The following is a 72089-nucleotide window of genomic DNA, read 5'->3' on the forward strand; positions in this document are numbered from 1 at the left end:
TACTTGCATGGTCGGTGCAGAGGACAATTCTTGAAGTGGTTGAAAATTGAGTTTGTTGATGGGTCCGTGAGTGTCAAATGTCACTGTACAAGTTGCAGTCGTTTTCTTCTCTGCTGGGTGGAGAAGATATGATGAACTTGCATGGTGATTTCTGGGGTTCCTCCCAGTATCAGCAGAAGCAGTGTTGCGGCCGGATGAGAAAAAACTAAAAGGGCGAGGTCACTGTGGACTGTCTCTAATAAAGCCTGAGAAAGGTCCCACCTCTCCGGGTTTGCTTTACCAATGAGAAGGGACTTTCTGGCGGGAGTTTCCTCTGTGGGCAAGATTTATGAGTCTTTGTCCTAAGTGTGGTCAGACCTCTGCCTTACCCTTTTTCTGTTCATTAATGCTCAGATAGATATAACAAATCCACACTGCATTCTAAGAGAAGGTGATGTACATCAAAGTGTGAGTCATTAAATGAGGACTAATTAGATAGGAGATATGATACAGGTGAGGTTACATTGACCGTTCGTTGATTGGTTGTACATTCACACAGTTTCTGGGATGCAAGTTCATTTATAGATCAGTTGGTCTATGATTAATGCAGCAAAGTCTGTATTAAAGATTGTTTCTGTCTTCCCATTGTCTCTCTCTTGCGCATGTGGCCACATTCCTTTGCCCCATAAAACCAACTTATCTGATCATGGTAGGACCTTCTTCCCCTGTTTGGGGGGATGGGACCACAGATCCCAGAGTGAAGTTTAAAGATTATTTTGTACATATACCAAATAATTGTGTCTGATTTGTCTCAGTCGTTACATTTATTATATTCCTCATTATGTTCCTTGCTCTTGTTTTGCTGTTGTTGTTACTTCACGTGGACGGCCTTGTACAGTACGTGTACACTGTATCTTGGGGAAGTGATGGCACCAGGATGCACTATGGGACGACAACAAGCCAGTACAAGCACCCTCAAACGAAAGCAAGAGGACCCACTGTTGATACTGTAATAATAGCATAAAATAAAAGGAGACGTGACGCATCGGCATGACTTTGGGTCAAAATCCATCAAGCCTCAGCACTGCGGTCGACACTAGAGCGGCCCAATCCGTTATAGCAAGATAGAGACTTCTATTTTAACCAAAAACAAGTCTTCCAAACCACACAATGAGGATTAAGGTTGTCCACTCGTACAGTATATACAGACAGTGGATTGTAAACTTTAGCAATATTGCAGCACTACATATACAGTTTAATTAGCTATGTAATAAGTTACATTTATAACCAAATACAAATGGGGATTATAGAGTGATTTTTAATTGAGAGATTTTAGAAAATAATTTAAAATATTTTACAAAGTTAATAAAAAGAAAAACTTTATATATTTATAGCTTCATTTATCAATTACGGTCCCTTTTTATTTTTCACATCCTTACTTTGTATATTTGATAAATTCCACCATGTGTTTAGTCATCTATCTTATCTTTAGTGTTTATCTTATTTGATAAGTAAGGGATAATGTAAAACGAGGCGGTTGTTATAGCGAATACAACCCCGACAGGCTGATCAGGAGGACCCCGACGCGAAGCGGAGGCAGCCTGAAGGGGTTGTATTCGCTATAACAACGCTCTACATTATCCCGCTTAATACATGGCTACCTACCAAATAAATCAATAATTTGACACAAAATATTGATTTAAAAAGGAGTTTATTGATTTAACCCTCTGGGGACGGATTGGGCAGTACCGCCCAAAATGGTATACTTTCACAAATGTGTAATTATCTTAAAAACTATTAATGATAGAGAGATGCAGTCTTTTTTGCCGTCTTCCTCAGATTCTACTGAAAACAGTGGTAGTATACACACTTCTTTGTTGCGTAATACCACTGCGTATAAGGCCAATGAAATCGATGTTGTTAGGAATATTCCACGCGCAAAGACCAATGGCAAAATTGCTGCTAGGAGGAATATTTTTCTTACCCAATCAGAGGAAGGTTACCATGACGTATTCCAGCTAATCAGAGGACTCTGTAGCCTTGCAAGGGGTGGTTCTATAGTAAGTGATATGAGTGAACGGAGTGATTTATATGACACACAGAGGTTTATATGAGAGAGAGACAGAACGATTATAATATATATATATATATATATAGCATTATTATTATTATTATAGCATTATTATTTTATTGTTTTAGCACTTTTATGATGGCAAGCAGTAAAAGATTTACCTCAGACCAAGCTCTGGAACAATTACTGGAAAGTGACGAGGAGAAATCCGAAGCTGACAGCTTTTTGACAGATGACGAAATATTTTACCAGAATGGGGAAGATCCATTTGAGGACTGGTATGTAACTTCAAATAACCTCTTTATCATTATTTATTGTCTCATGCATCTTGAGTATGTGTATGTATTGGATTTTTAGTCCTTTTTTTTTGTTTTTTAGAGAGAGATTGAGACATGAAATGTTTGTTTTAGTACTCCCCCTTCCCTGTCAGCTCAGTTCAAGAGAGGTGAAATGTGTTTTTAGTAGACAGTGGAGTTTCATAGGGTTACATGAGTTTATAGTGGAGTTTTTATTTTTTCTACATTGAATTTTGACACAAAAAGAAGCTTCCAGTTTCATTGTGTAATTGCTCTCTCCTTTTACATTTATTTCAGTGATGATAATGACCCAAGCACGTCATCTTCACCGGCACCAGCACCTCAGCTTCCACCGAGGAGGAGATTGAGCCAGCCAAGCACATCAGCAACACCGGCACCAGCACCTCAGCTTTCACCGAGGAGGAGACGCAGACAATCTACACAGAGTGTTCAGAGGCCCACACTGAGCCGTGATCGCTCCCCACACCGTACAACACCTGAACAACACTGGAAAACCGAAAGCGATCTAGATGTGGCACCCATTCTCTCCAGGTTTGCCCCTGCCAGGCCCCCAGGATAAACTGGATAAATCCAAAGTGTACAGTCCACTTGATTTGTTACAGCATTTTTTCAGTAATAATGTCATCAGAAAATTGTGCAGTAACACAAATAAGCAAGCTACAAAGAGGATAGCAGAAGGACTGCAATTCAAATGGACTGATGTCACCCCCACAGACTTTCTAAAATATCTTGCACTTGTCATTTTCATGGGACTGCTAAAACTTGGATCAGTGAAAGCTTACTGGAGGCAAAAAAAAACATTTTTTCAGTGCCATTTTCAAAGAAAGTGATGCCAAGGGGACAGGTGGCTCTTCATTTCCTCAAATGTGCACATGAGCGATCCGGCTGAGGACGTTGTGAATTAGAGATGCGCGGATGGGCTATTATTTCATCCGCAACCGCATCACAAAACTCATCATCCGTCCGCCATCCATCCGCACCAACGTTTTTGACCAATTTTCAAAACCGCACCCGCCCACCATCCGCTGATTGGGCAATGCAAGGCGCTGCTGATGACAGCCACGAGACTATAAAGCTCTCAGAATATCAGCAGTGATCTCCGTCTCCGATCGGCGCACAGGGACAAAAATAAATAAATAGCCTAAATTAAACGCACTGTACTGTACAATATTTTCATTGTAGCCTAGAAAACGCATTTTGGCACATCATTTCAACATGCTGCTATTTAGCCTACTACTTAATGCCTATTTCACTTTATTTTTTAGCAAATAGATTGAAAGCTTGAATAAAATAACAAGTCATTTACATTATAGGCTAATAACGTTCACATTTGTAGTTGTCCATAACAACCCCAAAAACTTACCTGCTTGCCTTGCACATCTAATTAATGGGCACAGTTTTTCGACTTTTTTATTTTATTTTATCTTTTTATTTATTTTATTTTTTGCTGTGGATGTTATTGAGCTTATAGAAATCGGAAACAACACCAATTCTGCGACACAGATTAACCTTTATTGATATCTCTATCAGACAATGCCTATTTTATATGCCAAAAGAAACAACAGGCAGTAAAAAATTATTAAAATAAATATCTTAATGTAGGCATAGGCTATAGTCGCATGTTTTGGCAAACAGTTGAAAAAAATAAATAAAAAACGGCATATCGTAGCTAAGCCTTATAGGGTCAGTCACCCCCACAAACTTAAATTAGAAAAATAAATACGCCATCCCTCTTTGAACGAACATAAAGTCTGACCAGGCTAAATTGCCTGTATGACCATGGACTTAGGATCATCCCCACAAACTTGTATAGGCTAATGAAATACTACGCCATCACAGTTGCGACAAAGAAATTCTGGCAAAATAGCCTTAAGCCTCGGAACGTAAAAGCGAGGCCAAATAACTAACTAACACACAAAATGTCTAGAATAGAATAGGCTAAACCAATATGAACATAAAATGATCAGCTGACCGAACTCAAAAGTTTATGTTAAACATGGGCTATGTGTAGCCTAGATAACCTAGGCTAATTGTTTTAATATGCCTGACCTTAGGTCTAGTTTGAATATTTCTTGGCACTATGCAGGAATAAAATAGCATCTACAGTGTCAGGATTCAGACGAGAGCGCCTGGCCTCTATAAGGCGCCCTGCTGCACTGAAGGAGCGCTCGCTCGCAGCACTTGTTGCTGGAATGCATAGAATTCTCTTGGCAAGGCGCTGTAGTCGTGGGAATGACTGGCCTTGTTTCTCCCAAAAGGAAAGTAGATTTTCCTCTGCTGATCCGTCTATACGGAAGTTTGTAGAGGAATACTCCTGTACTTCATCCAGAATTATTGTTTCAGATTCCTCCTCCCATTCTGTGAAGTCAGTCCTAGGCTTTTTTGTTGGTGCGCCATCAGCTAAGCCTACAAAAGACAGATGAAATCTAACATTAATAATTGATCCACGTTGGTAAACACAGCCTAATATTTTACACTTAATGAAAAAATAGCCTACACAATCAAGATAGCCATTAACCTAAATTAGTTAATGAAACATGGATTAAAATTAAGATAAAATTAATACAAAACGAAATTCGCTTTAAAAAAAAGGCTTTGTGCTTTCTGTTTGAGGTCTCTGTGAAAGTTCGAAAGTCTTTTAGTGCCGCTTTCAGAGTTGTCGCGTCCGTAATGGAGAACTGTCACGTAACATTGTTTTTTCCTCATAAATGCAAACACGAAAAATAAATGACAAAAGACTTTTTAAAAAAGCGTTTTGAAAAGAAAAAAAAATAACTTTGAATTTATCATCAACAATATTGTTGTTTGATTTAATAAGCATTGTTCAACATGTTCAGACTGAGCCAAAAAAAAAAAAAAAACCTTTTTAACAGGATAAATTGAATATTCACAAAATGTGTGGGTATAGGTAAAAAAAAAATTATTTTCCTGAAACCTATTGAAATGGATTTATCGCGTTTTGGAAAAGAGCTCCTCAATTATAAATTATTATTAATAAACTACAATACAATTAATCAAACAAGTTATACTACGTATGGATTATGGCACAGTGATGAATTTGGAAACTTAAAATGGCACTTTATAACGAAAAGGTTGCCGACCCCTGATAGGCAAAGTATCGACCCACCTTGCTCTGTTGCTGGCATGGGCTCGGTGACAGGGTTGCTGCTGCCTTCTCCATCATGACTTAGACGGACGCCTTCCTCTGGTAGAAGTTCGCGAACTTGCTTAATCACCTCTCGTCTGTCCTCTTCTACCAGCATTTTCAGGGACTTAAATTTCGGGTGGAGAAAAGTGGCGATTTTATGAGTAGCATTAGGGCACATCTTCTCATCAAGAAGGGCAGACGCACGAGAGCGGAGACTTTTCATGTAAGGTGGGTCTCCAAACTTGGGCTCACAGTGTTTTTTGAGTTTAAAAAACCATAGCAACACCATGTGAATGGTTGGGTAATGTTCTCCTTCAAGCTCGCTGATTGCTAACTTGAAAAGGGTGAGAAAGTCGATCAAGTGTGCGAGTTGATCCTGGTGGATGCCACCAAGGCGATGTTCTTGGTCTCTGTTCTTTAGAAGCTCTCTTATGTCTTGATATTGTTTCTGTATCGATTCCAACATAGTGACTTTGCTGTTCCATCGCACATCACATTCTTGATTCACGGTGTGCTTTAGGCTGGCGATAGCACCGGTTCTCTTTAGGTATGCAACGAGCTCTTTGCAGTAATCGATCATGTCGACTATATCTTCAATGCCATCGGACTCGTAGTCACCCTTTGTACTGAATGTATGTCTTAGCACCGTGTTAAGGATGTGCGCGGAGCACGGAATCCAGTGGTATGACCGGAGTGCAGCCTTTATGTTCGCGCCCTGGTCACTGACAAAAACTATTTTGTCTGTCTGTATTCCGTAGGACGTTAACACACTGGTTATCTGCTCATTAAGGTTTTCGCTGTTTTTTTTCAGGGTAGGGTCAAATTCCACCGTTGCCAAAATACGATTTTCCAACTTCCACTGACTGATGTAGTGACACGTCAGGACTGTGTATGCCCTCTTTTTAAATTCATCTGTCCACATATCTGTGGTTATGGCTATACCACCGTTGCTGGTTAAAGCTTTCTGGATGGCCTCCGAAAGTTTCTGCTTATCAATGGAAGCCTGCTTCTTTGCCCGATCGCACACTGTTTGCCGATGGGGTAAGATGGCACCAGCGTCAACAGCACCGAATTTAGCTCCTATGTCAATCAACGTCTGGGCCACTTGGTGGAATCCTTTACCAGAAACAATATCGAACGGGCGCATATCAAGAGAGCACAGGTTCACACATGCATCCATCAGCTTTGATTTTACATCCTGTGGTACTCTATTGGGATCTCGACGGACAAAACTTGTCAAGGTGTTCGTGGAGGTTTGAGGTTTAGCAGCACACTTGTGATGCACCATGTTAGACGTACCCGTCTTGTGGCTGTCATGAACATAAACTGCTTCGCAGGTTTTGCAAATTACATAGCCTGCACTGGTGTCATCCTGATTTACCACTTTGTAAAACTTATTCCAGGCAACACTTTTCTGACCTTCTATTTCCTTTGTTTTTAGTTCTCCTTTTTTGAGTTTGTCACGTACCTCCTTCGCCGGCGTTGCCATCTCTGATAATAACAAGCAGTCGATCTGCATAGACTCGACTGACTAGCCATATTACTGCCTGGTGAAAATTTTACTATTTCAAAGTGTGCTCGATTTTTTTGGGATGTAGGTATAGTCAGATAACAATATTTAACAATGTATATATATTTTTAATTTGATTGGTTCAACCGCCCGCCACCCGCCCGAATTTAATTAAAATATTTTTTTTCGTCACGTCATCCGCCCGATCCGCGGTTTATCCGCGGAGTCCGCGGCTGTAACCGCCAACCGCGCATCTCTATTGTGAATGACAGCAAAAAGGGCACATCAGACCATGACCCAATGTTTCGCCTCAAGCCTCTGATGACAGAAATCATGGCAGCATGCAAGTCCTTTTACCAGCCAAACAAAAATCTGGCAATAGATGAGAGGATGGTGGCAACAAAAGCCAAAACAGGGATGACACAGTACATAAAGGACAAACCAACTACTGTAAGTGGGGATTCAAACTGTTCATCTTGGCCGACTCTTCAAATGGATACACTTCTAGCTTTACCGTGTACACGGGGAAGGCAAAGTTCCCCACTGGCTTTGGACTTTCCTATGACGCAGTTGTGGGCGTCCTGGACAAACCGTATTTGGGAAGTGGTTATCACATTTATTGTGATAACTTTTATACAAGCTCTCAGCTATTCAAACACCTGTCATCTCTGCACTTTAGAGCCTGCGGTACAAATAGAGAGGGGAGGAAGGACACCCCTAAATCCATTGTCAATGCCCTCTCCAAAAAATCCCAAAGAGGCACAATCAGATGGATCCGAGATGGTGACTTGCTCTTTGTCAAGTGGATGGACACAAGAGAGGTGTCCATCTGCTCGACCATCCATCAAGCCTACACATCTGAGAAGGTTACGAGAAGGCAAAAAAAGAGAGATGGAACCTGGGAGAAAGTGAGCATTGCAGTTCCCAGTCCAGTTGTGGAATACAACAAATACATGGGGGGTGTGGACTTGTCTGATCAGCTCATCCAGTACACCTCTGCTCACCACAAAGCGCATAGATGGTATAAGACTATGTTCGTACACTTTGTGGACATAGCCACATGCAACAGCTACATCCTCCACAAAGAACTGTGTAAAGAGCAAAAAAGTACACCGCTGACACACAGAGCCTTTACGGAGGAGCTCTGTGCTCAACTTGCTGGGGTGACAACTATGGTTCAGACAACAGTGGCTGCAGACAGGACAACTCATCACACACCCCTGCCCATTGCCCCCTTGGACCCAGCAAACCCTGCACACAAGCCTGCAGATACCAGAAAGTACTGTGAGCACTGCAAGGCAAGCAGAGTGTACAACAAGACCCCCTGGCAGTGTGGGGCATCTCAACTTCCTGGAGAGGCCTTGCTTTGCTCACTGGCATGCCTGAGAAAAAAACGCCTGGGACTGTTTGTTTATAAAGTTTATTATTTCATTGTTCTTTACACTTTTGATTGAACAATTACAAATGTCTGTCAAGCAAAGGGTTTGAAAAATATATTTTTTGTTCAAAAACCGTTCACTATTGTTGTGTGATTTTCAGTAATAAATAACTAAAATAAAATGTTCGTTTTTGAAATTCTCTAGTTTATTGTACATTTTTTACTCATACTACCTTTATAAACACATTACATGCATTCTTATGTTAGCTTAGGGTCTTCTGAATCCATAGATACCAAACACATGGTGTTCCATCTCCATTACATATGGTTTATAAGCCCAAATGTAAAAATAGAGAAAACGGACCAAAAAGGGCTTAGTCCCCAGAGGGTTAAAAACGATTGTATTGCTTCCGCTAAAGAAAATAGTCTGTAACGTCTCTACGGTTAGAATCCTGCGTCCATAGCAACGCTCTGTTTTTCATGGCAACGGTGTGCAACTGTACGTTCACACGGCCGCCGACTTGAGCTTCCAAAGTTACCGGAAGTCATTCATTTTCAATGGAAGCTGGCTTCTCTCAGCTGAAAGGAGCGTCAAATCCATCGGCGTCGCGTTTTGAGCGTCAATCAGAAAGTTGAAAGTAGCTCAACTTTATGGTAATGAGCTATGACGCGGTTCAGCGGCAAGCAGCGGCAAACGCCAGCAACCAATTGGAATATAGACGTCCTTCGCGCTGGCTGATTCCGGAGAAACATTCACTATTAATAATAACAATAGCTAATTTTTCTTTTTTTCGCGACCAAATGTGACCAAAACGGTTATAAAAATGCTGTCATTATAAAAGGTTTCTAGTGTCAATATATTGCTTGTTTTTTCTGTTTACATTTCATGGTGTGACACTTCTCTTCTCCCATGATCGAACATAGAATGCTGCTACGTCAGAGCGGCCAAAGCGTCAACAACCTTCCCTGTACTTTTTGACAAGCGTCCTTGACAGGGCGGCCAGAGCTTCTTTTCAGCTCAAGTCGGCGGCGGTGTGAACGTACAGTTATACTTAGCAGCGGTCTGTTATCAAGAAATAACAGCCCGCATTCTACATTAGAATTCAAACAAGCCATTTAATGAGTGATAACCTCATGTTTAAGAATGAAAAAGGCACACAAGTAAAATAATCAAATTTTATTGGCAAAAGTTTCAGAAAATTAGATCAGTTATAAGTATAAATCCATTCACCAGCATCATGCAGATTAGTAACAAAACATGTTTTACTATGTGTAAAATTTAGATGATTAAAAACTAATTTCACTGATTATGAAGAATTATATGATTTAAAGTAAGTTTTCAATAGAACACAATCTTTCTAGACATTTTTTACTGATTTTGAGTTTTAAATGCTCTTATTCTATCACTCCTTCCTAGAAATAAATGCTTACAATTACCAAAATGATCACCAATAGAACAAGTCATCTTTACCTTTTTCAATTGTTTCCTATTTTCTATAGCCATCATCTTCACCATAATCATCTTCAAAATGTTTTACATGTGTAACATTTTGATTATTAAAAAACTCATTTCACTAATCATAAAGAATTATATGATTTAAAGTAATATGATTTCACAGTGTGTTATTTCACTTGTAATAAGTATCAAATTGGGTATGTTCCTGTTCTACACTACAGAGCAGTGTTTACATCAGTCTACTGAAGAGAAGCTGAAAAATTGGATTTCATTACCATTATATATTATTGTAATTTATTCACTCAACTCAACACCATTCCTCTGTTTGGAACTCAATTCATGTTTTGTGGGATAATTCATGTTTAAACCTCAAACACACTCATTAAAACATTATTACCATGAAAACTGAAGTAACTACAACAAAAAAAATGTTTTAATCATATTGTAATTTTTTCCAATAGAACACAATGTTTCTAGACATTTTTACTGATTTTGAGTTTTAAATCCTCTTATTCTATCACTTCTAGGAAAAAATGCTTTCAATTACCAAAATGATCACCAATAGATTTGCTAAAATGCTTTTTTTTTTCTTTTTTTTTTGCGGTAAATGCGATTTTAGGGGTAGAGATCAATCATTTGCTACTTTCCATAGCCATCACCACCATCTTCATCATGAGGTGTAGAAGAGAACACTTGTTCATTTCCCCTGTAATCCCTGCAGAAGTTTTCCGTACTCCTCAGTGTTGGTGTCCTCGTGCCGGTCCTGATTCACCCACTCATCCAGACGCTCGCGCTGCGTCTGATCCAGGATTCCCACGCGGCTGTACTCCGACACCAGGTTTCGGTATCCTGCTTTATAGTAGCCTCGGATGCCTTCATCCGACAAAACGCAGCTCTGAGACAGAACGCTGTCACCTGGAATTACACACATGAATATTATTAAGTGCAGCAACACGACAGCTCTGTTAATCTCAGACTATCAGTCGTGTTATGCTTTACATTTAGTATTCTCTTCAGTTCAGTTTATTTCTAAAGCACATTTAATGACAGCAACAAGGCTGACTAAAGTGCTGTACAATATAAAATAAAATAGTAATTTAATTATCCCTTTAAGACCTCCTTCAAATCCTTCAAAGTAATGACATTTCACATGTATGTTTATCTTAGAGATTAATAACAATTTTACAATGGTCTATGGTCACTTCTCATTATATAAATAAAAAAGTTTAGCTGGCTGTTTTCATTTGTCATCATTTACAGTAAAAGATGTATGTACAATAGCGACAAACCAAACATATGCTTGGAATAGTTTCATATTCACAAAGAACAATCAAAACAACATCTCATTGATTACATTAATGAAACATTAATTATTTACTTAATTCCACTTAATATCTTGTGTTGTATTTATTGTCTTGTCCATTGTGTACTGCCACGTTGTCTTCCTCTAATCTGTGTGCTACATGTTGTTGAGTGTGTTCACTGCTGTCTGTGACTTCTGTAATGTTGCACCGAGGCTTTAGAGACTTTTATATCGTTCTACTGTATTGTTGTATATGGCTCAAATGACAATAAAACTCTTTAATCTTTCTTATCTAATTGGTCAAAGATTACATTTTCACCATAAAAGCTCCTGCATTATCATGTCTACCGTAAACACCCTGAAACATCATAGTATCTGCTGGTGGGTAGATTATACATGTGTTTTGTAGGATTAACACAGAGTTTCTTACCTAGAGCTTCTCTGAGCTTTTGTGAGGTAAACGGGTGATGAAGAATCATGGAGTGTTTCAGCAGAAGCTCCACGTCTCCACTAATCATTGAGTCTGCTAGAAGTTTCCTGTAAAAAACAAATAAAAGCAGATTTAACCTTTGTGATGCTGTACCTAAAATATTCAGTGTTAAATACTCTAGATTCCTGTAGTGCTCATTGGAATTCTGTATAATTGTCTTGCATGAGGATTTGGTCCGTAACTGTGAACGTTACCTGGCCATCTGCGAGCGGCTGCTTGGGCCCGTAGTTAAAGCTCGTCTGTGATCTTGTCCCAGAACCTCCATGGCAATCAGGTTCAGTCCATTATTGTCAGTCTTTATGCTGTTGATCAGTTTATGAAGCTCAGGGTTTTTATTTTTAAACTCACTCACTGAGTTTGGGCTTTCTATGAATGTCAGAGCTAGTCTGATGGAGTCCTTGGGTGGAAAATGGCTCGTGTTGAGTGTCCCTGTGTTGTTCTTACTGGACCTCCGAGCACTTTGAACACTGTCCAGACAGAATGAGAACAATTTGATAGAATGAAATTAGCATGAAATCTGCTTATTTAAACTAGTAAGCTGATTTAGAGGTCAGGTGAGGATATGTTCTTCGTACAAATGACACTCCTGATACCTAATACAGTTATTACAATAGTATACAGCTATAGTATTTTTCAATACCTAAAATATATATATACTGTATATTTAGTGTATCACGTGAATCTTCTCTATTTCCTTTGTGGATCTCCAGACACAGTCCTATTGTGTTGTGAATAAGTATCAGCTTCAGCGATCATAAACTTTACCTGTTATATTCACCAACAAATCCAAGATGGTACATTTTGATGAGGATGCGTTCGTCACTTCTGATGAATTTAACACTCTGTAAGTATTTCTGCAGTGCACCATCTGTCTCCTTTCTAATTCCTCCAGTTATGTTGTATATCCTGGTGTTTTTGTGACAGAAGTCGTATTCTCTCTGGAGAAGGGGTTTGTACGATTCAAGGTTTGTCTGGATCTAATGTGAAATTAAGAGTGTGAGATTAAACACAATCCTGATCATCTCTCGTAACACGTGCAGGTGATTGAGTAATGCTGTACACTGATTGGACAGGAATGGGATTTTCATCCATCTTTTTTCTGTACCACACAGGAAGGGCTTTCACACCGGAGGAACATTTTCACAGTTACTATAACTATTTGCATAATTGCCTGTTTTTTGGCGAGTCCGCCAAGGAATCCCAGGAATTGGGAACAATTTTAGTCCACCATAACTTTGAAGGGACAGAGCGAAACATTATTATGTATTTCTGCTCAGTTAGCGACATTGGGCATTCTCAAATAATTTTTCGTATACTGTTTACTTTCTTTGTTTAACAGTTCTATGTAATAATGTATTAGATGTTAATCATTTCATAAACTAATGAAGACAGTGAATAGGAGAGCTGTATGATCCAACTTTTATTTTGATGGTGCGGCGGACCTTTATTTTGACGGCGCTGAGAACGCCAGAGCCTGAGCAAACAAACAGTGCTCGCATTCTCCGCGTTCATTAGTTAACGATCTGTCTTAACACGTTATTAGATAGAACTGTTATACATAGAAAGTAGACAGTATTTAAAAAAGTTATTAGCGTATGCCGTGTGGTTGATGTCCTGTGTTGCTGAGCAGAAACACATAATCATGTTTTGCTTGGTCCTCTTAAAGTTGCGTTGGATTTTCTCCTCAGCGTAAAGGTCAAGAGGCCCATCTATCACTGTTTTACATGTTGGTAGAGTTAGTTTCTGAAGTAAATATATAGGCTATAAAAATGTGTTTTGTGTGCGTTCGGCCAATCAGTGCACACTAAAGTCACTGGTAGTTCCTATAGTGCTGGTTTAGACCCGACTCTGCAGTAGGAGCTAAATTAGTTCCTCCAAAACGAGTTCCTAGAACTAAATCGTTCCTAGTTCCTGCGGTGTGAACACGCCCACGCCCAAAAATGAAAGGTTCCTCCGGTGCGAAAGCCCCTTAAGCTAGTGAACCGTAAAAGACAGCCTTTAAGGAGACAAAAATGTTGCAAGAATAAGTTTCTGTATTCCTCACTTTTACATAAAATCACATGCTCAACTCATGCAAACCTGTAATAAATAAATAAAACTGTCCTGAGAATTTATGTTAACATAGAAAATGTGCTATATATGGGTTTTTTTTAACCGAATTTCACTTTTCGTGTTCTTTAAGTTTAAAGCGATACTATTTTGTTGTGTTTTTCTTTTTGTGTATTAATTTTAGTCAACAAAATGTTTAGTCTTTTTAAAGTTAATAATAATAATAAATCATTAATACGAACGCTTTCTATTCTTTTCTCTTCTCTTCTATTATATATCTATTTTTATTTTATTTTTATTACATATACTGCGTTAGACTGAACTGGGAAGGGTCACAGCACTTTCCTATTGTTGTCCTTTTGTTAGTTTGATTGTTCCTATTGCTCTCCTTATTTGTAAGTCGCTTTGGACAAAAGTGTCTGTTAAATGATTAAATGTAAATATTCTGCCAACACTAATTTGTTCATTGTAGGGATCTGTTTTGAAATGTGTTGTTTTTCTTCCATTGCTAATATGGTTATCACTGTAAGTCATCTCAATTTCGTCAGTGATTCACAAAACAATAATTTAGCAGATTAAAGATGAGCTTCTTCAGGCAATTGTGACTTTCTGTAGCAAATTTATGTTGTAACTTTCCATTATTTATTAGACCAAGCGCTTGACTATAATAATTTTCCTATTTTTCAGCATCAAGAACAGTAAACGCTGTCAACCAACATTGGTTAAGAGCAAATACTTACAATGTTGTTGTCAAAAGAAATACAATAAAAATGACTGGCGATAAATAAAGTGGCGAAGTGTTCTGAATGATTAAATGTACATTTCAGATTTCACTATTAAACTAGAGGCTACATTTGACCAACATTGACCAAACTATCATACATTGACCAAACTATCATACCATATAGCCTGAACCTCAAGCCAGGAATGAAACTCAGATCGCCTGAAGCACAGCTGTGGCACAGTTTGTAGCGCAATTGTCTTATCGTTCTTAAAACTCCCATGCAAATCCTAATTCATGTAGCTTATTACAAAACCATGCTATCACTCTTAATGTTTCCATGCAAATGTGTAGCCTCTATAATTCACATTTCTAATGTTTTTTTTGTTGTTTTTTTATCATTATTATTACAAGGAGAAAATAGCCATGCGTACTGAGAATTTTTTTTAAATACGGGGTATTAGCACTGCATTATAAAGCGCAGTCCATGAAAAAGTCGAACACAATTTTGACATTTACAGCTCTGTTTGAATTTGTTCTAAACAGCAAATGCTTACATTGGCTTTTGATTAATACATTTGGTTATGTGAGTGTGATTTTACATTTTTTTTATTGATAGTATTTCTTTTTTATATAATCTGCATATTGCACGGTTGTCTGCTACTCACGAAAATGAGCTGTGATACGTCCACTCCACAACATGTGAAAATCTACGGTTATATATTCTCTTAGCGGTCAATTGCAGAAATAAAGTGGTGGCAAAAAAAAAAAAAAAAAAAAGCCATTCTGGTTTATGGTTAAGTACCATCTGTATATTTCACAGTTATGGAAGGAGTCTCCAGCTTTGTAACAGTCAGATGTAAAGCTGTAAGTTTTCCAACATCTTTAGGACAGAGACATTTACACTGCGGTTGTGTTTTTTATTATTATTTATTAACAAATTATTTTAAAAAGATGCTGGTGAGCGAACAACTATTTATAGCGGTTATAATGTAAGTGGCTATAGGAAATCGTTTAAAAGGTGTGTTTTTTTTATAAATAAAAATGATAAATGTTGGTATACTGCTTGTGGTGTTAGAAGAATAAAACACTTGCGGATGTGCTGTTTTTCCCTTTGGCATGAATAAAGTGATCGGTTGGTTGGTTGGTTGGTTGGTTGGTTGGTCGGTCAGTCTGTCTGAGAAACAGCGAATGATTTCAGTACATCAGTCAATCTGAGAGCAAAAATATGGCATTTACACTTAGGATGTGCACACTTAGGCTCTCAATTACATAACAAACATACGATAGAATATTGGGCTAAAGGTAATTTCCATAGTTTTTAATGTTTGTAAATATTTTGTTTTATTAACCAGTATTTAATATTCATATAAATTAATTTAACTGTTTGCAATTATGAGGATAACAGGTGTTTTTGGAGTAAGATCAAAAGATTTCTCTTTTCATGATTACTTCCTCTTATGTCGTAAATCCTAGGTTCAAGGCTTTTAAAACGTGAATTTTTAATGGCGTGATTTTCAAATGACAATTGTTTTGAGACGCCACATTTATCAACATATGATAATTTATACGATGGGATTGGCAACACACGAATGTTTCATGAATCACCCTGTCGTACGACGATTTCTGCACTCGGATCTGCATTCGTTTCTACGTTAGATTGATAAATGAGGCCCATTGTCCCATGAAGAAATCAGAGCCATGAATTAAGTATACTCACCTCATTTTTCACTTTCTGACGTAGCACCAATGCGTCCTCCATCTTGCTGCCAGTTGCTTGTGTTACAGCATGATAAAGAGCACTCTGATGATCCGAGTTAACGCTGATTATCTTGCCATCATCTTGCACAATGTCAAAATGGCCGCTGTACAGCTGTGCATCAGCTCTGTTTTTAAAATTAAAAGTAACCACATTCAGTACACAAAGTTCATAAACATGAACTGAAATGTATTTCTATATGAGGGCTTTATACTGCTCTAGTAATTAGTCTTACTGTGATGTATGTTGGGCTCTTGGAGATTTGGTTAATCTCAGTTTTACATCGCCAGCTGATTTGGTGGTTCCTGGGTAACGTTCCTCAGCGAGCTGTTTTCCATTTTCATCAACGACAGTGAGTTTAATTCCTTTTCCATCGAGCAGGTTACTTTTTGTGAGCACGTACACATCAAGAGCTTTAACAGGCTGATCAGTTTTGCACCTTTCTTCTGTATACTGCATTAGTTTTGTTTTGTCCTCAACTGACAGCTGTTCCACTTCCTTGTGGCTCGCAGATTTCTTGTTGTGTTTTCCTCTCTGGTCATCAAAGAAACGCTGAGTCTTATGTCTGCGCATGACCTTGTCTACCGCCTCTCCTGCAGCACTATTCAACTCACTCTTAAATGTGCTGGTCATTAAAGAAGTCATGTGTGTAGAACAGGAACTGATGAACAGCTCAGAGACTTTCTGTGCGATAATCTGTAGAAGTTCTCCTTTAAGGCGTTGTACATCATGTAAATTGTGTCGTCCATCTTGGTCATACTTTGTCATTTCTTTTTCAAGCTCACTGATGCTCTCCAGTAATTCAGGAACAAATTTCTGTTGTATTACTTCTTTTGTTGGTACATTTCCCAATATTTGACAGAGAGTTGTTGAGTACTCAGCTACTTTCAGAACAAGCTTTGCTGTTTCAAGCACACCGGACAGTTTTGCCTTTTTCATAATCTCTGTTGCTGCTTCACACACCTCAGAAAGTTTGCTGATAACGTCCAGTGCTGTGGTACAGTCCAGTATGATAAATGGAATTATCTCTTCGCAGAGCATGCCAACTGATTTTTTTATTTGCTTCTCATAATTCTGGTCAATCTTGAAATTCTCTTTTTTCAAGGCAGCTTTTGGAACGCCTGAGCTGATGAATTCGACAAGAGTCTGATCCAGTTCACTGCTCTGCTTCACTGATGAAGTAACGACATTCTCAAAACTGCTTTGTAAAATATCCTTAAAGATTTTCTGAAGTCCTGCATCGATTATGTAGTTCATAGCAGTGAGCACAGTCTTTTTCCCGATTTCCTGAACTGCATATTTAGCAGCAACTTTGAAGTTCTGTTTGACCACTGTTGAAGTTGTCATGTTTTTCAGTGTAGACGTAAAAGATTCTTTACTGAGGGATGATAAAGCAGACTTAACACTTCCTTTGAATGAAGTAAACATTGCCTTTCCTGATTTAATGATTTCAGATGCAACAGAAGAGAAAGACTTTGTACCATTGAGGAGACTTTTTGTCACTTTATACACTGCAGTAACTGCTTTCTTGATAACGCTAAAGCCAGCCGTTAGCAAAGCAAGCCCAATGCTGATACTCTTAGATATTGCCCATGACACCCAATCAAATGTGCCCTTTATCATCCCCTCTATTCCACTGATCATGTCATCCACTCCTGCTGAAATCAGGCCCATTCCAAACTGGCTGGCTGTACCAAATGTCAGCGCACAAACAAGAATCCCAGCGAGAACCTGCACCACCCCGAGTATGAAACAAATCAAAGCATCGATGCAAAACTTGGGCTTCTTTTTCACCTCAAAAACAACACCGAGGCCATAGTCGTATAACGATCTCAGCTCATTAGTGATGATGAAGTTCTTTTCTTCAGACAGAATGTAGACTGAACAGTCCTCTGTTATGGCGTCACTGTTGTTTTTCTCCAGCTCTTTAAGTTTATCCAATGCATTATCAATGTACGTCCTCCAAGACTTAAAGATGTTCATTCTGGCTTCCATTTGACTCTGAAAGTTGTTGTTGTCTGTACTCTGATCTTTGTTACCAGTTACTGATAAGTTACAAGAGACCATTGTGTTAGAGACTTCTGAGACATAGACGTCAATGGATTTCTTTGCATCTTCCAGCAGTTTCATAGCGTCTGCTTTATAGTTACCCTTACGGAGGTTGATGGTGATGTACGCCTGGTTATAGAGTGCCACAGCCTTGTAGTGTGGGTCAAAGTGAGCAACTTTTTGCCAATAGGATTCGGCTCCAAATGCATTTTTGGATTTGTCACGGCAGTGTAGATCAGTTCTTACAATTGCTTGTTTGACGTGATCATAGAAATTATCACATTCTCCTCTTAGCAGCTTTCCACTTGTTTTGTTTATTGTCCTGATAAGGTCTGCTTCAAGTTGTTTGAAGTCATCATGCCTATTGATGTGATCTTCATGAAGGGTCAACCACAAGGCCCAAGATTCTTTCAAAGCATTGATGGCTGGCTGATAATCAAACTTAGGCTGATGATATTTAAAGCAATCAGGAATATTTTTGAGCTGCATTCGCATGGGGTCCAGTTTTTCTTGCTGTGTGTAATGCCCATCAAAGTTCTTTAGCAATGTACAAAATGTGGAGAACAGATTTTCCTTTAGGTCTATTTCAACCAGCTCATCACTTTCCATGTCATGGATTCGTTTGATTTCATAATCCTCTCTTAGCTGGCGCATGATTTCCACAGACTGACCTTGGTAAGCTGGTGCGAGATGATCACAGTTCACAACCATCTGGACCATCCCAGGATTGCCTTTTCGAGATGTACGACCAAATATTTGTTTCTCCACTCTTCGGTTGGGTGGAAAGTGAGTAAGAAGAACGAAAAGACCACCACACTTATTCACACTTTCATCAACCTTGATGTCTGTACCCCTTCCTCCGAGATTTGTAGCAATGATGATTCTGCCTGCACAGAATTTCTCTCTTTCAATGTTGTGCTTCTCACTGATTGTGTACAGAGTAATCTGTTCTGCCTTAAATCTGCCACCATCTTGTATTTTCTCATGTAGTTCATCTGCTGTTCTAACATCTTCACAAATTACCAAGACAACTTGCCCTCTGTCTGCTACTTTCCATGAAGTTTCACAAATGGTCTGGATCCATTGGTGATTCCCACCTTTCACCTGGACGACTGGAAGCTCCACCACCCTTTTATGGCGATGTGCAGGTACAGTGTAGCTCTGTGCTTTATAATGTCTTGCCAGAAAGTCCTGATCTGCCTTACCTCCTAATGTACCAGAAACACCAAATATACCACTCCCACTGAGATACCTTTGAAAATAATGGAAATTTGACATGTAGTTTGTCACATTGGATATTGGAGAAATCGCAAGTTGGTGCTTGAACTCCAAAAATTGTTGCAGACCATTACCCCACTTCTTGTTTTTCTCCAGCACACCGCTCGCTTTGAAGTCCACTGGAATTATTGCATTATACTTGCCTTTGTCATGACTGTCAGCAACTCTTTCAGCGGCCGGTGAGGTGTCGATCATGTATTCCCGGCCCCGTGACATCTCAACAGCCTTTAGTGCATTCTCAACAAAAACTGGTAACTGATTCTCAACATAGCTTTTCAAGAAAACAGGGATGACAATGAAGTTGTTGAATTCTTCGGCTGTTTGGAGTTTATCTGAGTACTTGATATATGACTTTATTGTGCTTACAGTTGCATCAATGAGGGATTTCTCAGACATGATTTCACATGCCAGTCCTCCTTCCAGCAGGAGCATTTCAACATTAAGGTCACCTCGTTTTTCCTGAGCTTCAAAACATTTTGCTTTCTTGTTTTCTAACGAATAGCACTTAAACACTGCACTTTTCTCCATGACCTCCTCAAATATACTCAGAAGATCGTACTGTTGTGAAACTCCAAGTTTCTTCATGACTTCAGATAATGCTTTAGACATTCCGTCCTCATTCCCATCATCTTCAATTCCTTCCTTGCGCTCAGCTTGACGTATCATTTCAATATCCTCCTGAGTGTAAAATCCCAAAGTCATTCCGGGTAGCAAGATCTCATTTGCTGAAAAGCTGTCTGTTTCTTGTCCCATAACGGCTGCTGTTACAGCTTTATGAAAGTACTGTATCCTTGTCGCCCATTTTATCTCCCCTGTTTCAAGCATTTCAATTGGTTGACAAGTAGATGTCATGGCCCATATGTTGGAAAGCACTTGCTCCACATGCCTAAATCCACTAGATTCATGGGACAAGAATGTTACTTGAACTCCATTGTCCAAGGTCATGTAGTCCACTTCATCCACTATTACAAGCTCAAACTGTCTTGTACCACGAGTAGTCCTCTTCTCAAATTCCTGTTTAAGTATGTCTGCTGCAAAGGCTCCCACTGTGCCATATACTATTTGTTGCCTGTAAGCATCTTTAAGATGTTCCTCTTGTTCATCTGGTGAATGGTCACTTGAGTAATGTGGAGGTACTACAGATGAGGTGACACCAAACATTTCAAAAAACTTTTTCCACTCTTCTTGATCTCGTCTGGCTAGAACTGGAGAGCTTGTCACAATGTCCACTTTTGTTCCACGGATGGCCAGAATTGTTGCAAACATGGCTAAGATACAAGACTTGCCCTCACCTGTGCCAATCTCTAGAAGACATCCTTTATCTTCTGTCAGCTGTGCCAGGAGGAGCAAAAGCAATGATGCTAGTTGTGTACATCTTGGAAAATAGCCTTGAATCTTCATGTTGTCTTTCGTGGTGATTGTTGAGCAGTCTTGCACTGCTATTGACATTCCAATTAATATGTCTTTCAGAATGTTGATATCTGGGTTTGTAAGATCAAGAGAAGTTATCTTCTTTTTCAAATCAGTGATTTGTTCTTTGTTAAGGTCCACCAATTGATACTTTGGTAGTTCTGACTCTACGTATCTAAGCACATCTTTCAACAAAACCAATACTTTCTCTGAGCAGTTTGCTTCACGAAGTTCCTTCACAATTGTGTCAGCGTCTTTTTCTTTGTCATTTTTTATTTGTTCTTGAAGAAACATTAAAGGGTTTTCAATCGTAAGAGCAGAGAGAACATGGATGCAGTCCAGGTGGTAGGTTTGTGCTGTGTGGAGAACTGAATCGAGTTGATCACATTTGATACCTGGACTTTTGCAAATGAAGAGCATTATTTCTGTTGGGGTCCAGATTCTGTTGAACAACATTTGACCCAAAATGTCCCTACTTTGTGGTGAAATCTCTGAGATTATGTCAAGTACATTTAATAAAATGTGTTCTGCCAAAGTTGCATTTGTGGAATTAAGCTGCTCCACCAAACCCAAGAGAAAGTCATACTTCTCCCAGCCAAGTGGCTGATCTTCATCATCTTTAGCGTCCTCAGTGCTACTGTGGAGAATGAACTGTAGAGATGCCTCAAGAACTGTGAGCTTCTCTGTAAGAGACAGCTCATTATATCCTATAGCATGATCAAATGTAAACTGAGACCATACTGAAATGTTCTTTTCTCTACAATACTGAACTGCAAGTTCATTCTGGAGCCTATTAATCCTGTCCCAAATCTGGTCATCTAGTATCTCTTTATCTTCTGTGATCTCGTACTTTAACAACATGTCTTTGAATTTTTCTTCAACATCGGTAACCTAGATAAATGTGCAAAACAAAAATGGGTCTCAGGAAAAAGTGATATTTTATCACATACTATACAGTAATGTTGCTCAATCCAAATTAGTCATACCTCGTCCCACTCAATTGCAGCAGCGTCATCTTCTATTTGCTGATGGAGAACTTGTGTGCGTTCATGATGTTGCTCTTGACCTCTGAAGCTCTGTTTTTCACGAAGCCGCTCAGTTGCTCGAGAAAGCTTGAGTCTGGATGATTCACTCTCTTTGTCCAGCTCCTGTTGAATCCTCTGCTCACGTTCCAAACGTTCCAGACGTCTTCTCTCCTCCTCTTGCTGTCTTTGTTTTTCATCTTCTTCAATTTTTCCTGTTTAAAGATATCATCAGACACCACAAGATTAGAAACAACGTACAGATTACACTTTATTGGTTTATGGGTTACTCAATTTGAAATAATTACCCGCTATCTCTCCGCACTAGCCACATTCAGCTGTACATTAGAGATGCCTCTATTGTTTGTATTAACCGCACAATTGAGACTGTATTGGATGGGGCTTTATCTTTTTATTTCACTATCTTTTTATCTCACTATCTTTTATCTCTACTACTATCATGTAGCAAATTAGCTCTATGAAATATTAATAATCAATAATAACTGGTTATAATTGATTATGAATATTTGGATCAGTTAATATAGTTAACTTGATGTTGTAAATTAATATTACAATCAATTAACCTGTTTGTCCCGTGAACACTCGGTGTTAATTGTTTATTAACTCTAAGAAATGTACATTTCTGGGGCATGGGAAGTAGTGGTGGGCGATACTGCAAATTTCGGTATCGATCCGATACCAAGTAAATACAGGGCCAATATCGCCGATAACGATAACGATACCGATACCAATACTTTTTTATTTTAAAAGCATGCACTTGAACTTGTATGCACTTTCCTGTGCTAGAGCAGTGTGTCATGATTTATGAGGTGAATGCATCATTAATATGCTAAATTTGAATACGTTTTCATGACTACTAAATATTTTGTGATTTGTGCTCTCAACTCGCCTGTAATTAGTCAGTGACTTTTACAAAACTACCCTATAGTACTAGCCTACTGTTCAAAAGTTTGGGGTCTGTAAGATTTTTAATTCTCTTCTGCATTTATTTGATCAAAAATACAGTAAAAACTGTAATATTACAATTTAACATAGGTTTTCTATGTCATAGTAAATTGTAATTTATTCATGTGATCAAAGCAGAATTTTCGGCATCATTACTCCAGTCATGATGATAATTCATTTTAATATGCTGATTTGCTGCTCAGGAAACATTTCTTATTATTATCATTCACGAGTTCACACTTACATATAATTTTGAGGGAGTAAGATTTAATGTGTATTTGGCGAGCTCGGAATTCAGCCCGAACCCAGAGTACTCCCCCCGCATGTAAGTGTTTAGAACTAGAAGTGTGGAGAAGGGGTGGTGGGGGGATGCTGCAAACTGTCAATGGATCGAGGTAAGACTGCTGAGTCAATATATACCCTATATATATCATTGATTGCTGAGTGTTATCCACTCGTGTTAATTATCTGAACATGCTCCTCCCGAACTTAGTTAATAAAACTTCATATGTTGAAAACAGTTTCATATTTTTGTGGAAACCATGATACATTTTATGCAGAATTATTTGATGAACAAAGTTGAAAGAACAGCATTTATATGAAGTAGATTTTTTTTTTAACAGTGTAAAACCCTTGACTGTCACTTTTGATCAATTCAATGCATCGATCCTTGTTGAATAAAAATATTAATTTCATAAAAAACATCTTACTGACGTCAACATTTTGAACCGTTATGTACACTTTTGGCTTGTTTATTCCGATTGTTTCTCTGTCATCTAAGCAAGGCTTCGTTTCCCAAACGCACTGGGCCTGTGAGCTCAGCGAAGCACCAGCATCGAACGCTCTCTGTGATTGATTGGTTTCATCTTGTATCCAGATGACTAGGAGAAAAGAACCAGATCAAGTCCGCGACCGGTCCTGCTGGAGGGAATGGAGGTGGAGGTAGTCAATTCATACAAATACCTTGGACTGTGGCTGGATAACAAACTGGACTGGACAATACACACAAGCCACCTGTACAGGAAGACACAAAGCAGGCTGTACTTCCTGAGGAGACTGCGCTCCTTTAACATCTGCAGCAAACTGCTGTGCATGTTTTACCAGTCTGTGGTTACCAGTGTCCTTTTCTACTCTGTGGTGTGCTGGGGGAGCAGCATATCCAATAAGGACACCCACAGGCTGGATAAACTGATCAGGCGGGCCGGTTCTGTGATCGGTATGAAGCTGGATACACTGGTGATGGTGGCAGAGAGGAGGACACTGGATAAACTGTTGGACATTATTGGCAATGTTAGTCACCCTCTGCACACCATCATCAGCACTCAGAGGAGCCGGTTTAGTGGAAGGCTGCTCCTTCCCAAGTGCCGGACTAACAGACTTAAGGACTCCTTTGTCCATCATGCTATCAAACTATACAACTCCTCACTTGGGGGGAGGAGGAAATAGGGCAGAGAGGATAACACAACACAAGACAATAGAATACATATACATATACACATATATACATACCTGGACTTACATTATGCTTGGTCACTATATCATCATAACACTGGACTCAACACTGACTCCTTTTAAAATAATTTATTTATGATTATGAATGTTATATGTAAATTTATATTGTTTTGTATTGTTAAAATTTGTACTGTTTTGAAATTTGTATTGTTTTTGTTTCTCTTTTTTTTTTGCTAAAAACTGTAGCTGGAACTTTCAATTTCCTTGCGGGAGTCATCCCAAAGGATTAATAAAGATAAGTCTAAGTCTAAGTCTAAGTCTAAGAAAAAGTTCTATCCTACACAATTATCCGCTAACATTCGCTTATCTTTCCACTTAGAAGTTTATTTTACGCACTGAATTACGTGCTAAATTAATAAAACATTACTGGTAAAAAAACACACATTTGGATCGATATTTTTATGTGAGGATCGATCCTTTTCGATACCACGTCAGTATCGATCCCCCCACCCCTAATGGGAAGTGTCTTTCTTACTTTACAGTACTACTAAGAGCAAGTAGTCAAAATCTATGATTAAGGACTCCAGATATGAGCTTGAGACACGGACAACTTTACGTGTGACATGAACAAGACTTTGTTAACTAGACACAGTTAAACTACTCTAACATACACATACTTATAGTTTACCAAGGGAAAGAGAGCTGAAGCAGAATACAGGAAAGCAAGAAGTTATAGCATTGTTTGAAATTCAGCAGATCAACAGCCTTGAGCAAACCATCAGTTTAGTTCTAACACGTCCTCCTTTAAAGGGGTAAGGATACTTAATGTATCAAATAATAATATTACTTGTAATAATAATAATTTGACTACTGGTCAAATGTTTTAGATCGGTAAGATTTTTTATGTTTTTTAAAAAAAAGTCTCTTCTGTTCACCAAGGCTGCATTTATTTAAAAAAAAAAAAAAAAAAAAAAAAAAAAAACAGTAATATTGTGAAATATTATGACAATTTAAAAGGACTGTTTTCTATTTTAATATATTTTAAAATGTAATTTATCCCTCAGATAAAAGCTGAATTTTAAGCATCATTACTCCAGTCTTCAGTGTCACATGATCCTTCAGACATCATTTTAATATGCTGATTTTATGCTCAATAAACATTCATTATTATTTTCAAATGTTGAAAACAGTTGTGTACAATTTTTTTTCAAAATTCATTGATGAATAGAAAGTTCAAAAGAACAGCATTTATTTAAAAAAGAATATTTTCTCACATTATAAATGTCTTTACTGTTTTGATCAGTTTAACTCATCCTTGATGAATAAAAGTATTGATTTATTTTACTTATTTGCCCCCAAAATAAAATGTAAATTCTTACTGACCCCAAACTTTTGAAGGGTAGTGTTTAATGTTACAAAAGCTTTAGATTTCAGATAAATGCTGTTCTTTTGAACTTTCTATTCATCATAGCATGAAATAAAAATGTAAAAAACTATTTTCACAATTGATAATAATCCTAAATGTTTCTTGAGCATCAAATCATCATATTTATCAACTTAGCAGCTAGCTTAGCAGCAAGTTAATAACTAATGATCGTTGCGACAGAAGTGAATCAATCAAACTAACTTTATCTGGACAATAACTTTATTCTAGAGCTGCTATAAAGGCAAAACACTTTACTTTAATTTCCTATTATCAATGTAAAGCTGCTTTGGAACGATCTACATTGTTAAAAGCGCTATATAAATGAAGATGACTTGACTTGACTTGACTTGAACAAATAGGTCTGTATTCTGGTTCACTGAGGTGAAGCGATTTAAAATATTTAAATATTATTAATTGTGATATAATTCCTTTTGAAGTTTAGACTGTGTTTATTTTTCTTTTTTTGTGTGTGTATTTCTTTGTTTTTTTTTTTGTTTTTTTTGGTATGTTAAAGGATTAGTTCACTGTCCAAAAAAATGTTTTCTGATAATTTAGTCCAAGATTTACGATCTGCCATTTTCACAAAAAAAATAAATGTTTATTATATATATATATATATATATATATATATATATATATATATATATATAATATATTTACTTTTTAAACACAAATGCCCATCTTGTACCATCTCTGAGATTCGCCACGTATTACGTCCTCACGTTGGAAAGGTCACAAATTTTTTTTTCAATAATAATAATAAATTAAAACGTTGGACGATTTTGAAGTTGGAGGAAAAATTGAGATGACATTTTCGCCCTTCCCTACCTTTTTTAAATGGACTACACAGACAGATAACTTAGATAGATGACGTAACGCGTGACCTTTCCAATGTGATGACGCAATGCGTTTGTGGTTAAAAAGTATATCTATAAATATATGTTTTTCTTTTTTTTTCTTTTTTGACGATCGTTTCGCTAGATAAGACCCTTATTTCTCGACTGGGATCGTGTCGAGACTTTGAAGCTGCTTTGAGGCGGACATTTGAACCTTCTTTGAACATTGGTATAGTTGGTTGCAATTGAAGTCCATTCTGTGTAGAAAAATGTTTTCCTCAAAAACCTTAATTTCTTTTCGACTGAAGAAAGAAAGACATGGATATCTTGGATGACATCTGGGTGAGTAAATCAGCAAAAAAACCTGAAAGTGAACTAATCCTTTAAGTCTCCTTGCTGGTGTATAACCAATATATACCACAGGCGTATAAATATATATCCACATATTAATGTCTGACGAGCTGTAATACTAAAGCTTAACAAAAAGGGGAGTTTATTTGCTTTGTTGGTATTGTTTTTTTGAGTTGTCACTTGCTTTAAGGGTTTAAGGGTTAAATATTCATATTTAACTCGTACAAAGTAAAATTCTAGCTTCCGGCCAAACACTGTCTACTTGCGCCTAATGCGCAACTTGCCTAACTTGTGGCGTTGGAAGTAGAGTAGTGGATTATGGTGTAATTAGCGTAACGTAAATATCAGCAGTAAGTCGCATTACTCGCATAAGTTGTGCTTTACACTTAAGTGGAATCTGTATGATTGTTTGGCCGGAAGCTACTTAGTTTACTTTATAAAGTTTTAAATATGAATATTTTTCTTACACAAACGCATAGCTTCACTTAAGAAGGTCTTTATTAAAAAAACAGAGCCGTGTGGAGCACTTTTATGATGGATAGATGCACTTTTATGGACTTCAAAACAGAAACAGCCATTCTCTGCTATTATAAAGCTTGGAACAGCCAGGACATTTTTAATATAACTCCAATTTTATTCATCTGAAAGAAGAATGTCATATACACCAGAGTCCTGCACAGGTCCGATTTTGTAAATCCACACCCGACCCGACCCGCTTAAAATAGAACCGACCAACTGACCCGCAACCGAAATAAAATCAGTTTAGACTATCACATTATAAACACACTTACAATTTTGTTTATTGCCAGGTCATACAGAAGTTATTACACGACAATTAACACAAGGACAACTTCAGCCGAAGCTGTCAAAAGGCCGGTACATGAAGAACATGGCAAACGTTACCACAAAACTGAGTAGCCTTAGAACATTTTACCAATCGAACAGACGCGGCAACAACACTATATCTGCCACGCATTTCGTCTAGCCTACATCTGACAATGTTGGGTTCAAACACACCCTGCACACCACACATACTTAACAGTGTTAAATTTGAAAAATACTGTTCGATAGAACTGCTTGGTTTGTTACCACAGTTTCTGCGTGCTTCCTCAGTGATGAAGTTCCACATTTGCGGCTATCCAACACGAAAATGTTTGCAGCAAAGCCTTTCACAATATTTTCTTCAGATAACTCCAAATTTCTCCCACACACTGGACTATATTTCTGATGACGTATTGTCAACAACTTTACCATCTCCACTAGCTATTCTTTTCTTCAACTCCTCAGCATTCATCTCGACAACTGCAAGCAGATCGCGTGCGCGGTTATGATTAATTTTTTAAAGTGAAAGTAGGTATAGAGACTCCTGGGAGGGCGAGGCCACAAATAAACTGATGTGGATTTTAAATTATTTTATCAACTTGAAATACAGGCATATTTTTGTAGATGTCTTCCTAAAAATATACATATATTTTTACGTTTGCACGTGATTGTTTTAAACCCGTGTTTAGACCCGTGTTTCCCCCGTGTCCGACCCAACCTGCACCCGTATCCGACACAGTTGGATATATATTTCACCCGTTTGAGCTAAATTTGTGTACCCGCAGGTACCCGAACCCGTGCAGGACTCTGATATACACCTAGGATGACTAGAGGGTGAATAAATCATGGGCTAATTTTCATTACCGGTCATCTATGATTTCTGCCCGAGTCCCGTCGTATTCTCCACCGGCTATAGAGGAGAAGACAACAACTCCCATGATTGCGCGAAATCAAGGTGTCATCAAGCTACACCTTTGTTTTGACTAAACAACCTCTAGTGGCAAAAAATTACATAGTGTGCCTTTGTAAGACCATTGTTCACAGAGTATAAAATGAACACCCGCCATCCCGCACTAATTTGTGGTATTGCACAGTGGCGGTGACCTGTTTGTCATGAAAAGTTAACCAGTTTACACACGCCTGCAGACATTTACATTTAAAAACATTTTGAAGTTATGAGCGCAAGCACATGTGAAGACTTTAAAAACTTTGCATGTTCACTTTATTTCGACATTGTCTAATAATCCATATGTAGCTGTATACATTATTATTAAACAAAGCAAAGGACATGCAATAATTTTCGGGCTACATTTGAAATGACAAATAATGCTTTTCTCTTCTGTGTTTGCTGCAAAGACATGTAATTATGATGACAATGATAATCATTTAAATTATTAATTAATGAAATCATCTATCTAAATAACAACATGTTATTGTATTTTTGTTATATATATATATATATATATATATATTAGGGCTGGGGGAATTAACGCGTTAATCTTTGCGATTAATTTGAGATGTTTAACGCGTAAAAAAATAAATAACGCAATTGACGCAGCACCTTTTTTTGCCTCGTTTTAATGATTTCCTGTTGCTGCTGCTATTGAAAATATGCCGTCCCGCCCCTCCTTGTTCGGCGATCGATCAGGTTTCATTCTCGCGCAGCTTTCATGAGCGGGTCTTTTCCGCTCCGTGTGCGTGTGTGCGCTCTCCGTTCCATGTGTGTGTGTGTGTGCTCTCCGTTCCATGTGTGTGTGTGTGTGTGTGTCGGCGCACTGCTGCGCTCTCTGCTCAATGTTCCACGTTTTTGCGCTGCGCGTTCTGCTCTGTCGATTACGGCCCAAACACTCCCATCATGTACCGATCACGCCCTGGAAAAGCAAAGTCTCCTCAAATAACATGAAATTTCTCAGTAGTAGACTTCTGTTTGCTGAGCTGGTATAGTCATGCTGGGCAACAATGGTAAAATGACATGCACTGATCACATGCTCTGGTAATAATAGCTTTGTAGGACTATATTTTATTGTGATAATTAGTAAAAAAAAAAAAAAAAAAAATCTGTTAAATTGATTATGTTGATTGATTATTGAAAAAAGGTGTTTAAATACGTATTGTTTACGCGTGACAAATTAGCACGTTAAATACGCATATTCAACGCGTATTTCATGCGTGAAATACGTGTGAAATATACGTAAAATACGCATTAAAAATCAGTTTGAACGGGTCAGTATCATTGGCTGCTGAAGACTTGGGTCTAACCATTTCTGTGAGCTTAGGGGGGTGTACCGTTCTGCCACCATTTATCATGCTATAGATCAGCTTATTCAGCAGCCTATTTATTCAGCAGTCCTTTTTTTGTATAACCTATAGAAATAATATATTTAAATTGCAGTTTTATGAAAATTTAGATAAAAATAAAAGTGCCTTGTTTTTCTCCACTCGTGCCTTTTTGTAAATAAACACATTAGTGGACATTCTAGCTTCAACATCAAAGCATTAGCATTTGTGTGGGGAAATCAGTTACAGTGGAGGTTAGCAATCAATGCAGGTATAAGATACAGACCATTGTAATCAATATCTGTCTTTGGAAAACAACGTGAGCTTGTGTTGTTCTTACATTTACAGCTATCACAAGCTTATTGAAACCTTTTTGTTCAGAGATTGGGCACTCATCAGACACACAGTAATTGAGTACACAGGTGATATTAACAATTTAAATTAATTTAAAGACTTAAATATGGTATTTAAGACTTTATAGTGTAGCAAGTCTAAAGACTATTTATGTTCAATATCAGGTGCAATCTTGATGCATGTATTTTTCTTTCATGTGTTATGTGTTCTGGTTTTGTGGGACTTTAAGGCGAGGGCTGTTCTTCTGATGAACGAGCCTGCGCAGTTATGCAGGGCGGGGTTGTTCACGAGGAAGTTCCGGAAGATTGGTGTTCGCGGTTCTGGGTGATGTGAGGCAAGAGCATCGGCCACACAGGTGCTCACGTTAATAAAAGAGCCTTGGGACTATAAAGCGAGTCTGTCGTTTTCTCCGATCGCTACACTGGTGTCAGAAGTGAACTGTTTGAATCCAGTTAGTATACGAGATTGCTCTCGTTAGTGTCCCTGAAACGCGATGCGGAAGCAGACTAAAGAAAAGATTAAGTCCGAGCCAGAAGCAAGCCGAATGTTTCGTGAGGCTATAGGCGCTTCAGCATGGGCCTCCGATCAATTCGCAACAGAGGAAGACTTTCTGGAATCACACAAGGCTCGTGTGAGGGAGGCTACTAGGAGAATGGCTGCAGACGCCGGGCTTTCGTTGCCGGAGCCGAGTGCCGCCGAGTACCGCCGAACTTTCACGAGTTCAACAAAAAAACATGGCGGCGCCCACGGAACCGCGCTGGTTGCCGATGTAAACAGACATGACGGCGCCCACAGAACCGCGCTGTCTTCGGACATAAACAGACATGGCGGCGCCCACAGAACCGCGCTGGGTTCCGATGTAAACAGACATGGCGGCGCCCACGGAACCGCGCTGTCTTCGGACGTAAACAAACATGGCGGCGCCCACGGAACCGCGCTGTCTTCGGACGTAAACAAACATGGCGGCGCCCACGGAGCGGCGCTGGTTTCCAACGTGAATGAACATGGCGGCGCCCGCGCTGCCGCGGCTACAGTGGCAGTAAAGACCCCCAAATTCTCAGGTAAAGCGGATTGGGAAGCTTTTCATGCACAATTTGAACTGTTGGCTCATGCTGCAAACTGGCCAGAGGACCGCAAAGCTCTTGAATTGGCTATGTGTCTCACTGATGATGCTCTGAACTGTTTGTTACTGCTTATCCCTGAAGATAGACACAATTATAATGCACTTGTCGGGGCACTGAGACGGCGTTTTGGGCAATTTGAGCAGCCAGGGCTCCTGCGTTCTGAACTGAGTAATAGACGCAGGCAGCCAGGGGAGCAACTGAGAGTCCTGGCTAATGATATTGAAAATTTGACTCGGCGAGCATATGCCCACATGCCACCATCAGTTCAAGGGGAGCTTGCGAGAGACCAATTCATACAGGCCCTTACCCCTGTGGAGCTCCGTAGACAGACACAACTAGCCCACCCTCAAACCCTGCAGGATGCTTTGGAGATGGCTTTGGAGAGGGAGATTGTCTGGGGAATGTGCGTGCCGGACGAGAGACAGCGCACATCTGTGCCAGTGAGGTCTGCTGACGTGGGGGAGGTGCTAAGCGAAAGGCCAGCCTGGGTTTCTGAGATTACTGAATTAATCCGCGCTGTGGCGCTGCAACCTGATCAACGTCCCCGCACACGACCGAGGATTTGTTGGGGGTGTGGGCAGACTGGACATTTAGTTCGTCAGTGTCCTAAACTGGCCAGTAACCAGGGAAATGGGACGGGGTCCGCATGATCGGGGCCATGCGGACCCCCAGCACTCATCCCCAATATGAGTCATCACCAGCAGGAGTCTCAAGAGATGGACAGAGGGAAAATGATCAAGGACTGTTGGGGAAGGGTGAATGTGAGCCAAAGGAGTCTGTGATTGTGGTGGGACGGACATGTGTTAGTGATTTTTGTCATGTGCCAATTTTGGTGGAGGGGGTTCCATGTTTAGCATTGGTGGATACGGGATCAACTGTGACAGTTATAAGACCGGAGGTAGTTCCTGTCAATGCCAGTCTGGAACCCACCACTGTCCGTCTACGCACAGTGACAGGTGAACTGGCGCCAATGAAGGGTAAAGGTGTGGTGGGGCTGACTGTAGGGGGAAAGACATTACGTCATTCAGTGTGGGTGGCTGCAGTTCAGGACCCTTGTATTCTTGGTCTGGACTTCCTTAGAAGTGCAGGTTGCCAGTTAGACCTGAGAGATGGCCTGCTCCGTTTTGAAGGGGGTCCTGAGGTTGTCATGTCCACTGAAAGGAATGTTGATATGTCTTTTACAGGTCTGCTGGATGCAGCAGCTGCACCTGCATGAGGACACTAGTTTGGAGCACCACACACTGCACTCGCGAACCCACCCCAGCGCTGTCGTCAGTCCACCACAGGTAGATGTTTACTCCACCCCCTTACCCAACACCCCAGCTGACCTCTTCCCTGGGGCTGCCACACAGTCACCTTTAGAGCCATCCTCGAACCTCCCCAGCAGGTATGAGCAGGCAACCGGCAGTCCATTTCGGGCTGTTGAGGAGGGAAAGGGGTTGGTTGCTTTGAAGGAGTTGTGGCTGAAGAATTGTGAGGGCTTGAATGAGAGTCAGCGGGGGCAGTTGTGGGATTTGTTGGTTGATTTCCAACATTGTTTTGCATTTGGGGAAGGAGATGTGGGGCGAACACACCTGGTGCAGCACGAAATTGAGACTGGTGATGCCATGCCCATTAGGCTGCGGCCCCGGAGGCTCCCTTTTGCCCGCCAGGACGCTGCTGATAAGGCCTTGTTAGACATGCAGCGAGCGGGGATTATTGAGCCGTCCGAGAGCGCGTGGGCCGCACCGGTGGTCATGGTTCCTAAGAAGGGGGGGCAGTGGAGGTTTTGCGTTGACTATAGGCGCCTTAATGAGGTCACTAGGAAGGACTCATACCCTATCCCTCGTGTGGATGAGTCATTGGACCTCGTAACCGGGTCGTCATGGTTTACTTCACTGGACCTGCGCACTGGTTACTGGCAGGTACCACTTTCTCCCGATGCTAGACCGAAAACTGCTTTTTGTACGAGCAGGGGGCTATGGCAGTTCAGGGTGCTCTGCTTTGGCCTTTGCAATGCACCAGCCACCTTTGCCAGGTTAATGGACAGGGTGTTATCGGGTATTCCGCGGTCAGAGTGTCTGGTGTACCTGGATGACATCCTGGTCCATGGCAGTTCATTTCAGACCTCGTTGGAGGCACTCCGGCGTGTGCTGGTTCGCATAAGCGAGTCTGGCTTGAAACTGCACCCAGAGAAATGTCATTTGTTTAGGAGGGAGGTGACGTTTTTGGGGCACAAGCTGGGGGGCCAAGGGATTGGCCCGATGGAAGAGAAGGTGCAAGCGGTAAGCAGCTGGCCCACTCCTACAACCTCACAGCAGGTCAAAAGTTTTTTAGGGTTGGCCTCATATTACAGGAGGTTCGTGCAGGGTTTTTCCAGCATCGCAGACCCACTTTTCCGCCTGCTGAAGAAGGACAAGTCCTTTGCTTGGACTGAGGAGTGTCAAAACTCTTTTGACGCCCTGAAACATGCTCTGGTCACAGCCCCTGTACTGGTTCCCCCTGACCTCGCACTGCCCTTCATTCTTGACACGGACGCCAGCAATGTGGGCATGGGGGCGGTTCTCTCTCAGGCAGGGGTTGGGGGAGAGCGAGTTGTGGCCTACTTCAGTAAAGTTTTCAAAAAGGCCGAACGCAGATACTGTGTCACCAGACGGGAACTTGTTGCGGTGCTGTTTGCAGTCCGACACTTTAAGTATTACCTGTGCGGGCTACCTTTCACTGTACGCACTGATCATTCAGCTCTCCAATGGCTAATGTCATTCAAAGAGCCAGAGGGCCAGCTGGCACGCTGGATTGAGGAACTCCAGGCATACAATATGAGAGTAGTCCACCGACCAGGGTCAGGCCATACAAATGCAGACGCTCTTTCTCGTCGACCATGCTTTGTTGACGGGTGTCGCTACTGTGATAAAAGAGAAGCCAGGGAAAGAGAGCTGGAGGACCCGGATGCCAGTGGGGCTTCTGTGGTTTGCAAGCTTGGCGATACGCCAGCGTGTCTGATGGTGGGGACAGTGGGAGTAGAAGACTGGAGGCGGCTGCAAGAGGAAGATGCGGACCTGCAGCCTGTAATCCAATGGGTCCAAACACAACAGCGACCTCTGTGGGAGGAAGTGGCCATTCTCTCTTTGTCCACGAAAAACTTATGGACAAAATTCAAAGAACTGCGTCTGCAAGACGGGGTGTTAGAGAGAGAGTGGAAAGACCCTGCTACGGGGGAGGGGAGGTGGCAGGTGGTGGTACCCATGTCGCTGCGGGAGGGGGTTATAAGGGCTGCCCACGGGATGGTGGGGTCTGGACACTTTGGGGTTTCAAAAACACTCAAACGTGTCAGAAAGAGTTTTTACTGGGGGCTTGTGAGGAGAGATGTGGAGGATTTTTGTCGGCGGTGTGATGGTTGCACTGCCCGCAAGGGCCCGTCTGGCCAGTCCCTCGCTCCCTTACAACAGTTCCCCGTAGGAGGCCCAATGGAGAGAGTGGGGGTGGATGTAATGGGTCCTTTTCCATGTTCAGAGAGGGGTAACAGGTTTGTGCTGACGGCTATGGATTATTTCACTAAATGGCCAGAAGCTTACGCACTACCTGACCAAGAAGCCGAGACAGTGGTGAACGCGTTGGTGGATGGCATGTTCAGTCGGTTCGGGGTTGCTGAATCCATACACAGCGATCAAGGCCGAAATTTTGAGTCACGTGTCTTCTCGCTGATGTGTGAGAAATTAGGGATTCACAAAACAAGAACCACCCCTTTGCATCCCCAAAGTGATGGCCTCGTTGAGAGGTTTAACAGGACACTGGCGGAACAGCTGGCCATTGTGTCTGCCAAGCATCAGCGAGATTGGGATACGCACTTGCCATTTATCCTAATGGCGTGCCGATCCGCTGTGCAGGACTCAACCTCTTGCACACCCGCCCTTTTGATGTTGGGGCGGGAGATCAGAACACCCGGGGAAATGGCTTTTGGGAGGCCACCTGATGCGCCTGCTGTGCCCCCGGGCCCTGAGTATGCTAGGAAGCTTCAGGACTCATTGGAAGCCGCTCATAATTTTGCAAGAAAGCAGTTGTTAAAAGCGGGGACCCGGCAGAAGCGAAATTATGACCTGAAATCAAAAGGGCGGCATTTCACAGCAGGAGAGCTGGTGTGGGTATACAGCCCTCAGAGAAAGAAGGGCAGGTGCCCTAAACTGGATTCCAAGTGGGTTGGACCATGCAGTGTTCTGGAGAGAATCGGAGAAGTGGTTTACCGAGTTCAGTTGCCTCCGAGGGGTAGGAAGGTGGCTGTGCACCGAGACAGATTGGCACCTTATAGAGGAGGTGCCGCTACAGCCCAAACACCGGCCACCTCTACAGTTGTGCCTACCCCAGAGGGTGGACCAGGACCCCAGGCGAGCACTTCCAGTCCTCTGGCAGACCCACATACAGCCACACCAGCTCTTGAGCTGCAAACCTCGCAATCATATAGCCCGGTTTCAGTTACACAGAAAGGGCAACTGCGGCCTCAGCGTGTCAGAAGGCCGCCAAGACGGTTTAGGGACTTTGTTTGTTCCCTCGAGGTCGAGGAACTTTGTGAAGGGGGAGCAGTGTAGCAAGTCTAAAGACTATTTATGTTCAATATCAGGTGCAATCTTGATGCATGTATTTTTCTTTCATGTGTTATGTGTTCTGGTTTTGTGGGACTTTAAGGCGAGGGCTGTTCTTCTGATGAACGAGCCTGCGCAGTTATGCAGGGCGGGGTTGTTCACGAGGAAGTTCCGGAAGATTGGTGTTCGCGGTTCTGGGTGATGTGAGGCAAGAGCATCGGCCACACAGGTGCTCACGTTAATAAAAGAGCCTTGGGACTATAAAGCGAGTCTGTCGTTTTCTCCGATCGCTACAATATATAAAGTATTTAAGACTTTCAGGATTAGAATGAGAGCTTGTGCTCAGGTCAGGACAGGTATAAGAATATTCTCCTATTTCTTTGTTTCCATTTTCACCGTTTTCTTGTGTAGCCCAAATTGTATTTTTAACAAGATAAGATTGCCCCCTTTTGCACATTAGTAGCATTTTAGCTGTAACACCATTCACCACACCTCAAGTTTTCTAACATTAAAAGCTAACATTTGGTTGGGGAACAGTGTACAGATGTGGTTCTTGATCAATGCAATTGAACTTTTTTTATTTATTTAATTAAATTTATCGCTATGGCGAGCAGGGTGCCACCAAGATGCTTCACAGGGCCCAAATTACAGAAACGTCCTATCTTAAATCTCACCCAAAATTTAAAAATGAGCAATTTAAGACTTTGAAATCCAGCAGTAAAGTGACCTGCAGTAGTCTAAACATGAGGTGATAAAAGCATGAACAGCCATCGCGAGAGTTTTATGATTAAGGAAAGGTTTGACTTTAGACAGCAGACGAAGTTGATAAAAACTTGACCTTCAACTTGAATTTTTTTTATAAAAAGTACAATTTAAAAACATGTATGTACACAATAAGTGCATTGTATCAAATTATTTCATTATTTCAATGTTAGTACATAGTCTCATTTCAGTAAACCGCTGGTTAGGTTTGAAATCTGCCACAGGGTGTCCGGTAAGAGACTTGGTGAAAAGATGTTGGAAATTTGAGAGTAACCCGTTTATTTGTCACCACAACAACTCAGTTAACAAGGATTGAATAGTTGTCCTTAGTTGTGGGTGTATTTAGTGTGTGGTTTTCTATAGAAACAGAAAATGCAGAGTAAATATAATAACATTAAATATTACAGATATACACGATGGATATTCAGCAAAATACACAACTGCTATGTCATATACATTAAGTTAAACAGTAAACAGCTTGATTTGTTCTATATTGTATCAGCTCTGTCTGGACATGTTCTTAAGAATATCTAAAAAAATAGCACTTAGACAGTGAACTATGGCCTTAGCAGGGTCACTGTATACAGTAGTGTAACATAGAACATGCAGGTGACTTTTCCCAAAATTAATAAAAAAAAGTCTGTAACTTATAACTTTGAATTATAATTTCTCTTGATCTGGTGCCAATAACACTGAGTTGTTGCAGGGGTTTGGTTCAGCTTCAAGATCAAAGTTGACAGAGAAAGTTCATGAGCTGCTTCATGTCATCAACAGCCTGATTGCTTTGGTTTGGTTATATCAGCTCAAAACTAATCCTTTAACCCTGAGTTTGTTCAGCTACCTTCATGGTATAGGTCCTTGAGCAGTGTGCAGTACAATTAGTCTTCTCCTAGCCTTTTAATACTTTCAGTAAGCCAATCAAGTCTGTCACATGGCTAAACAAGCATATAAACTGTCACAAAAGCAGCCGTAAAATTAATTCTAGCTGTTATGAAGTGTCTTCTCAGTAACAATCCAGATTACTTGCAGAAATAAACTGTGTGTGGTTCTAAACAAAACAAAAACATAATCAGCTACTTAGTATTTTTATGTTTATATGTTTACTTAAATGTTATAAAAGTGCTTTAACAAACTGCCTCATAATTTTTTACAGATAAATTGCTTTAATACCCATTATCAGGGTGCATGGCCTACTTTAGTACAGTAGAATACTTCTGCAGTCAGGAAAGCCAAATCAGGTTCTTATACCTGTCCTGACCTGAGTTCTTAACAGTCTATTTTACAGTAAAAGCTTTATAATCTATCCAAATCTAGTCAACGAAATGTTGTCTTTCATATGTCTGTAACATAGGTCTATTGTGTTTATTATAGGGAATATAAAGATAGATAGATAGATAGATAGATAGATAATTTATTGTCCCTTAACGGGAAATTTGTTCTCACAGATTATCATACAGCACACGCAACTGGCATATAACAGCAACAACAAAACACATGTAACAGCAACAACAAGAACACAAAAAGGTGAAAGTTCAACTTTGTGGCCTATTAAGGATTGAAATTGCAGATGGTACAAAGCTCTTTTTGAAACGAGCCCTTCTCCATGTTAGGGTCCTGTATCTTCGCCCGGAGGGCAAGAGAGTGAAGTGGACGTTGAGGGGGTGCTCTGGGTCTGTTATTATTGTCCGGGCAAGGCGGGCTATTGCTCTGTCATTGAGTTCCGAGATGTTAGGTGTAGGGGAGTGTATTATTTTTGAAGCTATGTGTGTGATTTTATTCAGTTTGTTTTTGTTGGAGACTGACAGCATGGTGTAAAAACTGGTAGAACAGTATAACAGAATGGGCTGGATAATACTTGTGTACAGTAGTAACAGAAGATGAGGGGCAATGTAAAGGGAACTTAGTTTTCGTAGAATATGCAGACGCTGTTGGGAGCGTTTATGGATGTCCTTTATGTGATAGTCAAAAGTGAGCTTGTTATCCAGGGTGAGTCCAAGATATTTGAATTTCTCAACCTGTTCTATTATGTTGCCATGAATGGAGATCCAACTGAGACTGGGTGCATTAAAGACCAGTTCTTTTGTTTTCTCAACATTGAGATGGAGAAAATTGTCTGTGCACCAGTGTGTAAATTGTGATATCGTGTCATGGTACGCAGCAATGCTAGTGTGATTGTTGAGGAGAGCCAGGATTGCAGTATCATCTGAGTATTTGTAGTATGTTGTGATGGATGAAGGACTAATACAGTCATTAGTGTAGAGTGTGTAAAGAAAGGGAGAAAGGACACAGCCTTGAGGAGCTCCAGTGTTGGTTATGGTGGTGCCCGATGTGACAGACCCTATCCTCACAGCCTGTGGCCTGTTGCTCAAGAAACTATGAATCAGATGGATGTAATGAGGTGCAACGCTGAGTTTACGTAGTTTTTTAATCATCTGATGACGTTGAATTGTATTAAAAGCTGAGCTTAAGTCTACAAAAAGAACTGCAGCAGAGTTACCAGATACTTCCAGGTGTTGAAGGAGGGAATGAAGGAGACATACAACAGCATCCTCCGTCCCTCGCCTGGCTTTATAGGCAAACTGATGTTTGTCCAGCTGTGGATTGACAGTTGACAAGATGGTGCGCAGAATCAGTTTTTCATAACATTTGCTTGCTATGGGTGTGAGAGCAACAGGTCTGTAATGGTTGAGCTCTGATGGACGGGGTTTCTTTGGTAGAGGAATGATGGTGGACTTTTTCCATAGGGTGGGCCACCGTGCTGTACTGTATGACTCATGCATTATGGAATACAGAACTGGGGAGAGTTCCATTGCACAAAGCTTGAGCACCCTAGCAGGGATGCCGTCCGGCCCCATGGCCTTGCCGATTTTACACCTACTCAGCTCCTGTCGAACATCCACCTCTGTAAACGGAGGAGTTGTCGGTAGATCTAAAGGGAGAGCGTTAAGTAGCTCATTGCAGACAGCTGAATAATCAGTGATGTCAAATCTGGAGTAGAAGGTATTAAGGCTATTTGCAAATGTTGTGGGGTTAGAAATAGTGCTATGATCTTGTTTCACATTCTGTCCCGTCAATATTTTTATTTTCTTGAAGGCTTGTTTTGTGTTCATCGTAGAAAACTCATGTTCTATTTTCTCTTTGTATTTAAGTTTTTCTTTAATAATGTCATTTTTAATCTGTCTGTCCAGTATTTGGAGTGAAAGCCAATCCTTGCATTGAAATATTTTATGTTTCTCAGCCAGTTTTTGTTTAATCTGTGGAGTAATCCAAGGCCTGGAGTTAGGGAAAGTTTTGTATGTTTTTGTTGATATACAGTTACTTATGCAAAACTTTATGTAGTCTGTTATAACGGACAGTCTCTCATCCAAAGTACCGTTAAAAACGGTCCAGTCAGTGCATGCAAGGGAACCTTGCAGACATGCAGTTGCATCCGCCGACCACTGTGGAGCGCTATGGACTTGTGGTTTGATGCGCTTCAGTTCCTGTCTGTAACCAGGAAGAAAGACCAAAACATTATGGTCCGAGGAGCCCAGAGGAGGATGAGCCCGAACAGTAAATGCATCAAAAACATTCCCGTAACACAGATCCAAGACATTTCCCTTCCTTGTGGGACAATGCACATACTGATGGAAGGAAGGCAGTACGCTGTCAAGACTGCAGTTATTGTAATCGCCCATATAAAACACCGGGGCTCGGGGGTATTTACTTAACATTGAGTTAGCATTCTCCGCTATTAGCTCTGCTGCTGCTTGTATGTTCGCATCAGGTGGACAGTAAACACACCCAAAAACCACCGTGGGGAATTCTCTTGGAAGATAGAAGGGGCGTAGCGATAATGTTAATATCTCTACGTCCGGTGTACATATAATGCTGTGTTTTTTTATGTTGGTGCACCAGCGCTTGTTTATAAAGACACATAGTCCTCCACCCCTCTCCTTACCTGACTGACGGGTCCTGTCAGCCCGGACGGTCAAGAAGTTGTCCAAGTTGATCTCAGAATCCGAGATGGATTCATCGAGCCAGGATTCAGTTAATGCGATGATACACGCATCCCTGAAAAGTCTCTCCCCCTGACACTTGGCATGAAGTTGATCCATCTTTTTCCGGAGGGAACGTACATTGGCCAAAATGATAGAAGGTAATGGAGGTCTAAAAGGACGCCTTCTTAACCGGGCACGGACACCGCCACGGCTGCCCCTTTTCCTCGGTCGGATCTCTGGAGGGATGTCAGCCGGTTTTTCGTTGCATAGAATAGATGACCGGAGTCGCAGAAGCTCATCCCGGCTGTAGGTGAGTAGTACGCCTCTGGTAGCATCTGGCTGTAATGGCGTGAGCGCGGTGCCATTCTTGATAATCCACAAGATCACAAGGGTAATCCACAGCACTTTCAGCATTATGTCGTTGCTTGACTTAACCATACACACTTGACAAAGACTTAATAACAAATAACTCAAATAAATGACGAAAAACTAGACAAAGCCAGAGAAGTAACGTGAGCTGACATGACAAACGTGTTGTCGCAGCAGAGCATGCGCCATAGGTCACATTGCCACAGCACATAAATGTTAATTTGCAGTTTAATACATTGCTTAAATACATTTTATTTCAACATATTTAAGTCGATTTTTACTCATCTCAGTATAGCAATATAGTTTGCTAAAAGCGGATCATTCATAAACGCACAGAAACGCGATAGATTACGATAGTATTATTCCTCACAGCGCCGCGAGACAGTGTAAAAAAGTAATGATCTGATTAAAGGAGACATATCATGCTTTTAAATCGTTCCTTTTTACATATAAATCATACATTTGTGGTCTATATAAAGCGGAACTGCAATGCTTCGGTCTGAATTCCTCATTATTATAGCTCCACAGGCCCCTTTTTTACCCCTTTTCTGATGTCTGTCTGAGAGCAACTCGTTTTGGTGCGGTCTCTTTAAATGCAAATGAGACACGTCATACCCCGCCCGCTCTCCAGTCTGTAGAGGTGACACTCGGTTCAACCGGTTCAACCACCTGTTCGGCCATTTTTGTAGTTTGATAGCAGAGATACGATTATCTAGCAGCACAGAAACTTTTGGACATCCAAGATTTCTGTCAACACAGAAAACATTTCATCATTGGATAGTTTTTTTCGTTTTATTAAAGTGTTGTTTTATGTCAGCTTAATGCCCGGAACGCTTTTCAGAAAAGATAAGGCAACTTATTTTGCACAATTCACACGGTAATTCAGGAAAAAAATATCTCCGAATGCTGCACATGAAACTTTGGTCTTCCGACCTTTTACCACTGTGTCGATTTATTTTGATTAATATGTGCGAGGGAGAGAGAGCAAGACAGCGCTTAGTTTGGAGACGGTGAAGGTTTGTTTACACTCGCCTGGCTCGGAAGAGAGAGAGAGAGCGCGCGCGCGTGTCTCTCACTGCTCGTTCTTTCAGTTAAACATATGCCCTGTCACAAGCGCGGCAGTTCATCTACATTACTCTCAACGATCAAATAAGACTTTGGCGGGTGCTAAAACAAGTTCAATGCAGGAAAAACCCTGTTGTTGCTGAAGTAGTTATCCTTGAAGTGCTTCGCGTTCGCGCACACAGAAATGACTATGGGTACATTTCTGTTAAAAACAAAACTCAACCAGGCACTTCGAAGAGGTTCTGATGCTGGGAGACGGTGTAATGAAGTGTGTGGGTTACTACAGCCAACAACCGAACATTTTGACTTACCCTCTCGTAACTTCTGCATCCTTGAGCTTAGACTACAAAATCACAGCGAGAAATAAATATGGCGGATTGCTCGAAGTGTTGAGCCGATAGTCGATGTCCTTATTTGGCAATTCCGCTGCAAATACTGTGACATAATAGTTCACAAAACGTCATAGATAATAGAAAAATCGGAACTGGTTGAAAAATAAGGCCAAACAGAATATAAAGATATCAACGAAACACCTGAAGAGAAATTTTCTATACTTCTAAACACTAAAAATATACAACAAAATGCATTTAAGGGCTAAAAAAGTGGATTTAGCATGATATGTCCCCTTTAAATTTGATGTGTTTTCTCGAGCTGATATGGGGGCGTTCACAGTTTGCATGGATTGCCTCATTTGCGTTTGAATGGGATTCATAAATTTTGGGGCATCTCGCCCGGGGGGCGGGGTTACGTCCTGCGTCACATCTCAAAGATTCTATAGTTTTTCCAACCGTCTCTGGACTCGTCTGTTGAGTGGGAAGTTAACGTTACCCTGTGTACATCTTTTTGCACGATGGAGGGTACGTTTTTAATCATGTTAGATTGTTTTCCTGTTTAGTTAAGATTTCGACTGTTAGATAGAGTTAGATAGATTAGCTAGAGTAATCTTGACCAACTTCAAATTACGTGGTGCAAACCTGTCCTCTTTTGGTGAAAATAGTTATTGTAAGACTTTTCTAAACGTAATTATTACAGTATAATTTACTGCTAGCTAACTTGGTTTAAAATGCTAACGTTAGGTAATCTTGGCCAACTTCAAATTACGTGGTGCAAACCTGTCCTCTTTTGGTGAAAATAGTTATTGTAAGACTTTTGTAAAACTTCTGCTTCACCTGTAGTCTTACAGAAGCCTCATCTGGTTTGCACCCCTGGTTTGTGTCAACGAAATATTAATGTTTTATAGATCTGCCTTGGATGCCTCCACATTCCGAAGTTGTCAAGAGAGATGGGGGATACATTTCCGTAATTGTAAAGTCGGAGGAGGATCTGACAAATGCTGTATATTTCCCTATGTTGAAAACATTGCATTACAAAAAAAAACACATGCACACCATACACAAACAATTAACACACCATGCACACCATGAAATATATTTTTTAATTGACTTGGTTTAATTTAAGGTTAACAACCTTTTTATTTTACTGTGTATTTGTATTTGATTTAACTATTTCAATACCTGCATGAATGGGCTGTCCTGACTTACTGATTAATTTATTAATTAAATGTTCTATTTATTGTGTATTGACATGATTAAAATCTTGCATTAAGGCCTGTTTCTATTTCATAATTCCACCTGTAATAGCAGTATTGAGTCTAATTAGTCGTTACTGCTTGAATCACCTAAAGAAGAAACATGAACTGGTTAACTGGAGTTTATTGGAAGTTTACTTTTCTTTTCTGCAATACAATAAGTAGGCCTAACTTTATCAAGGTAAAAGTTTCCCCGCTGTCACCAGACGTAGGTCTAGGAGTGGAGAAAAGAGTGACAAAATCACGGTAGGACTGTGCAAACAAAGTAGGCTACCTGTCTAGCATTGCCATGTCAGTGTATTGATTCATTGTCCCTTCATAGTTTGTAAGAGACATTTCAGGTTGGATGTATTTAATAAACTGAGCGAAGCCTATTCATCTGTTAATATGAAACGCGACTTGGCCATTGTAATTAAGGCTACAGCACATCTTGTACAACGTAAACCCTTGGTAGCTAGGTAACGATAAACAAACTGAAAGACCGCAATTCCTGATTTCGCTTTCGTTCACTAAACAAAGACTATGGAAATTAAACATCACTTTTCCATCAAAACGTGTTGTAAAAAACATAACTTATTAGATTTAAGACCTAGGTTCGCTAGCTAGTTCTGTGCCTGCCTGTGTGCGCTATGGTGCGCGCTGACCCTGGTCGACGAGAACCCGCATGAGAGATGTGACGCAGGACGTAACCCCGCCCCCCGGGCGAGATGCCCCAAAATGTATGAATCCCCGTTTGAATAGCGTGCGCTCTCCGTGGGCGGGATCACATTAAAACTTAATGATCTGAGATGAGAACGACTGACATCTCTCTCTTTTCATACAGATTACATAAACTGAGAATATTTGATTTAGTTTTGAATTAGATCATTTAAAAGTACACACTTGAATGATTATAAAGATATATTGCTCATGCCTGGGTGAATAGTATTCGCTGAGTTTTGTTTAAGTTTAGAGACGTGCTCCAAAAAAAAAAAAGTTCATGAGACGGACAGGCAGAAAGCACACCCTGTTTATTTTCTTTATTTTACAAAAACACAATGTGTTTTTTTTCGCTTGTAAGTGGACACATGAAAAATAAACTGTTAAATGTCTACTTTTTTATATTTCTTAAGTCTGTATGACCATAAATGACGGAGTATTTTAAGTCTATTTTGCTGCTATGTGAAAAAATCGAGCAAAACGCGCCGGCGCGTTTGCAGACCTCAGAGGGTTAAGATACTTTTTTTAAACCATAGTGGATTGAATTTAAGCATTTTAGTGAGGTTATTGGGACAGCTAGCAACTGAGGAAAAACTACCTAGCTGCAGTGTACAATACATGTTTTGGCGGGAAAATACATGCCCTTACGTCAACTCCGTCAGACGTCAACTCCGTCAGGTTCTATGTCTGACGGAGTTGACCTGTAAGCTGACGGAGTTGACAAATCCACCACTAACCTCTTAATGTGCAAATATAATATTATTTGTGAATATAGTGAAGGGTTAAACTGTTATTTCAGGGTTTTATTTACACATAAATGCACATACATAGCATCCATTACATTATGTAACCATACGCATCTGACTTGTAGAGAATGGGCAGGCAGTGATCTGCTTATTATTGTGTAACGTGTAACTTTGCCAGCACTTTAATATATATATATTTATATATGTAGAGACAGAGATAGAGAAATGAGAAGCCAGTGTAGGGCTGGGCGATATGGCCAGAAAAATTTATCACGATAATTTTTTTTATATCAGTCGATATCGATAAATGTCAAATCTTTATTTCTTTCAAGTTTAAAGGCAGATTTTTGCTCCCAAGTGAAAGTTGTAGAAAACAGAGCGTTAATTGTGGTTTTAAACTACTCTTTATTGTCAGAACATATCATGACAAACAGGTGAATATTTCACAAATCTGAGGTAAAACATTCAAACATTTTTTATTTAATTTTTATTTTTTGTGATGTGATGGACTTCATAGAGCGTGAGCATGTCCGACGCCTGCTGCTCAAGGCATAAGCGCAGGTTAGACAAAAATGAAATCTTAAGTAAGCTAATTGAACCTGATTCTAAGCTACAGATTATGTGTTGCAGTATTGTTGTCAAGGAATGTCAATTTAAGATCAAGCCCAGTATAAAGTAGGCAGTGCAGGGCAATCCAACACACCCAAACACACACACACACACACACACACACACACACACACACACACACACACACACACACACACACACACACACGCCACTTTAAAGTAAATGGCTACTTACAAAGGAGGAAAGGAAGAGGAGAAGAGGTGGATGAGAAAAAGGAGAGCAGGAAGTGGTATAGGGGAGGTAGATGAAAACAGAGGGGGAGGAGGGCCCCTGGTTTCCCTTAATGTTTTTTTTTGATAGTTGGAAACGGTGTATGTGCAATATGTTTATTATAGTTTGCTTTACAGTAAGTTCAATACTCTAATAACAGGGAATAGTTTTAGTAGTAGTGTTTAAAGAGCACATCTGTTCAATAATCAGCAATGCACACATATTTTTTGTCAACACCGTCAGATCTTCGTCAACAGCGTTGGATGTATGTTTTTGTTAATTTTTTGGGAAAAAAAATCCTTCCTTCAGTTTGTTGTTTTTGTAATAAGGGACCATCTAATCTACATCCTCTTATGTTTTATTTATTTAAGGAATTTATTTTACAATATTGAAAACTATTTTTTATACTTTTTAGTGTGTCTGACGGAGTTGACACAAATCCAGTTCTGAAGGGAAACATGTTTATTTGTTAAAAATGTGTTTTTATTTAGAACCTGTTCCTTTACATGGTTAAATAGCTAAGACCTTTCTCTGCAGAAACATATAACTCTAATTGATGTAGTGTGTATTTTTAAAAAAAGTTTGAAAACGTGTTTTGTCCCGACTCTCAAGAATCAGTGATCTACTTTTACTTTGAGTAAATATTTCTCCATCTACAAGTACTTGTTCTTTTACTTGAGTACTTTTTTGGATTCTCTACCCACCTCTGCAGTTAAGTTAATCGCCTTTCTAATCTAATGTGCTGCTACATTGTAAAAAGCACATCACATGCAGACTGCAAGGGCTCAAAATCCATTTATCCTTTGCTGAAACTTCTTCATCATCATGGAAAATGCGGCTCATGATTGCTTAACAACGGCAGACACCACGAGAGCATTTAGTTTGTCGGTTTAATTTGTTCTGCAAACTAGGTGTATGCGAGTAAAATGCGGCAGGAACATCTTTTTGTGTATGCATTTGTAAATTATATTGCAAACAAATCATGATGATATTCAGGGTGATACTGTAATGGGAAATCCATGTTGAAAACAGTTGTTAAAATCTTTTTCAGGATTCTTTGACGAATTGAAAGTAATAAAAAAAACAGCATTAATCTGAAATAGAAAGCTTTTGTAACATTAAAATGTCTTCACTGTCACTTTTGACACATTTAATGCATTCTTGCTGAATAAAATTTAATTTCTTTAATAATAATAATAATAATAATTTGTTACATTTATATAGCGCTTTTCTAGGTACTCAAAACACTTTACATGGAAGGGGGGAATCTCCTCAACCACCACCAATGTGCAGCATCCACCTGGATGATGCGACGGCAGCCATATTGCGCCAGAACGCCCACCACACACCAGCTTACTGGTGGAGAGGAGACAGTGATGAAGCCAATCAGTATATGGGGATGATTAGGAGGCCATAATGGACCGAGGCCAAGGGGCAAATTTGGCCAGGATGCCGGGGTTACACCCCTACTCTTTTTCGAAGGACATCCTGGGATTTTTAATGACCACAGAGAGTCAGGACCTCGGTTTAAAGGGATACTCCACTTTTTTTACATTTTTTACAAGCAACTTTACATTTTCCGTTGGTCTTAGTACACGATGTTACTACAGAAGAGTCAAGTTTTAAATAGGAAAAATATCGAAACTCTTTGGTCATTTTTTTGAGAGAGATGCTAATGGTCTTGTTCGATTCAATGATCTATGCTAAGCTATGCTAAAAGTGGTACCGCCAGACCCGGAGTTCGGCTGAATGGATTCGAAAATGGTAAAACTCAACTGTTTAACTCTGGGGGAGTTGTAAAATGAACCTATTTCCCAAAAAAATGGAGTATCCCTTTAACGTCTCATCCGAACGACGGTGCTCTTTTGACAGTATAGTGTCCCCATCACTATACTGGGGCGTTAGGACCCACACAGACCACAATAACACCTCCTCCAGCAGCAACCTGGTTTTCTCAGGAGGTCTCCCATCCAGGTACTAACCAGGCTCAACCCTGCTTAGCTTTAGTGAGCAACCAGTCTTGGGCTACAGGGTGATATGGCTGCTGGCAATCCTAACTGTCTGTGCAGTGTCCTGTTTAAAACAAATTATTACTAATCCCAAACTTTAGAACGGTAGTGTAAAATGCTACAAAAGCTTTAGATGGTTTGTGTGTAAAAATTGACATTTATTTCTATGTCGTTAAAATTATTTTTAGGATTGTATTGTGGATTGATGGGTTAAGCAAAACAAATGTGTTTATGTCTGAGAACCTTTTATGCACACACTTAACTGCAGACACTGAAATGTACATTACAAATATTTTGAATGTCCCTTATAAAGAACCACGATTGTCCCTTATTTTCCTTTTCTGAAGTTGGCAACCCTAGTACAGACAGAAGCTTGCACACATGCAGACTGCATGCAGATCACACAGTAACATTCAGGAGTGCAAAAACATACTGCCATCACTGTCCTGTGATTTATCAATAAAGTTGCTTAAAAAACAGAAATATATAAATTTCTTTGTTTTTGAAGTAACTAAAACCTACAGCTTCACGATTAGTAGAGACACTGAACAGACAGTTAGGATTAATTCACACATAATTATTACTAATGCATTCATATAAATGTAATCTTAGGGTAGTTTAAACAACAACAATGTCCTAAAAACCTAAAAGTTTTTTCTTTGCGTTTACCACATACAGACGACAACATTGTCAAAACGATCCTCATTCACACAGATCAACAAAAATGTTGCAAGGCCACTACTCGGTGAGATCACTTTGTAAAGGAAAAACTTCACACCTATAGACTGAGCATGTAATAAATTTTACAATTTCAGTGTCCCTCACCGAGCCTTGACCTCAACCCCACTGAACACCATTGGGATGAACAGGAACACTGACTGCACCCCAGGCCTCCTCACCAAACATCCATCCCTGACCTCACTAATGCTCTTGTAGTTGAATAAACACAAATCCCCACAGCCATGCTTTAAAATCTACTGGAAAGCCTTTCCAGAAGAGTGGAGCTATATTATTACAGCAAAGGAGAAGTAAATCTGGAATTGGACGTTCAACAAGCACATATGGGTGTGATGGTCGGGGGTGCACATACTTTTGTGTGCATAGTGTAGTGCAGAACTGATATACTTGCAGAAACTTACCATAGTTGGGACAGTAATGAGTGCCACCCTCAGAGGTGCAGTGCATCTGAATCTGGGAACGGTTGAAGGTTTCTCTTAAGATGAAGGAGGTGTCGCCTTTATGGGTGTTAAACTCGTACTTAAAACTGTTCCACGTGTGATGATTATATCTGACGTAGATGTAGCGGTGGATTAACTTTTTCTCCTCATAGTGTGATCTGCTGCCAGGACTGACACGAGTAAACTGGGGAGCAGAATTATACATCAGTTTCCATCAGAAAAGCAATAAATAAAATGACATGCAAAAAACAGTATTACGTTGTTGTGAGATATTATTTCATGCTCTCAGTTATTATCTGGTTAATCAGAGGACATGTTAACTAGGGGGAAAAATAACTAAGAAACAGAATTTAGAATATATAATTGCATAAATAATCTGGTGTAGTGAATGTAAAAGTTCTCACCCCTCTGTCCTGGGTGGCATAGTGCCAGGTATAAGGAGTCTGATTGACGACTGTAACCTTGGCACCCATTATTCAGGATATTCTGTTACAGTAAAACGGTAAACATTGGTCAGTATTTAAAAAACTGGAAATGCATTAATTATAATTAAATTTAAATAAAGAAAAACATACCTGATATCATTCCTGTGCAGAGAAGTTGATGTCTTTGAGAAAAGTGAAGCAGCTCATGAAGTCTGATGCTCTTTATAAACTGTCCATCCGAATGTGAGGAGGAAGCGGCTGAGTTTAGGAGTAATGGTTAATAAGTTGCCAGTCGTGTTATTTAACTTCTGGGTTCATGTTCATTTCTTATCAGTTATTGTCTTAACAAGAAACCAGGAGTTATATATTATATCTGGCAACTTAAAGTATGTGTTTTGTACTTTGTACCTAATTCTTCCTTAGATACTTACTTTGTACCTAAACCCCTCCAACGTTAGTTTTTTTTGTTTAGTTTTTTTGTTTCTAGCATGATGATGATTAAAAAAAAAAAAAATTTCACAAAAGTTTCATAGCCCCCAGAGTATTTTGTTGTATGAATATCTGAACATGCAATATATAAAAAGAAAGAACACAGCCTCTACTGTTAAACAAAAACAACCCCGTTTAATTCTAGCCTCGTGCATTTTTTTTTTATCAATACTTGAATTTGGGTAAGTTTCATTAAAAAAAGCAACATTTTGAACAAAAAGCTGAGAAAATAAAGAAGAACAAGAAACGAGCACATTATCATGAGGATGTCACTAATATTTGAAAAATTATCTCACATAAACATGCCCTAAACACACTGTTGTATCTTTCCAGTAAAAAAAAAAAAAAAGATTCTCTGAGAGAAAATCAAAGGCAAAGTTCAGGGTTTTCAGAACAAATATATTAAAATGAATGTTTTGTAATAAGCTTTGTCTTTGACAAAAGTCTTTGTCCTTCCCCACTGATGAAAAGTGCAGCCATGCATGTATATTAAATGCATATTAAAACCAATGTGAACATCCTGAGATAAGCCTTATGATTCCTAAGAAAGCTGTAAAGTAACTCATTACTGTTTTCTGCAGAAGTGTGATTGTTTTTTAGCTACATTAATATTTTTATTGTACCATACCAAAGTCCAGTAGACAATATTGGAAACGATAAAGCAGTGGTAGATAGAAGATAAATATAGACAAAATTCAAAAACAAAACATCACTAAAATTAAACAGAAAGTCGCTTACAGATTCTCACAGTCACACGTGTACACACAACTCTGAAGTCTTTACTTTCAGGTCAAGAAGCTGTCAATCAAAAACTCAACAGCCAATGAGAATCACCCACATGGTGAATAAAAACTCAGGAAGTCTAAATGAAAATTACAGAAGCGTAAATGAAAACTCTGGCACTGCAAGAGTAGAAAAGGGTTACTAAAGCGTGCAGTGTATTTAAAAAAAGTAACATTTTCAAACAGTTTTTATTCATTTTCAGTTTACATTTTATATCATTTTATTTTTATTACTTTCTTGAACAGTTAGATTCAGTTTTATTGGTGAAAAAAAAGTAAAGTATGAAGTATTTTAACAAAGAAAGGTAAAGCTAAAATATTTTTAACCAATGAAATGTCATTATACACATGTGCATAAAAAACATAAAAAACAAAATATAAAAACAATGGACAATGATTTCAGAACAGAGTCAATGTCCTGTACAGGAAACAGAATATATTTGGTCACCTCCCAAGTCTTCTGGTCCAAGTTGTTCTTTCTTTCATCACATGACAGCCACATAGGGCTTTTGAAGGGGGTGGATTTACCCTTACGGAACAAAAATATATGGGAATATACTGCAAAATATAATAGTGTAGTGATATATTACATAATATATTTCCATATATGGGAAACTTGTGCTTATATTTTTCAATATACTGCAATATATGCATTGACCATGTATGGCTATATCAGTGGTGGAAAGAGTACTAAATAATTGTACTTAAGTAAAAGTATTGCTGCTTAAGTAATAATATGACTCAAGTAAGAGTAAATAAGTAGTTTGCTTAAAAACTACTCAAGTAACTACGTTACAAAGTACTTTAGTATTATTTTTCTATTTTTAGTCAGAGCCGAAAAAAAGACTTTTTTCGGAAAAGTGGCTCAAAGATGTGCAGTGGCTTGAAGCTAACGATGAGCGAATGGAAATGTGGTGCAAGATTTGCCGCTCAAATCCACAACTAGCAGACAAAACAGGTGCGTTTTATAAAGGCTCAAAGAATTTCAACCATCCTTTATTTGACAAACATGAAAAGAGCAAGGAGCACACGAATGTGGGGCAAGCTATTGCTAATAAACAAGCTAGCCAAGAAGAAATGTCCAGTCGCCCACTTGCCAGATGGCGAGACAAGCTGAATGAAGAACAGCGGCAAGCTCTGTTTAATATTTTTCTCCTTGCCTTCCATAAAGCTAAACACGCACGTCCCATGTCTTCCTATTCTGAGGATATTCCTTTACTGAAGCGGCTAGGAGTAAATGTCGGAGGTGCGTATCATTCACGTGAAGGGGGCACATGGATCATGCAAAGCATCGCCCGTGCCATCAGCGGGGAGTTACGAGCCAAGTTGCAGTCTGCTGAATTTTGGGGGTTGCTTTTTGATGGATCTGAGGACATCACAAAAACTGAGCAGGAAATCGTTTACATTGTTTCTGTGTCCAGCAACGGGGAGTTTACCTCAGACTTTATTGGACTGATTGAATTGGGTGCTGACCGAACTGCGCAGGCCATAACAGACGGACTTGTTAGACTTTTCCAGGACACAGGCTTGGATGACTGGACAACAAAGTTGGTCGCTGTGTGTACAGACGGGGCTGCTGTAAACGTTGGTATGTACAACGACTTGCTGTGGTTGGAGACTCCCTTGTGCACATTCTGTGCACCGCACACACACTGGAGAATTGCGCAAAATCAGCTGATCGCAACGTTACTTACTGTGAAACATTTAATCGCTCTGTGGTCAAGCTGCTGCAGTTTTATTTACAAAAAGGTGGAGCAAAAAAACTGCTGAACTGAACCCAGCTAACAATTTTAGGTTATAAGACCGTTTCCGTAACGTTCCCATTAAGTTATAAAAACGTTATTTCTGAATGTTCTAGAAACGTTCAAAGCGTCCAGTTTTTTAGACGTTGTATTAACGTTATTTCTTAGTTATAAGAACGTTATTCAAAACGTTATTAGAACGTTCAATTCTCCTGTTATATAAACGTTGTATTAACGTTCTTGCTTGGTTATAAGAACGTTGTTCAAACGTTATTGGAACATTCAATTCTTAGGTTATAAGAACATTTCCATAACGTTCCCATTAAGTTATAAAAACTTTTTTTCTGAATGTTCTAGGAACGTTCAAAGCGTCCAGTTTTTTGGACGTTGTATTAACGTTATTTCTTAGTTATAAGAACGTTATTCAAAACGTTATTAGAACGTTCTATTCTCCTGTTATATAAATGTTGTATTAACGTTCTTGCTTGGTTTTAAGAACGTTGTTCAAACGTTATTGGAACATTCAATTCTTAGGTTATAAGAACGTTTCCATAACGTTCCCATTAAGTTATAAAAACGTTATTTCTGAATGTTCTAGGAACGTTCAAAGCGTCCAGTTTTTTGGACGTTGTATTAACGTTATTTCTTAGTTATAAGATCGTTATTCAAAACGTTATTAGAACGTTCAATTCTCCTGTTATATAAACGTTGTATTAATGCTCTTGCTTGGTTATAAGAACGTTATTCAAACGTTATTAGAACGTTCAATTCTCCCGTTATATAAACGTTCTCTTAATGTTTTTCTAAGATTATGAAAAACATTCTTAAAACATTCCATTCACTTGTTTAAACATTCTCAATGTTTCTGCAAATAATGTATATATGACAATCATTTTATAAAAGCACCTTATTAAGAGCTTTCAAATTAAAAAATTAAGACAAAAGATCTAGAAAGATAATTAAAATCAAAAAGACCCATGAATCATGTCTATAATATGTGTAATGTAGTCCACTGAAGACGAGCTGAAGTGAACCAAAGTGTAGTTTATTTCAAGATACAGATACAATTGAAACCGACTTGGGTTAAATTGAAATATGAAATTAACATGAAAATAAACCTGGACTAACATAGAACAAACTGATTAAACTTCAAAATAATGAAACATGAAACAAAACTAAAACAACCTCTTTACCTAACCCTAACCTATCAGCAAGCTAAAAAAAACAAAAACATTTTAAATGACATAATCCACAATCACATCAGCTTCCACTTCCGGCACATCGGACTGGACTGGACTGGACTGGACCCTGAGAGGATCTCCGGAGATACTGCAGGGAGAAAATAAAACAGTGTTGTATTAAAGTGTGGTGAGATTAGTATAAAAGCACTGGGATGCTGTGCTTGCTCATGCACAATATCTAATTAAATTTTCTGACAATTTACAAAAAGTTTAATCTGCTTTGGAATATTGGGAGAACACATGAAGATACGAGACTAGCTCTCTGCTCTTGTCCCTAAGCCCAGAGCCAGATGCTACTAAATTTATATTGCTTTTCATGCTCAAGGACTTTGCATTGTTTCTATTTTAATGCACTCTTAAAGTTTAAATTGCATTAATGAACCGTGCCACATCCCAAAACTGCAATCTAATGATAACTTTGCTTAAATCAAACATCAACATCAAAGTTGTGCGCAACTCTCTTTAAACGGCTCTGCATCACTGCAACGCCAGAGGCGCCGGTTAACATAGAAATTCGCGCCTACAACTGCTGCACCAAGCCAAAAATACAAATTTTAACGCAATTTGAGCAAAAAAAAAAAAAAAAAGCTGCCTGGAGGAATTGAAAATATGGCCTTCCATACACTGTATATTATAAATTAGCACAATTTACAATACTGATGGTTGTTAAAACGCGTAACGTTAATTACAGTCTGTGAAAAGGGTCCATTACTGTTGTCAAGTGCTCGATCCAAATATCAAATTTAAGAGGAGCCTGGGGATATCCTTCCTTTTTAAATGTCACATAGGAGCTTGTTATAACCTGTAAAACTGCAAACACTGTGGACAACTTACACGATAAAATTACAAATAAGTTACAGATTTCAGATGACGAACTTGACACATGAACAAACAGATAACTGGAGGGGGAAATACCCGGACCATAGCTAAGCTAACTTAATTGAGCTAATGTTAGCCGATTAACTTTTGAATCTCAAGAACGCGTTCAAATTAAAATCAGTTTAGCTATATTGAAAAGGCGAACAAGGACACTGGAAAAGGTGAATCTAAATAAAGACATCAATGTAATTTCGCGTTTATTCTTCAGTTTTAACTACATATTTGTGTAGTGTTGTTAACTGCTCTGTGGACTGCGGGAGCAGTTTAACTTACGTTACTCAAGACAGTTCATGCAAACTGTTGATCTAGTTAACTTTATTAAAACAGTAGCAACTGCTGCAAAATTAAGTTAATTAGCACTGATACAAGTATTTGATTCATACAACACGCAAAATTCAACTTACCTAAAAGCTGTCGTCTCCTTGTCCGACATCTTGTCCCGCTGACGCTGTGTTTGATTGACGGGTCGTGCCGTGCGCTGCAAAACCACGCCCATCTTAGGTAATAGGTCGTTCGGACGTGGGGAATGATCAGATAAAACTACAGTCTATGGATATAACACATTCCCTGTTTTCTCTTTGACTGTAATTGCAAAAGTTATTTTTTTTTTTAGAGGTAAAACCAAATTTATAATTGACTGTACTTTTTGAATTATTTCCTGTTGAATCGATAATTATTTTATATCTGGGATTTTTTTCTAACCTAATAATAATATTTGAAAAAATATTTTAACCCCCCAAAAAAATTTCAGTGCATTGTGTCACTGTATATACAAATTATGCTTCTGAAGTTGTTTATTTGTTTTAATTTAGTAACGTTTTTAAAACGTTCCACTAACAAGTAAGAATAACGTTTTGATACTAACGTTTTTAGAACGTTTATCAATGACATGTTGGCACAACGTTACTTTGGTAACTTTGAGAGAACTTTTATCTAAGTTAATCAGCATTGTGATAAAAGTGTCTAATTCATACAACAAGCAAAATGCACTCAACTTAAATGAATACTGCTATTTTCCTGAACATAATTATTTTATATTCTGGGATTTTTTATTCTGACCATAAAAAATATTTAAATGAAATAGTTAAATAATGTCAGTGCATTGTGTCATTAGTTGTGTCACTGGATTTACAAATTATATGTTTCTGAAGTTGATTTGCAGAATAAAAAGCTGTATAACTAATTTGTAATGACTAATATATATTTTTTAACATAATAATGTTTTTTAAAACGTTTATCAATGACATGTTGGCACAACGTTACTTTGGTAACTTTAAGAGAACTTTTATCTTAATATATATTTTAACAATAAAGTTTTTAAAACGTTCCACTAACAATGTAAGAATAACGTTTTAATGCTAACGTTTTTAGAACGTTTATCAATGACATATAACATTGGCACAACGTTATAATAACGTTACAACAAGAACGTTTTTGATAACTTTTAGAGAACTTTCAGAGAACGTTAGCCAATGTTCTGAGAACGTTCCCTGTTAGCTGGGAAGAAGCTGTGTGAAGAAAATGGGATCTCCTTTGTGAAACTGGGTAAGTTTCATAATATCAGATGGTCTGCATGGAGGCATGAAACACTGTTAAAAATATCAAGACTATTGCCAGCCATTAAAATGCAACTGGCTACGAGTGATAACAGTGACTTGCAGCATATCTGCACAGAACGTTTTCAGTGCTTTCTGTCAAATATGCTTGACATTGGCAACATTTTGAAGACCACATCCATTAGGTTTCAGAAGGAAAAGCTGACCATTGGAGAATGTAAGGATGAACTCATGTTGGCCATTGGACAATTCACACTTCTGCTTGATGGTGAAGGCCACAGGGCACACACTGTTTATAATGCTGATGCTGACAGAGACAAGACAAACTTACTCAGGGGGTTAAATGAAGAGTTTGAAATCAGATATGACTCACTCAAATCATGTGATCACTTCTTAGTATTTGATCCTTCAACATGGCCTCAGGAAATGCAAGACCTCCTCAGTTTTGGAAACGCAACAGTTTGCAGCATTCTCAAGAAATATGAGGCCACATTGCAACTTGACAAAGACACCACTGTGACAGAATGGATGCGCTTAAAGCAGGCAGGAAAACTCCTGGGAGCCTCTTCTGTGTATGACTTGGTCCAAATAGTAAATACAAGTAACCCAGATGCTTACTCCAACATCAACAAGGTGGTTAAGCTGTCTCTTACACTGCCTTTAAGCAGTGCAGCTTGTGAGAGGGGATTCTCACATCTCAACATAATAAAAACCAAGTACAGATCTCGTCTGTCACATGCTCGTCTCTCAGCCCTGATGCAGATACACCTGTCAAAGCAGACCACAGAGACATTTGACCCAAAGCATGCTGTTGACCTGTGGATGGAGACAGCTAATCGGAGGCTCAACCAAGGACAGGGAGGTGCATCTGCAGCATCTTCATCTACCATGCAGGAAGCTGAAGCAGAGGACAGTGGGGGTGACTCTGAAGAGAACAGTGGTGGCGACAGTGAGGAAGACTGCACTTATTAAGACCACGCTACATATGGGGTGAGTACCAAACACCATCTCCTGGTACTCACCTGAGTAACTCACTAAAAAAGTTATGTGCACCCCTGATTATAGAAGAGGAGCTTCAGTTTGTTGCACAGCCCTATTTGTTTAAACCACGAGAGGCGTCTAAGCTTACGATACTCCTACATTCTACATCATACATGTGTCACAGGTTACTCTTGTGGCGCAAGTCAATTTGCTTAGTATGCGTACGATCGTCTAGCGGAATAGTTATTTTAGATTATAAAGTTATAAATATGGGTATTTTTAAAAAACCCATGGCTTCGCTTCCGAAGGCCTTTATTAACCCACTGGAGCAATGTGGAGTATTTATTTTTTTTATCATGAATGGATGCACTTTTTTGGGTTTTACATTTTTTCCAGCCATTCAACTTGGAGGAGCCAGGACATTTAATTATGTGTAAGTAAATCATGGGCTAATTTTCATTTTTGGGTGAATTAACCCATTAATGCAATGCTAATCAACATAGCCTGTATTATAGAATTTAATAAAATAATATATTCTCACACATGAAACCACAGAAGTAATTTCAAGTCATTTTGATTTTGAAGCAAAACATGATATTAAACTCATAAATTGTGGTTTTTGACGGTATGCTAAGCAAACATACTAGCTTTCCCTGTTGTCAAGAGAAAATGTTTTATTACTAATCTTTAAAAGTAAGTCCAGGTAAGATCATTTGAATGTTTTTATTTGAATAATTTCATATTTGAAAGCAAAGAAGGTTAAGTGAAAGGTCCGATAAAAAAGAGAGATGTAGTATGAATACATTGTCCCTGACAACATTCAAAAAACAGCTGAAAACCCATCTCTTCCGTGAGCACCTAACTTCTAGCCTAGAAATCTAGACGCACCCTAGCGGCAGCAAAATGTATTTTGCAGCCAGGTGGGTCTAGACACTCTCAATAGACCTTCTAGCTGCAAAAATCCAAATTGGGTCAGGCCAATCACAACGCATATAGAGTAGGCGGGACGGGCTTAACATAATGACGACAGAGATGTGACGGTTCCCTGGCTTGAAAACAAAGAATGGCTGCTGGCGAACAGTCTTTCGAATCGGCTTTGGCCGCGACTCTGGAGGACTTGGAGTTAAGTTTTTCTTTGAGAAAAGAGCAAAGAACGGCACTTAAGTCATTCTTTAAAAAGGAAGATGTGTTCGTAGTTTTGCCGGTGTTACACCAGATTCTGTGACCGTCATAATATGTGACCGTAGTGGGCGCGGTTGTCACTGCGTGCTCCGTGATCTACGCAAACAGCGTAACTTCTGACTATAAGCCAAAGGTGAAGTATTTACGACACGTTTGTTTAGAAATGCTTTTTTTTGCCTGTCAGATATGGCAAAAGTTGAATCTATCATCTAACGTTAGCTCAGCTGTTGGGAAAACGCTCTGGTTGGTTGTAGCGCTGTCCTATTGCAGAGGGAATTTGAAAGACAGCCGTTTATCCCGCCCCTCGGATTGAGCGTGTCTATGGTGAGTTTCCAGACCTAACATCTTGATGTAGGTCTGGCTTGCCAGGCTACCTAACTTCATTAAAAAAAAAAAAAATTTTTTTAAAAACTTTCCCTTTAAAACCTCACTTATCGTGCTTATGCTACTCTGAATAATGCCTGACCTTCGTATTTTGAGCACTTCTTGCGTTGTTGTTGTTTTTTGCCTCTTCATGATGACTCGCTTAATTTAGTCCTAATTTGTAAGTCGCTTTGGATAAAAGCGTCTGCTAAATGACTAAATGTAAATGTAAATGAATAAAAAAGTGGCAGTAAAAAAAAAAAAAAAATTAAGTGGGGTATGGTTAACGTTAAATTAAATGCTCTTTTTTTTCGTTCTACCGAAAATGTGCTGGGAGCCTACTGTTGCTTTTACATGCATCTGATTGACAGACAAATCATGCAATCTTATTTCACTGCTGTTGAGGGTTTTTCAGCTTTGTACAAAGTTTGCTTCGTACATTTAGTTTAACTGTATTGTTAAAGAGGGCGAGCTTTACCTTTCAGTTGAACTGTGTTAATGTTTTCAAGACACTTACATTGTTCTTGCTCCGTCCATGCAATAACGGTGTCCATGTTATGAGCCGAGTTTTTTTTATTTACTTCAACTGCTCAATGCTCTGGTAATATCAATGGGATGACCCATTTTTAGGAGTTGCCACAATTAAATTTTAAAATCTGAATATGAGCATTGCTCACTTATATTCAATAAAATATTGAAACGTTAGCAATACGGATTCTAAACACGAGCGCCAGTGATTGAATGTCAAAGCGGGGTTTGAACGCCCCGCCCCCCAGCTGAACTGAAAGTTTTGATTGGTTTTGCACCCGAGTCAGACCTGTCTGTTATTGGCTGAAGCGCTTCAGACCTGTCTGTTATTGGCTGCAGCGCTTTAGACCTGTCTGTTATTGGCTGAAGCGCAGGGCTGAGGGCTGAGGGCTCAGCCTCCACTGCACGCAGTCGTTTGAAAAGTGTTTGTGAAATGTAAGCTCGCTCTGTTGCTCCGTCGGCACCTTTGTCAAAGTACTCTGTACTTTTGGTGAAAAATAAATGTAATGAAGTTGAATACTTTATTTTAATTCTACTCAAGTAAAAGTAAAAGTACCACAATTTAATTATACTCAAGAAAGTAGAAAAAATCTAAAAATCTACTCAAGAACTGTAACGAAAGTATTTGTAATTAGTTACTTTCCACCACTGGGCTATATATTGATACATATAAAATATTTATAAATGAAGAAATAAATAGCTTTACATGTAATTTTGTGTTAGTGTTATCCTTATTGTGCATATATTGCACATACATGTTCCCATATAAATGTGAATGTATAGTTCACACACACACACACACACACACACACACACACACACACACAGAGACTGATCTCATGAAATGGCGTATGTATGACACGCCAATTCGTATTTCCATTTTTGGCGTGCTATCAACACGCATAATCGCTTTTCAGCGTGTTTATCAACGCCGTTGACTTAACATTACATTACTCTCTATATAAATATATATGACTTACCCCAACCCCGTCCCTAAACCTACCCGTCACTGGGGTTAATACCATTTATGAGTCTTCCCCTACCATCCTAGTAAAAAAATATCGCTCCCCAGATGTAGATTTACATTTTGCTTCGTTTCGCTCGGACATTTAACGGCGTAGACATACACGCGGAAGATGACGGCGTGGACATACACGCGGATAGCTCAAAATGCGTATAGATAACACGCCACTTGACTTGAAAGTGGCGTGTATGTTTACGCAAAGTCATGATGTCATGTTGCACACACACATATTTTATATATATAAGCCTGCTCGTTTGTGCCCTGATGTGCCTGTTTGCAGTCAGTTGCCTACTGGAAATTATGTCACATAAAATTTGATGAAAGTGATGCTTTTGAAGTTCCAGAACCATCTACTGCCTTGAAAAAAAAAAAAAAAAAAACCTCACAAGCTGCTGGCCGCCGCTGCAGCAGCAGATCAATTTTATGAAGTTCAGCAAAATGTTGGTTGTACAAAAAGTGCCCTGGCCTTGAATGACAAGGTAAGGAAAATATGTTTGGCACATTGTAGGCCCTATGTGTCACTATATCATAACAAGGTAATACAATGTGTAATCAAGTGATGTCAATTCCAGCGTTATGGACGTGAAATATAAAAATGAAAAATGACTTGAAATATAAATTCGCAGAAAATGCATTCCATCAGAGGAACCTCGAACGTCCCTCTGAAAAGCATGACATTCAGCTGTAAGTTTCTCAGTACAGGGCTGTTTGTCAAAGCAGGTAATTAGAGTAATCATACAGTACCTACAAACTCAGAAGTAGTTACGATGCACCAGGAGAACCCACTGATCAAGCTATTACATGAATGCATCGTGGGCTGGTCATTTGGATCAGTTCTGAGGCTTTAAAGAGAGAGAGAGGAAAGAGAAGTGATAAAGATGTGTATTAAGAGTTTATGAACGAAATTTGGATGATGCGCATCATCTGCTGTTTTGTGTTTTGAAATCCGCCGTATGTTGTGTATTTAACAGAAGACCTTCCCATCCAAAAGCCTTTGTGAGACGGGAATCTTTACGATCTTGGCTTATTTAAGAACGATATGGAGGGGGATCGGCACCAGACAGCCCTGTGAGTGCCATGAGCGCAAAGTCTCAAAAAAGTCACTTCATTTACAAGCAAAATATTAAAATACCTGAACATAAACAGTGTAAATAGCAGTATTGATTCAAGCAATAATTCGTATGTAAAAAAACAAACAAGCAAAAAAACAAGTCTACTAATAAGATAAGAAGACATTCTGCTAATTCTGTTTAATGGCTGGTAATAAATATTTTTGTCCTGAATAAGGATTACATCTGGAACTCACAGCCAAGATCATGAATAGTGCCATTGCAACACTGATTTCTGATTTATCTTGGCTGATGAAGGGTTGCATTAGGTTTATTAACGAGAACTGATAAGAAATTTATATATTCTTGAGAAATCACACCTGGTTAACTGTAAAAAGGGTGTGAGACAAAGGCTTCTCTTTTCTTAGGTGTCAGATATCGCCACGTGTCCAAGACAAATGCGCGTGACACTACAAAGACGCCAAAAGCGCCCTTTCGCCTTTTTATCGTGCTGTGGCCTGAAGCTCATTGCTTTCATTGAGAAACCTTTGGAATCATATTCTGGGGTATGACTATTGTTTAGATGTTTTTTGAGCACCTAACCCGACCCCTGAACATAACCATTTCTCAATATGAAACACATAACAGGCAGATAAAAGTAAAGTCACAATAATCTATTCAAAAATAACAAACATTTTGAGTCTTCTGAGGCCAAACGATTGCTTTAAGGAACAACACCAAAACAGATCACATTCAAAAATCTCCACCTGATGAAGTGTAACGTCACTTTCATCATTAAAAAGCCATTGGCTCTCGTGGCCGATTGCCACATGCTAATATTCGGATTGAGGCCGTGTTCATGGAGTGGAAAGATTTTCACCCTGTTCCTCTCACAATGTTATCGTATCGCTAAGTGGGAGCTGTCCTGAGACCAATATCTTTATGATGACCCTGGGACAACATCTGCCTCAGCCAATCAACCTTTATGATGTCATCAATTTGCGTTGCACTGACCATTCAGCTTGGTCAGACAGTACAGCGCGATTCACTGGGAGATCCAGAATTATTTATTCTGTAACATTTGTCCTCAGACCATCATATGAATATGTTGACCTCAAGTCGTCACTGATTTATTCTGTTACGTGATGTTGTCCTCAAACCATCATATGAATGTTAACTTGTACGTAACATCTTGGTTTTACTCCAATGTTTAAAAAAATAGCTTATATTATGCATTGCATTACTTTCATGAGATTATCATGGATTCTTATGTCTTTATTTTTGGTGTCTTTGCTTTTTAGGTTTTGTACAACAAATATGGAGGAATTTATAAAGACATCTGTATACAAAGAGGAGAGATTTAAAGGAAACAAAAAAGATACATATATAACAGTCCATGTTTTAGAAAAGGATTTGGATGCTTGTGAATTTATTCAAGAAAAATTTATATTTTTTGTTTACATGCAAACGCTCTGGAACAGGCACACCCCGAAGTCGAAGGGCCAAAGGATGTAAGGCCTATGTTTCCTTTAAAAAGAGGACAGACTGGCTCAACAAGCTTGTTATAGTTGAAATGATTTACAGCATTCATTCAGGACATGACCCAACAAGTTCTTCTGAGGGTCACTCAGAAAAAAATTGTCTAGAGTTAGTCAAGCATATTCAAGATTTAATATCTCTTGGTGTTAAGCCAGATACAATTCTCTTAAAATCACATGAATGTGTCACCGGGTGAAAACCTGGCAAATCCAAAAAGATTCCTCATTGGTTCTAAATCTGGCTCTGTTGAGTGTTGGCCATAACGAGCGCCAGCTGAAGCAAATCAGCTGCGCTTCATTGAAGCATGTGCTCAGGAAAAGGAGCATAAAAAGGGAGTGTTTGAGCAGTGTGGAAGGACAACATATAAAGTATACAGTTAATAAATGTAAGAAAGTGCTAAATGTGATGAGATGTCTTGCTGGGTTGGAGTGGGGTGCAAGTGTTTCAGCTTTAAAATATATATACATTGCTTTAATAAGATCTAAATTAGACTATGGGAGTATTGCGTATGGGTCAGCAGCAAAGACAACATTAGCTGAATTGGATATTGTGCAAGCGTGTGCCTTAAGAATATGTTTAGGGGCAATTAAAACTTCTCCAGTATGTGCACTTCAGGTGGAGGGAGGTGAAATGCCATTGTGGCTTCGACGGAAACAACTGACTGCAAACTATTGGATAAATCTTCGAGGGCATGAGGATAGTCATCCAACAAAAAAGGTATTACAAAAGTGTTGGGAAAAGGAGAGAAGAAAGAAAGAAAGTTTTGGCTGGACAGCTGATTTAATTGCAAAAGAAATGGAAGTGTATAATAAAAGATTTGCTAATACTGTGTTATGGCCTGTTAAGCCAATTTGGACATTGGAAATTCCGAAGGTTGATCTAGAGCTTTTAGTAATTAAAGGTTGTAACAGAAATATAGATATAATCAATGAATATTTTAAATATAAGAACAAGTATAAGGACAATACGGAGATTTATACAGATGGGTCAAAGGACCTACAAACAGATGCGACAGGGTCTGCGGTATACATCCCTAAATATGAGATAGGAATTAGCAAAAGAACATCTGACAGCATAAATGTTTATGCAGTTGAATTATGTGCTATACTTGTTGCATTAGAATGGATTGAACAATGCAGGGATATTAACATTCTAGTATGCAGTGACTCAGTATCAGCTCTTATGAGTATGAAGACTGGAAAAGCTAGTAGTCATCAAGAAATATTATATGAAATCTTGTTTTTAAATTCAAGGGTATGTAGACAAGGGAAAAATATAACATATATGTGGATACCAGCACATGTGGGCATACAGGGAAATGAGAAAGTTGATAAATTGGCAAAAAAGGCAACAAAAAAAGAGCATGTTGACATTGAAATTAAATTGTCAAAATCAGAAGGGAAGAGTCTAGTGTGGAAAAAGATAATGGAAATATGGCAACATCAATGGGATCATGAAAGTAAAGGAAGACAACTATACATGATTCAAAATAAAGTAGGCAGTATAAGAGAGATGTCAAATAGAAGGACAGAACAAGTGGTACTAACAAGACTTAGGATTGGGCATTGTAAGTTAAGTGGAACTCTTCATATGTTAGGAAAACATCCCACAGGCCAATGCGATGAATGTCAAGAGGAAGAAACAGTTAGTCACATTTTTATGTCATGCAGGAAATTTATAAAAGAAAGACAAGAGTTGAAATATAGCTTACAAGAAATTGGTATAGGACAGTACAATTTAAAAAGTATATTAGGATGTGGAAAGAGTGAGCAAGGAAAGAAATATTTGTTTTATTTTTTAAAGAGGACTGGACTGGAAAGAAGAATATAATAAAAAAGTGACATGATAATAGACAGCAGATGGCAGTAATGTAACATATTGGATACCAACTGCCTTAAAAACCCAAGGAAGAAGAAGAAGAAGAAGTGTGGAAGGACGGGTAGGCAGCAGTGTGTGTTCTGACAGCGGCGGTGAACTAGGAAGGCTGAAGGTTTAATGCCGGATCGGAGTTCTACCGTGAGATTCCCCGAGGCATGCTCATTTAGTGAGTTTTTCTGAAGAAACCACGAACAGCAACGCAATGAAGTAAGTGAGGAGATTGACTGGCAGAAGTGAGAGAGGAAACCACTGCAGGATATTGAGTGACTCACCGGGGAAAAGTTAAGTGCACCCTTCCATTGATTACCCGTTGAGAAAACTACATTTGAAGATTGACCATCACCAGTGTGCAACTAACCTTTGTTTGCGGGCAGTGTGTGTGATCTTGTTGACAGAACGAAGCGTAGTAACTGGAACAGCTGGGAGGATCACTGATGTGTTCATTATGATCTTCTGAAAACATTATTCCTCGAGTCATTCACCCTACAGAGAGAAGAGAAACGGGTCGATTAATCACTGTGGAGATGAAGTGAGTTTGCAGTGTCTGAAAGAGTGAAGCGCACATGTGTGAAGATTTACAAGAGTGATTTATGCACAAGTGTGGTGAGATCAAACGACTGCATTTCCTCTGAAACTTTGATGGATGAATATTGACTTATGACTGTGAAGATTCTTTCAAATTGATCTGTCTAAAGCTGTGTCCAGGTTCCCACTTGAGTGTATGGTGGGAGGAAAGAGCTCAACGCACCCCGAGTACCACACTCCCCGAGCACTGTCTCTCACGTCCACGAAAGTCCAGTCTCACGAACTCTCCCAACGACGCTGCTCTGCTACGCACGGAACGAGAGTAAAGGCGGGTAAATTACCACAGTCCTGTCTCACTTGTTATTGCCTGATCCACCGTTACTGTCTGTCCCTCAGAAGAGGTGAGGAAGCTGCTGTCATTCGATCGGCTGTTCTATGAACACGTCCACAAGCCGAGTCTGAGCACCGTCACTGTCTGTCCCTCAGAAGAGGTGAGGAAGCTGCTGTCATTCGATCGGCTGTTCCATGAACACGTCCACAAACCGAGTCTGAGTACCGTCACTGTCTGTCCCTCAGAAGAGAAGAGAGGTGAGGAAGCTTCTGTCATTCGATCGGCTGTTCCATGAACATGTGCACAAGCCGAGTCTGAGCACCGTCACTGTCTGTCCCTCCGAAGAGAAGAGGTGGGGAAGCTGCTGTTCATTCGATCGGCTGTCCTAAGAACATCTTCACGAGCCGAATACTTACCTGCTCTGTCTGTGGGGGAAAGCTGAAGGCGAGAAGAAGCCTCTGTCCGTCTTACAAGCACATTCTGACGAGTCGGAGAAACGAGAAGAAGCCATTGTCCCGCCCACGAGCCAGTAGAGAAGAGGAATACCCCCCCCCCCCCCAGCTCCTCTTCCCAAACCGGGTTCCAACCCCGAACATTCTCAGCACTGTTTTTATTGTTTTAAATTAATAAAAAGAAAAACCTACCTCTAAAAGTCATTCTGTTGTCCGCCTCTTGGTGTCCGCTGGTGTCTGCTCCTCCGGAGTGTGGTAATTGTCCCTCGGCCCTAACATCGGTTACAAATGGTCAAAGGAACAAGGGCATACTGATCTCAACAACCAAGCATATTCTGTAAACCCCAAAAGACATTGAAAATATTCGGACATGTATGATGCGAAAAAATCAGCAACACAAAGATGATGCCAATAGTACAACTTCTTGAGGGCGCTTTCAGAGATTGTTATTTTTTATCAGCCTTACAGTCCACACAGATATTGTCATAGTTCTACAAACACCATCCATGAGAGACAATCTTCAAGAATATGGAAGAGATATTGTTTTTATGGATGCAACACATGGCGTCAACCAGTATGGCTTTCCTTTATTTACTTTAGTTGTCAGGGATAGTCATGGTCATGGCATACCCATTGCCTATATCATCTTGGGAAATGAAAAGCAGGCCATGCTTCAGCTGGCACTGGAAAAGCTGAAACCAACATTTTCTGTAGCTCCAAGGTAATACAAAAAGATATAAACAAATTAAATTGAAATTATTACATAATGTTTTGGGGTAACACTTTATAATAATGGTCCGTCATTAATAAGTAACTATGCAGGAAGTAATGAAGGACTAATGAGTAGTTCTGCATTAACACTTCAGCTACTACTATTAACTAATTAAGAAACAAGCTTAACTAATCAGTAAGTAATATAAAATTTAGGAGATTATTCCTTATTAGGTAATCAATAATTACTTAATGAGATTAGCTTCATTAATAACTATTAACTAACTGACAAATTATAAAGAACATTATCGTGTGTCTGCGTAATCAGTCATCATTTTTACTATGAAAATAGTCGTATGTCGTATGTATAAAATACATCACTACTTACTTACTCAAGTGTTAGCTAGTCACTATGCAGGAACTACTAGTGATCTGGACCATTATTTTAAAAGTGAAAAACATCTTTTTCACTTTAAAATAATGGTCCAGATCACAAGTAGTCCTTGAAGAGTGACTAGCTAACACCAGAGTAAGTAGTGATGAATTTTATGACCACGTTGAAGGTAAAAAAAGATAATTACTAACGTCTCAGACACGATAATGTTGTGATTAGTAATTAATTAGTCATTCTTTATAAGTTGTCATAATTACTTATTAGTTCTTAATGATGCCAATCTCATTAAGTAACTATTGATTACCTAATAAGGAACTATCTTAGTCCTAAATTCGATATTACTTACTGATTAGTTAATATTGTTTCCATATTAGTTAATAGTAGTAGCTGAAGTGTTAATGTAGAACTACTCATTAGTCCTGCATTAGTTCCTGCATAGTTACTTATTAATGACGGACCATTATTATAAAGTGTTACCTGTTTTGGTACACAGTTCCTTAAAATTAAACTTTTTACGCATGCCTTTATTTTAGGTTAATTATTCAATTTATGAATTCAACTTAATGAATTATTCTTTTTTTTTTTCTATGAACCAAAACCAACTTGCATTGATTTCTTAACCACATTCTATGATTAGCCTACAGTAAGTGTTATCTCTATGTTAACTAACGAACCTTATTGTAAAGTGTTACCTTATTTTCATTAGGTGCTTTATGGTTGATAAAGGTCAGGCTGAAATGCTATCCGTAAGGTATTCAATGAGTCAGATGTTCTCCTTTGTTGGTACCATGTAACCCAAGTAAGTACTAAGTTAAGATTGAGTGGAGACTGCTTTGATTATTGCTCATTTTGCAATATAAATCTATTATTGTTGTGCTATAATTTCAATCAAAAACAACAGTTAAAATCTTTGGTTACTGGATGGCACATTAAGGTTTAGTGAGAATAATATGAATGGCCTAAAAATTAAGGTAATTTTGTTGTAAATCTTAAACAGTCGTTTGTAACTTAAAAGTGCAAGACTTCTTGTGTCATCCACTTCCAGTTATTTTTAGCTGTACCAAACAGCCTGTTATGCTGCTTGATATTGTAAGCTGGTATTTTTTGCCATGTTATTTTAATGTATTGGTGGAATTATAAATACATGGGATTGTGGCGCAAACAGTTTTAGCAGTTAGCTATTTTGCTATTCATTAACGTACAGTGGCTAATGAATCAGTAGATTACAAAAGAATCCATTTTCAAACAGATTTCGCATTGCAAAATAAGCTAGATAAAACTGAGAATATAACTATAGAATTACTCAAGGTTATCTGGGTATTAAACCTCAATGTGGGTTCACATTAGTCTGACAGTCATCTGTGGAGTAGGTCCAGACATAATACCTGATGATGTCACAAGTTTGTCTCTTAATTCTCTGTTTTTTTAGCTTTGAGAGAGAAGCTCATATTCACAAATTTTGACTGAACTTTACTAAGCTAAAGCAATAACATATTTACATTTTTAATGTGGTTTGTTCACAGTAACTGTAGACAATTGTTGCCATCAATTGATCACAATAATACCAAATGCATTAGACTAATTGAAGGTCTCATCAGTTTAAATACATAATTTTGTATTTCCCCACCATTTATTACACACAGGCAGTAACTCGTTGGCTGTCAAGATCTGAATCTGGTGTGAGTGGACCTGAAAAGGCAGATTCGAGAGCGCACATTATGCAGTTAATGTCGGAGCTGAAATCCTGTTCCAGGGTGTGTTGCTTTTCATTTGTTTTATAGTGCAATTATAGCTTGTAGTGTGACATTTTTTTTCAATGGTAGCAAGCTATGAATATGTGGTCATGCTCCTTGCAGTATCTACAAAATGTTATTATTTTAACAGAATAAGAGGGAAAAAGAAAGAATTGAAAAGCATAGCGCCAAACAGTAGTCCACAAACAGATGAATAAACAACTTCTTGTAGTGTGTAGATCCAAGAAAACAAAAAAATAGGGTAAAATATTTGCCACACTTTATTTGTGACCTCTGGACCATAAAATCCCGTGAGCTTTTTGCCCAGTTTTCATGCAAGGTGCACAAAACGTTTTTGGATTCAACCCTTCATCAGTGCCTTGTGTATCCAAGCCTACACCTGCAGTCATTTATACGCTTATTCTGTAATCAATGTAATACACTGGAATCTGACTCTAACAATATAAATACACACGTCACATGATTGGACATTGAAGTATAAAGGTTACATGATTCTCATTATGTATCTCACTGTGTAAATTAACAGATAAACATTGTAAAACATCACAATCAATCAACATTTATAGAAAACAATTAAAGAGTTAATTCTTCATCCATGCCCAGAGGATATAGACATTTTAGATCAAAAATCCATTTGCACTCCCTCTTTCCGTTCCATATTACCACCCCTGCGCGACCCTGTGTTATGTGCTCTATAACTACAAAATTTAATTCCGAGATTGAATGGGATATGTTATACATTTTTATACATGTTCACTTCATTATTTATTAGTGGGCTAGTTGAAAGCTAGCATGGTGTTTTGAGTATTTTTTCATTTGTTAAAGAGTACATTTTAATTGTTCCAACCTGTTGCTGCTCCTCATTCAACACATTGATCTCTCTGCTTTTATTTCCTTATAGCTTCTTCCACCGTTTAAAGGTGAACTAAGTAACTTTTTTACCTTAACTGAACAGCTTCGGAGTCATTGGAATGGTTATATTACTTATTTCGGGTTGAATGGTGGTCGTTTCGCACCCCCCTGGTGCCCGTGAGCGGAAAATACGCACTTGCAACTTTGGGGCGGCGGGCCGCCGGCCGCCACGTCAGGAAGTCTCGCGTGATATCAGGTCTCGCGATGTAAACAATTGCTTTACGGCCAAAAGAAATCTGCTAAAATGCCGTCATTATTGCGCTCCCTCACGCTGTCCGAACCCGAAGGAAGAAGACGTTTTAAAGAATGTCCCATCTGCTTTGATGTCGTTGATCTACTAGCCTCTGGTGTCTGAGAATCACCAAAGAGTTTTTACAACAGTGTTGTCAAATATCTATTCCGAAGCTGTGGGGGGAGCTCTAGAGAGAAACCTGCGAGCAAAAAGCGAGAATACAGCGAAGAAATCCCGAAGTTACTGAATGCAGCTTTAAAATACCAATTCCTCTGTGGCATCCGGAATCGTAGATTGGATCATTTGATTGATGTGCTACTGAACAAGACTGACAAGTACTTCAACATAATACAGGATTTGCAGTCTGCTGGGAGTCTATAACCCCCTGGAATGTAAAATGGAAGAAATGAAGAAGTCCGCTCAGAGGATGCTAGACAATGGTTGGGCCACATCAGTTACCGCATCTTCAACAGAAACATACGTATACAATATTCCATCTGAAAATAATCCACATGTAGTTTACTGTGTATGCCCTGCAGAGCAGTTCTGCAGTTGTCTTGCCTGGTACAAGGGGACGTACATGTAAGCATCTCATTTTATTAAGTCTTCTCACTTGTGGTGATGGTGAGACCTATCCAGATATGGACACACAACTGCAAGCCCATGCCAACAACTTGATTCAAAAAGTATAACATTTCTACAAAGCCTCAAAAAACACTAGAGGTTGAAAGCTTATTTGGTAGAGCAGTATCAAAACCATGTATAGTGTCGAACGTATGTGACTGCTGTACTTTCTCATATCATAAAAAATGTGCTTGTCTACTACTTGCAAAGGGACTTTTAAATGAGATGAGTGAGACAACATCAATAAATGCAATTAACATTTCAGTGGAGCCTATACAGGATGAAATTGCAGATGAAGATAGGCGTAGTACAACTATCAGGAAACTGGAAAGCACACTGAAGTACAAGACAGACATGGGAAAGAATTCCTGAGGACATTGTCCATAAAATCAATGAACTAGAAGTGCAAACTAAGGAAGAAAATATAAACTTTAAAAGATTTGTGCGACTTCGTGATGAGGACAAGTCACGTAAAATACGGCCACTATTTGCAAACAGAAAAAGAAAGACTGACAGAAACAATGCCTCAGAGACGAGGACAGATGTCACAATAAGTTTTCCTGTTAAATCAAGAAGAAAACACAGAGCAATCAGTGGTCCAAAAAGATAATACAAATAAGGTTTGAAGAGTACTTTTTTTTCAAATGCAGTTTTGCCATTTTATCAAACATTGTACTTGTTCTCCACTATGAGGCCTCCAGTAATCCAGTAAAAGTTACTATAAAACAATTGACCATGAAAATAAAAGCCTTGTCAAATATCAAATAAAGCAATTGAGCTTTTCTTTTTTCTTTAGAAATATGTTTAGGAACATGGGTACTGTTCATTTCAAAGTCCTCTAAAAAGAAAAAGAAAACCTCAGCCGCTGTAGGCCCAAAGCCCAAAAATGTTCATGTTACTACCTGGGATTGTTACTCTGTTGCATCATAGCCATAGCCCCATATTGTTAAAAGCGCTATATAAATGAAGGAAGGTGACCTAGACTTGAGGATAATATGGAATTGCAATACGCATGGCATTATCATTTTCTTGTTGATTAATTTACCTCTTGATACAGGGACTAGACAGCAGGCTGAAAAAGTTTGTACAATGGTAATATTAGAATAAAATGCACATAAGGCCAATTAAGTTTAACAAAGGGCAAAGACATCTCCAA

The 72089-nt window shown here is 39.2% G+C and overlaps 1 protein-coding gene across 1 annotated transcript; it reads right to left on the minus strand.

Annotated features, from left to right (window-relative positions):
• Positions 1 to 10411: 10411 nt before the first annotated feature.
• On the minus strand, positions 10412 to 50010 carry LOC311289174 (uncharacterized protein). Its single transcript, XM_084406975.1, has 10 exons — positions 49916 to 50010; positions 49745 to 49826; positions 49302 to 49524; positions 21905 to 22155; positions 16417 to 21809; positions 16143 to 16308; positions 12418 to 12629; positions 11847 to 12119; positions 11593 to 11699; positions 10412 to 10774 (listed from the first exon to the last, which is right to left on the minus strand). The coding sequence occupies exons 2-10, from the start codon at positions 49811 to 49813 to the stop codon at positions 10557 to 10559; spliced, it is 6912 nt and encodes a 2303-aa protein (XP_084263101.1). The 5' UTR covers positions 49814 to 49826; positions 49916 to 50010; the 3' UTR covers positions 10412 to 10556.
• Between the last annotated feature and the right edge of the window lie 22079 nt (positions 50011 to 72089).

Source organism: Rutilus rutilus (assembly GCF_951802725.1).
Source record: "Rutilus rutilus genome assembly, chromosome: 4".
Classification (NCBI taxonomy): domain Eukaryota; kingdom Metazoa; phylum Chordata; class Actinopteri; order Cypriniformes; family Leuciscidae; genus Rutilus; species Rutilus rutilus.

Bases quoted from the DNA above. Each gene is read 5' to 3' on its own strand.
- LOC311289174 (XM_084406975.1), bottom strand. From the start codon at position 49,813: ATGGGTGCCAAGGTTACAGTCGTCAATCAGACTCCTTATACCTGGCAC. The intron at 49,525-49,744 runs GTGAGAACTTTT...TCTGCTCCCCAG, and splicing joins ATGCCACCCAGGACAGAGGG to TTTACTCGTGTCAGTCCTGG. The intron at 10,775-11,592 runs GTAAGAAACTCT...GTGTAATTCCAG, and splicing joins AAAGCTCAGAGAAGCTCTAG to GTGACAGCGTTCTGTCTCAG.